The sequence below is a fragment of the Zingiber officinale genome, chromosome 2A, assembly GCF_018446385.1.
Source record: "Zingiber officinale cultivar Zhangliang chromosome 2A, Zo_v1.1, whole genome shotgun sequence".
In the NCBI taxonomy this organism is placed as follows: domain Eukaryota; kingdom Viridiplantae; phylum Streptophyta; class Magnoliopsida; order Zingiberales; family Zingiberaceae; genus Zingiber; species Zingiber officinale.
Window position 1 is genome coordinate 39984169 of NC_055988.1, and position 72089 is coordinate 40056257.

General features: G+C 37.6%; 1 protein-coding gene across 1 annotated transcript; it reads right to left on the reverse strand.

Moving 5' to 3' along the window:
- Positions 1-5087: 5087 nt before the first annotated feature.
- On the reverse strand, positions 5088-56266 carry LOC122039602 (PLASMODESMATA CALLOSE-BINDING PROTEIN 3-like). Its single transcript, XM_042599145.1, has 3 exons — positions 55822-56266; positions 43822-43855; positions 5088-5484 (listed from the first exon to the last, which is right to left on the reverse strand). Exons 1-3 carry the CDS (start codon positions 56159-56161, stop codon positions 5256-5258), a joined length of 603 nt encoding a protein of 200 aa, XP_042455079.1. The 5' UTR covers positions 56162-56266; the 3' UTR covers positions 5088-5255.
- Positions 56267-72089: the final 15823 nt, after the last annotated feature.

Here is a 72089-nt window from a genome sequence, read left to right on the forward strand (position 1 = left end):
CCCATGAGCGGGCGCGATCTCTGGGGGAGTACGGAAGAGTGCCGGAGGGAACCCTCCTATTGAAACATATTCCGGGCGGTCTGCTTGCGCCGCCGGCCTGCTGAAGCCGAGGTTTGCTATTGCGCTCGCTCAGCCTGTGCTTTCTCCTTTTGCTGCGCCACTATCTTGGCTGCCCTCGCCTCGACTATAGCGTCCAACTCTTCTTGTGAGAGTGCCACGGTATGTATTCTTCCAGCCTCGTCCATTGCCTCTGCTCGGATGCAGGTGTGTTCCCACAGACGGCGCCAAGTCTGAACCAGGAGTCAACGGACGCTGGGGATGTGGCGCTCCCTGCTGGATCCTCGAGTGCTCCGGTGAACCTGCAACAAAACCGAGCCGGGAGGGGTGTCCCGGCGACGGCCCTCCGACGCTCAAGTTAGGCGAGGAATAGCAAAGAGGTGGCTTCAGAGATTCAGACTTGTGTACCTCCGGTGAAGAAATGGAGACCTTATATAGACCTCTCGAAGGAGCCTGGGTGCGCCAATCAAAGCAATCACCTGCTTTCGACTATGCCCAGGTATGGGTCTGTCAGAAGGGCATCCATGCTCAAGTATGGGTCTGTCAGAAGGGCATCCATAAGGCCATACCGCTACTGTATCGACCTCTCCATGACGTGACGGCAAGACCCTCTGTCGCGAAATCTTGTGTATGGCATAATCATCAGACATGCCTTTGCTGACATCCCATATCCCGAGCCGAACGAATAGGCCGCTCGACTAACCTTTGTATCCTCGCCCTTATCCTGGCCGAACGGACCACCCGCTCGGCCCTTCGGTTCCAGCCGGGCAGACACCCGCTCGGCCATTCCGTCCTCCCGCCTTGGCGTCGGAAACCCAAGCCTATGGCTGGGTTATCTCTGGCTCCGCTCGGACCTGCTCAACTGCTTGACGCGGCCATTACCCGCTTAGTCAGCCCTCCATCCATCCTCAGGCTGGGACCCTTCAGGAAGTGGGTCCCCCATTCTTACCGCCGGATCAGGCCACTATAAGACATTAGGGTTAGAAATCTAATTATGTTTCCCATGTATCTTATATGTCATGTTTTATGAGATTGCTATGCTTCTATGTTTAATTATGCACACTTATGATCTATACATGATGGAAACCCTTATGCTATGCTATGTGTTATTTATGATGAGCTGTGTGCCCAATTTATGCATGATATATATGATGAGCTGTGTGCCCAAGTTTGCATGCTATTTATGATGAGCTGTGTGCCCAAACTATGCATGTATTTATGATGTGCTGTGTGCCTAAATTTTACATACCATTATGATGAGCTGTGTGCCCAAAATTCTATATGGTATGATATGATAAGAAATATGATGTGCAAGAAATGATAATAACCATGATATGTATGACATGCTACTTTACTTTATATGGCTTGTACCAAGGGTGGGCTCCATAAGCGCCCCGGGGTCGATGGACTAAGAAACGGGCCTCGTTAGGGATGGGCTCCGAAGTGCCCCTAGGTCGATGGACTAAGAAACGGGCCTAGTATGCATGCCTTGTAGGGTTCAAGACTTGCTACCTTGGACCTACATAGGATGCGCGCATTTATGTATGTGGTACAAGCCGGGGCCCTAACCATGTTATAATTATGTTTAAGTATGTAAGTAATAAGTTTTTCAAAGGGCATGTTGCATATATTATTGCATGAATCATGTTTTTGAAAGTCATCTCGCATAACACATTATGATTATGTTACGATATACCATGATGCTTATGATTATGTTATGTTATGTTAGGATGAACTTTATGATTATGTTATGATATGTTATGATCATGATTATGTTATGCTAGAATGCACTTTATGACTTTATTAGGATATGTCATGATACCTTACGATTATGTTATAATATGATGCTTCTATACATGATATGATGAGTTGTCTTTATGCTTTATACCTTGAAGTTTTATTTATGCTATACGGTTTTTGTGAGTAGGAAAGGATCTTACTGAGCCTTGAGTGCTCACAGCTTACTTTCCTTGTACCACAGATAAGGGCAAAGAATGGATGTACTAAGGGAGCAGCAGGAGAGGGCAAGAAGGACGTGTGTAGTAGTGACTTGGCTAAAGAGAAAGACCTGCTTCTAGTTAATAAGAATTATGTTCATGTTATTCTTTTATGACTCTATGATACTTCATCATGCTCTTTAGTATTATGGTTAAAATTTATGTTAAGCATGTTATGTGACTCATATGATAGGTAGTTAGTGATAATGATTTGAAAAGTAAAAGAAAAGTTTAAAGAAAAAAAATATATACTATAGATAAGACTTCCGCTGTTTTAAGAAGAAAAGATAAGTAACCCCCGTCAGCTTAAGCAGGAAGGGGCGGGGCGTTACAAAAACTTAGCGGATGGAAGGTGCCTTCAGTGTTATGGAAGGCGCTTTTAATATAAAAGAGTGTTTCGATCAGTCTTCAAGACACAACTCAAGTACAACTCTTCTACAAGCTTCTACGCATCCGTTCGGCATTCTGATTGCTCCGACTTCGTGTTACTACTCTGCTACGACACTGCTGCTCCTGACTATTGCTGAGGAGTCGTGCAACACCGAGTCTGATCCGATCATCTTCGAAAGTGTTGGGTAACGGAATTTTCATTTTGTACTTAATTTTTGCATAAAGGAAAGTATAGCGTGTTACACTTGTCCTGATTTTTCGATTGTACTCGTTTCCCTCTTTTGGTGGTTCTAGAAGAGGATTTTAGTGGATTACCCATCGATAGGTCTGTGGGACCTTGGTCTTAGAGTAGGAGTCGCCGAAGGATCCGAATTAAGTAAATCGAACGAGTTCACATACTTGTGTTTTTGCTTTCTATTTTTGTGTTTAATTCTGCTGCATACTTTTGATTTCAAAAGAAAAGAAAAGTTTTTTAAACCACGTGATTCACTCCCCTCCCCCCTCTCACATGAATCTCGATCCAACACAAGTTGCTCGACCCCTCAACAAGATACATACAAGTATATCACGGTATGCAGTGGCCTCCTAGGTGGGAGACCATAACTCAAGGTGATAAATCCTTGAGAATTGACTCATGCCCAATTCAACACATTTGTCACTCAAGTACCAACTGCACTACACCTGCGGGGGCCAAAGATCAAACATAAACATTTCATGATATTAGGAGACATGGACATCAAAAGCTAGCATTTTACATTTTGATTTTCAACATATCATCTTTGATTATTTTTTTATTTTTAAAATTGGCACCAGGTATTCAACCTATACAAAATAATTTTAGGGTGATCGATTAGCCCAATATTCTTATATCAACCGTTCATTAAGAAAAATTCTTCTGTTAATTCGTCAAAATTAGGATTCAATGCTTAGATGCCTTGGAAAGTGAGACATGAACATCGAAACCTAGCGTTTTACTTTTTAATTGCCAACATATCATTTTTGATGGTTTTTTTTATTTTTAATTTTTTTAATTAGTACCAAGTATTTAGGTTACGTTGATTAATTCTCGAATAACTAACCCGACCCACGAAAGATTTCCATCGTCCATCAAAATAAATCAAAAAGTGCTCATAATAGATAGTCATCAGTCTAATATTCTTAAGTCAACCGTTCATTAAAAAAATATATCTATTAATTCAACAAAATTGAGATTCTATCCAAAACTTAGACATGGACATCAAAAGCTAGCGTTTTACATTTTTGATTTTCAACGTATCATTTTTTTTTTTTAAATGGCTTTTCGTATGATATAGGAGAGTTTTTATTATTCAGCAATATTCATTTCATCAATTGGCACCATACATCATAGTTTATTTCAACAAGTAGAGTGCCTACGCTAAGGGCACCGTCAAACTGAACAAAAATTGAAACAAATTTTATCTATGAAGTTTCAATTTGTTTGCTATCATGCTAAAAGATTAAATATAGAGTTAGGAAGTGGTTGAAAACTTAGCCTTATTCGTGCAATTTTCCTTTTGTTATTGCTAAAAATAGTAATAGATGTTTGGTGCTGGATATGAGATGATCCAAGACATTTAATCATGCAGTGGACAAATAACTTTGAAATAAAAAAAAAATTATATTAGAAATAGATGTTTAGAAATAGATGTTCAGAAAGAATTTGACAAATAACTTTGAAATAGATGTTTAGAAAGAATTTGACTCTGATAATATATTAGAAATTAAACAAAAAAAATCTAAAATTGTGTAGAAACTAATACATAACATACTAATTCCTCTTAAAGTACCCACATTGGTGTTAATGTGTGAATATTATAACATCTAAATGGTGTTAATATATGGATGATACTAATTCCTCTTAAAGTACCCACATTGGTGTTAATGTGTGAATATTATAACATCTAAATGGTGTTAATATATGGATGTTATAACATTCAAAAGGTGTTACAATCAATGTGGATAGATGTTATGTCACCCCCCAACACATGCCAACATTCAATTATTTGAACACAATTAATGAGTAAGAATAAAATTTAAAATTTATTTATTTATTTAATATAAAATAAGAATAGAGATGAATGAATAAATAGTATAATACAAAATATTAATATTATATATATATATATATATATATATATATATATATATATATATATATATATATATATATACTTTTTGAAAATATAATATATTAACGTTCAAATCCTTTATACATTAAGGACACAATTTGTTCTTTCTAATAATTTTTTTAGCAAATTAAATAAATTTATCTAATAATTAAATTGTCTCTTCCAAAAATTAATAAAAAAAAAACTTATGCTATTATATTTTTTAGATTTTCTAAAAATATAATAAAATTTTATTAAATATTTCATCCTTCTTCATGGTGATCCAAAGCCAACATCCTATCTATCCACCGTGGATTTCGATAAGATGTTCTCAAATTTTAATCCAAGTTCAGTGGCCACCTCCCTTGAATAAGAAGGGTTTCAAGAAGAGAGCTGTGGCAACAAAGAGCTACAATGCAGTCCTGATGCTGAGGATCTCCTTAAGATAGAGGACCTTGCAAGAGAAACAAGTCGAATTAGAACAGCAGGCAGCTTGGAAAACCACATAACAATCTACAAGTAATGCTTAGATTTGTGACTGCTACAAAAATCCATAAAATCACATATTACACAACTAAGTGTCGCAACGAAAAAGAAAGATTGTCCACAATCTACACCACAGTTCACCTCAAAGCTGCAGTGAAGTGCTACCAATACTCTGAACAAAACTGCAGAAGCCTAACTAATACATTAGAGTTGAAAAAATGGAGATGCTTAAAATCGTTATCAGAATCGGGAGAAAAGGAGAAACAAAAGACATATCCACATTTGGCACCGTCGAGTCAAATCCTGGAGGACCCAGCCCATCAACTTCACCATCGGTACCACCTAGAGTTGGCGGTGCTAAGGTTGTGGCTGGCATACCAGAGGCAGTGTTGGTGCTTGGTGCATTTGTTGAGCCTCCTGCTGTTCTGCAATTACAAAAGTAATTGTATTAAGCTACAACCAATTTGAGCTTAAATTGGTTCATACAATTTAGTTATCATGGCATAAGTGATACTTGAACACGAAATAGACTAGAGATGCATCTGATGAACAAAGGTTCAAGCTCCTTTATTTGAATCTTCCTTTAGGCCAAAGTTAACTATAGAAATTTATTTGGAAAAAGGAACCTGCACAATTTGAACTTTTGTGTTTCAACCATAGGCATGTCATGATAATTTCATTTAAATTCTCTTAAAATTCTTTTTGATTTGACCACTCAATCCTGCTTATTGGCATTACCACTTGCAACATTCAATGCGTTATTTCCTAACTCCATCTTTTACACAAAAGTTCTCAATTTTTTTAACATCAATAACATTATCCTTGTATTCTTTATCTAACACTACCAACTCATCCTAATTTTTAATTTTTCAACTATTCTCAAATTTTGCATCCTATATTATGCACTTTTTCCTCTAATTGTTGCGTCGATCCATTCTAATTTTTCCTAAAAAGATGTTCCTATATAGCATGTTGCTAATTTAATTATATAATCACGAACTAGTCCCTTTACCCACGTTAACACAACAACATGGGGATCCTTGCCTATTTTACATCGCATTTAAGTGCTAATGTAATGACTTTTGCATATGAAGGTATTTAGGCGATGAAGATCCCTACCATCACTTACAACTGAAGCCTTATAAGCCTTTACCATCTAACATACAAGTTGTTCAATATATGCATATAGGATATTGGTGAGTTAATAGTTCCTCCTTTATAGTTAGGTTTACCACAGTATTTTGATGGTTTGACAAGATGATTTAAGTTAGGAGTTAGGTGTGTATTTGATGGTATGCATGAGGTTTGCAAGACATGATGTGAATTGTAATCTTTGTGTCAAGCTTGGTCAATAGATTTGATGGATTGAGTATGAAGGTGGTTAATGCATAGAACTCGAAGATGGTTGCCAAGCTTGATGAAGAAACCATAAGACTTGTGACCCATCTATTATATTTGATTGATGTTGTAATCTTAGGTTTGTTTATGAGTAGAATTGTTTCTATTGATACAATTTAGCTTATAGTTATCTAAGTCCCTAAAAGATAGGTATTTGATAGGTTGTCTTGAGATTTGAAATTGATCCTTAGTGGTTAGAGCATCAAACAAACCAACATAGACCTTAAATCACCCATGGAGCAGCTGGCCTATTGCTTAGGCCAACAAAAGGAAGTTTGGTTCACCTAGGTTGGTCCAGCTGGTAGGATCTTTGTTCCAGTCGACTTGAACAGGAGTTTTGGGGACAAAATGCTTCTATTTAAGCTCTAGTTGACTGTGGTTTGAGTAACCTACTGGAATGATGATGATATGATTGAAAACTTATTTAGTTGACTAGAAATGGTACTATTGAATCAAACTTTCATATTTTGTGTTCGTCTGAGTAAACCATGTTTAGAAGTTGACTGGAGCACCTTATCAGCATTGTGTAAGTGAACATTGGTCATAATTTATAAGGTTTGGTTAGTGGATCTTTTGACATAAGAACATGCACAAAAGCATCACTATTTACTCTCAATAATTCTCAAGTGCTAAAGGGAACACCAAGAGGCTTTGAAAGGAAAAGCAAGGAATCATTCTCAAGTGTCAAAGGGAACACAAATAGACTTTGAAAGAAAGAGCAAGAATTTATGAAGCTTTCTTGGGTACCACTTTTCTCACTTTAGGGTTAAATCTTTATATCTTTATTTTAAGGTGAGTTTAAGTTTTGTGAGCTTGTATGCTTCTAGATAGTATCTAGAAGCACTTGCTTTTTGATTGAATTATAATCATTGGATAGAATGTCTCTACAAATGGCAAGAGTTAGCCCTGGACATCTTTGGTAAGTCGTAGAAAGTGAATGCGGTATTGGTGATGTTTTTGGGTAGAGGGTATTTATCCAAATCTTTCTTTTTTATTTAGTAGCAAATCTAAATTAAGGATTTGCTCAGATAAAGGGTATCTAGTTGAGGTATCTCGAAGTTCATCATTGTGAGTTCTAGCAGTGTAGCATACTTATAGAGGCCTAACTTATTGTCTCATTTAAAAGAGTGAATTAGTGGGTAGTTAGGAGTGATTCATTGGATGCATCATAGCACGTAAAGTGGAAGCAAAGTGTTTGAACCATGTTATATCGTTGGAATATTGTACTCTTATTCATTTATTTTCCATTGCAATTTGATACTTTAATTGAATGCTTACTAGTTATCTAACAAAAGAATTTAGTGGTGATTTTACAGGAAATTGAAAAGTAATGTGTGTTATCTATTTATCCTCCTCTAGCTGACAATATTTGATCCAATGAGATATAGCACTTCAAGAGGAACAATCAACATGAGGGACAAAAATTGAATAGAGAGCTAACAAAGAAGTTTCAAGTGAATACAAAAGCCGTCATCATTCTTCATTGTGGCCTGCTGAGAGAGAAACTGAACAAGATTAAAGATCATAGGGATGCAAGAGATCTATGGAGTACGCTTATAGAACAGATCCTCACCTACAAAAGAATTGATAAATGTCAACATCTAATCATGGAGAATGTATCAAAGGATGCAAATGAAAATGATACACCAGCCTCATCTTATTCCTGGGATAATGAAGAATTAGACTTTTGATCATCATGCACTCATAGACATCACATATGAAGTGAAAGAGTTAAGCTCTAAAAATTCAAGAATCAAAGGAAGAACTGAGAAGTGGACACTACAAGGAGGGTCTCAAAGACAAGAAGGGGAAAAAAGTAGAAGAGGATTGCTTGGATCACCACATAGGATCATACTTCAGATAAAGAGCAAACCCCAAGGATTTACTTCATAACCATTAACGATAATTGTGCATCTTATGAAAAGCTCAAGTGAAGGGGGAATGGCAATAATGAGATAAATTCTCCCTCTATTGGTAAAATATCTGGAATCAAAGCTAATTTGACAAATTATTTATCTAAACAAGAATAAGATCAAGTTATATAGGAAAAGTTTAAAATCACTAAAGGCCAAAGGTCTTTTTCTATTGTTAGCAAGAATGATGACTCTAAAGCTAAGCAACTAGAGAAAGAGAGAAAAAAACATTGAAGCAAAATTTGATGAAACGAAACTTACCCTAGAAAGTTCATTAGTGTCTCAAAATATGATCATAGCGAGCAAAAGGGTAAACTGTAGAAAGGTAAGATTAGCGTATAAATTAAAATCTAAGAAAAAGGTATATACTTTTTTGACTAGTAGGGGTTAACCTAAACCTAAGGAAATATAGATCCTTCATGCTTAGGGATGCCACCAAGTGTATCAAGGCAACAATTTAATTAAGGGTTGGATTGGTGAATAAAATTAGGACACAAATTATTTTTGTTATTAAATCTACTTCTCAGTTAATTTAGCTTGGGCTAGGGTACACTAATATTGTTGGTTTCTTCCTTATGAATTGGTGTAATTGATAGGCCCTCCACATGCAGCCTAGTAGTCTTGATAATTTATGAATCATACTTGTTTTGATATACTTGTAAGCATGATTTAAAATTTTGAATTGTGTCGGGCGAAACATGCAGAATTTACGGTTCCGCCCACTGCCAAGCACTGCAAGCCGCTTCAGGATCGCGACAATTTCTGCAAGATCGCGATGCCCCTACAATCTCGTAGCAACCTCTGTGAGATCGTGGGGGCACCATTATCTTGCAAAAGCCGTCGTAGAATTGTGGCAAGCTTTCGTGACCCCACGAAGGTCGCCATAGGATCGCGACAGCCTCCGCAACCCCGCGAAGGGCTGTGATCCAACATTTTTTATAAAAATATTTTATTTATTTTTTATTTTAATTTTTAAAATATTTAGGTTAATTTTTTAAATTTTAATTGTTATATTTTATATTTTAAAAAATATTGAAACCATATCAACACAATACAGTACTAAAACCGTATTGTTTCGGTTATAAATCGAAACATCGATACGGACAAAATTGTAAATCATGCTTGTAAGTCATGAATCTTATTTGAATCATTTAGAGGCTAAGTTGCAGAAATTTTATATTAAGCATTTAGTATAAACTTAACACATTGGCACAAATATGAAACAATCTTCGCACACATCCTATATGCATGATGTATATGTTTTTTATGTTCCTTTTTATATATATAGTATCATAATAATATACCTTGATATCATAGATATATATATTAGTTTGAATTACTTTTAGATGAAAATTGCATTTTGAATGAATGCAAGATAATTAGATAATTGATATATTGAGAATTTCAACATCTTTGAACTTTGTATTAAAGTCCATCTTTTTGTAGCTTGATATTTTTCTAAGAATTACTTTTAGATGAGAATTGCATTTTGAATGGATGCAAGATAATTAGATAATTGATATATTAAGAATTTCAAAATCTTTGAATTTTATATTTTATGTTCCTTTATATATAGAATATCATAATAATATACCTTGATATCATAGAAATATCTTATGAATGCAAAACACCATTAAATTTGGCAAATAGTGATACAATCCTAAAAGTTTAAGTATATATATATATATATACTTTTATAAGACTTTATCATCTCTAACATAAAATTTGTCAAGCATTGAAAAAGTAAGTGTTTTGATGGTTTGACATTACAACTTAAATTAGGTGTATATTTTATGACGCATGCATAATATTATATAAATCAGGAAATTTGTGTCAAGATTGATCAATGGACTTGATGGGTCAAGTGTGGAGCTAATTAGTGCTTAGAACATGAAAATGGCCATCGAAGACTTGGGACTCATATATTGTATTGATTGATGTTATAATCTTAAATTTGTTTATGGTAGAATAGGAAAAAAAATGATAAACCCTAGCCCTGGGGTGATCGGCTTGGCCCCACGGAATTTTTCCACCAACCGCCAGGATAAATTGGGAAGCGCTCGTGGCGGACGACCAAGAAACCCAACATCCTTTGGTTGAGCGTCCCATTTGAAAGAAAAATTCGACATGGCTTCTAAATAGAGTTTGTTATCTAGGGAGTTGATAAATTGCCACAATGCTTACAATTGATGCTGATTTAGTGATTAGTATCCTTAGTGATTAGTGTAGGACAGCTGTGGAGCATTAACCTAAACAAATAATTCTTTGCAAAATACTAATGTTAGTACTTGAAGAGCACTTGTGTATGTATTTGATTAGTTGTACCAAGTTAAATCATAGTGAAAATATAATATAAATAATCTGAAATAATATGAAATAAAAATAATGATAATAATATGATTTTATATGATTTCTAGTTCTGCTCTTGCTCCACGGCCTATGATTCACTGAGTGAATCACTCCTTAAATCCACCAATAAAAACTCTCATATACTAGAAGCTGAAACTTCGTACATGTAATTCTTCTCTGAATCACAATTACAAATGAAAGAAAGGGAGAGAAGATTTACCAAAAATTTTTAGAATTAGCCTTCCCTTAGATTTCAAGCCCTTGGATGTTGTTTACCTTGAACACAAGGTCACAACAAAACTATAAGAGAATTCATGCACTTTTAAAGTCAAACGGCCCCCGAAGCTTATATAGAACAAACTCCAATAATTAGTTTTCAACATCTCCAATCGACCGAAGCAAGCTTCAGTTGTTTGATCATGCACAAGAATCATTACACATGTTAGTATTAGTCCTTAGAGCCAATTATAAGATGATTGAGAAGGAAGCTTTTTATATCATATTCATTAATAAAAGACAAAGTTTATGATTATTATATTTACTTTAGATCTATGTCAGATGAATAAGTATAATAATATCTTAGGGTAGAAGGTTCTAGTCTATAACATATCAATTGGTCGAATTGACAGTGGAAGACTGTATATATATATATATATATATATATATATATAACACTACTCTTAACTATTACTAGTCAAACATTAATATACAAAGGCAATTAATGCGTTGAGACTAGCATGGGTCAATTGATACCTTACTCGCACAAATCATAGATATAAAATATCAATTTAACACATGAATATATATTAGAGAATATGTACTGAATTGACCCACCATAAGAATATTTCATGGATCGTTATATGAGTTGATCCACCATAAGAATATTTCATGGATCGTTATATGAGTGTCATAAACATTCTCATAGTGATTATTACTATGAATAGTCCTTAGACCTTAAATCACTATAGTTCATACATAAGGAGTTGTGTACTTTGGTATCGGTAAACGTCACCTGTAACAAGGTGGATTATAAAGTCGATCACTGGATATGCAATAAATTATACGGAGGGATGTGAGTGATGTAGATAGAATCTATCCCTTCCATATGACAGAAGTGATATATGTAGACTCTTAATTAAGTAGGACATAAAAATATATGACCATGCTCAAATAAGGCGATATGAGATATTGATTATATTTAATTGAGTGAGTCTACTTGGAGATCAAGAAATATAAAGATTGATAATAGGATGACACTGGTTGTGCCTCGTGGATCAATCTAGATATCAAGGATAAAAGCATCGAGTTATACAAGATAATAAACATAGGAAGGTTATGTCGGATCTCGACATTCTCATCCTTTGGATAACAATGATGCATTGTTAAATGTCACTCATTGTCTATGTATCTAAAATGATTTTAGAATCTACAAGTAAATAAGTACAATGCAAGCTAATAAAAATATACCGACAGAAAATTAGAGATGCATCTTGTCGGCACTTCTTGGAGCAGTAGCTTGCTTATGAAGACGAGTAGTTGTAGTACGAACAGCAGCTTGCATAGAGATCAACTTCAAACAAATTTGTTGTTCAGCCTCGGACCTCAAGGTTCACTTTTATAAGAACAGTCAATGTTCAGTCGACCGATCCTTGGGTTCGGTCGACCGAACCCGCTCCCTGCCTTCTTTGCTAAGATCCGATCCTCGGACATTAATGATGTTTAATGGTTCGGTCACCGATCCCATTGTTTGGTCGACCGAACGGTGAGCTTTCCCCGTTCGTCGAGATTCTTCATTAATGCATCATTAATGTCTTTGTTGTTCGGTCGGCCGATCCTCTAGTTCAGTCAACCTATCAGGCAGTCTTCCTTCTTTGCTTCGACTCGATCTGATCTGTGCTGAGTCATCAGGGTGCGGTCGACCGATCAAGCTTAGATCGGAACCTGTGTTCTTGTTCAGTTCTGATCTGGTCTCTGGTCTGAGTCAAGCTGGTTCAATCGACCGATCTCTACGTTCGGTCGACCGATCAGGGCGAACCTGCAACACAGAGTTAAACAAAATATTCCTATAACACAAAGGTTAGCACAGTGATATACATAATGCATGAGTAATATTAGACAGTAAAACTGTCTTAATCTCAACTTGGAAACTTTTCTGATTTCTTCAGTTGGATCAACGACCTTAGGTTGTTCCTTTCAGGAACACGACCTCACTGTCGCTCCTCCAATTTCTTACCTCAATCTACCTGCCAAACATGGTCCTCCAGACTTGTTTGGACTTTCTCTGCTCAGTGTTTGATCACACCTAATCCACTAAGACTTTTCTTGCAATATTACATTAGCCAGCAGCAATTGTAATACAAAATATTATGGTACAACTAAACTCAGAATCACCAAGATCCGCTGGTCCGGTCGACCGCTATCCGATCAACCTTGCTTGGAGTTCACTCCTCCAAGACTTCTCGTTACCTAAGATTATCTCCCCCTAGGATTTTCACCGTCTGGCCTCACTCGCCAGAACTTAAGGTTATCATCCCTTAGGGTTTTTCTCCATCTGGCTTCACTCACCAAGACTCAGTATTCGGCTACCCAGGGATCAGATCCTCCAGACCTATCGAATCCACCTAGCTTTTACGATCTATCGAGATTTCCTTTTCCTAGCCTATAACTAGGACTTTCCATGCATAACCAAGACTCAATATCGGCTACCTAGAGATCAGGTCCTCCAAACCTATCGAATCCACCTGGCTTCCATGATCTACCGAGTCTTCCCTTGCCTAGCCTACAACTACGACTTTCCATGGTCAAGGTCTTAAACAATTTGTCAGACATTAAAACCTTGGAGGTCGATTGCACCAACAGTTACGAGAACCTATTGGGTCACATACATAAAGAACATGTTGATTTGGAGATAGGTTTATTTTAGTTTGACTAAAATACTATGGACCTTAAGATTAGTGGATTAATGGAGATTAATGAGCATTGATGGAAGAAGACCAAAAGGCTTCTCTTTGGTATTTCATGGATGAATACCAAAACCAAAGTAACCTTTTTAGTCATTGTCATCCTTTTCATTTTTGCTCTTCTTCCTCTTCTTCTCTTGGCTGAAAGAACCTTGTGTAGTGGCTAACACGACGAAGGTTGTTCTTCTCCGAAGGATGAGTTCATGAGACGAATAGAGGACATGTTTGTGTGGATACCAAAGAGGCGTGGCTACTCTGATCGTGCTGAGATCTACTGAAGCAAAGTTGCTCTCGGGATTGTACCGTTCATGCAACAAAGGTAGTCATTCTATCAAAATATATATTCTACATTCGCATGGATCTCTAGAGTGATCGGTTTTTCCGCTGCGTATATTTATTGTTTTTCGCAAAAGATCCCTACAACATAGTCAATGACTAGTTGGGAAGTGATGTGTATTGGTGCAAACGACCTCCAAGGTTTTAATGTCAGACAAATATGTTTAAGTATGGATCTTGATCTAGGGAAGTCCTAGTTGTAGGCTAGGCAAGGGAAGTCCTAGTTGTAGGCTAGGCAAGAGAAATCTCGGTATATCGTAGAAGTCAGGTGGATAGGTCTGGAGGACCTGATCCCTGGGTAGCCGAATACTGAGGCAAGGGAAATCTCGGTATATCGTGGAAGCCAGGTGGATAGGTTTGGAGGACTTGATCCCTGGGTAGCCGAATATTGAGTCTTGGTGAGTGAAGTCAGGTGGAGAAAATCCTAGGGGGTCGTAACCTTAGGTAACGAGAAGTCTTGGAGGAGTGAACTCCAAGCAAGGTTGATCGGATGGTTTCCGGTCGACCGGACCAGCGGATCTCGGTAAATCTAGAATTAGGTTTATCATTATATTCTGTATTACTATTATTGTTGTTGGCTAATATAGTATTGTAGGAAAGGTCTTAGTGGATTAGGTGATCAAACACTGAGCAAGCAAAGTCCAAACATGTCTGGAGGACCATATTTGGCAGGTAAGTTGAGGTAAACAACTGGAGGAGAGACAGTGAGGTCGAGTTCCTAAAGGGAACAAATCTAAGGTCGTTGATCCAACTGAAGAAACCGGGAAGGTTTCCATGTTGAGATCAAGACAATTCTACTGTCCTACATTACTCGTGCATTATTATATTATTGTGCTAACATCTGTTTTGCAGGATTCTTTATTGTCTAACACTGTTTTGCAGGTTTGGCTGGATCAGTCGACCGAACCAAAGAATCGGTCGACTGAACAAGAAGAAATCAAAGCAGTGTTCAGATCAGACCAGACCGAGTCTGATTAAGCCATGATCGGTCGACCGAACAGTAAGATCGGTCGACCGAACAGTAAGATCGGTCGACCGAACCAGATCAACTAAAGCAGTTATTAGTTCAGAACAACTCAGACCAGAGTCCGGTCAAAACTTGATCGGTCGACCGAATCGGACTATCGGTCGACCGAACCATGATGACTCAGCACAGAACAGATCATCGGTGTCAATCAGAAGGAAAAGGAAACTTGGGTTGATCGATCGACCGAACCCGTGGATCGGTCGACCGATCCAATCAACATTAAAGGCGCATTAAATAAAGATCTCGACAGATTTCGACAAATAGGGAAAGAGCTTGTTCGGTCGACAGAAAAGATGGATCAGTCGACCGAACCATTACAGACCAGTTAATGCAGAATATCGAGTCAGCGTCAGACTCCAGCCAGGAAGGACGGGAGCGTGTTCAGTAGACCGAACAGGATGATCGGTCGACCGAACGTCCAATATACCTATAAAAGGAGGCTCGAAGTCTGAGGCTGTGGCTTACTTCTGATCGACTCAAGTTCTCTTTTGCAAGCTGCTCGTGCTACAAATCTTCATCAACTCTGCAAGTCATTCCGTCCATTAGTGCCGACCGAGCTTCGACTTTCAAATCCTACTGTCGGTATATTTATTTTGTACTGCACTCAATTTCATATAAGATAATAGGAGTGTTACTATCTTACATTTTTGTATTTGTACGATCCACTTCTTTCCGAGGATTTCAGAAAGAAGGGTTATAGTGCTTTGCCCATTGGTGCGGTCAAGGACCGCGGGCCTTCGAGTAGGAGTCGACCTAGACTCCGAACGAAGTAAACAAATTTGTCTATTCTTTTATTTTCCGCTGTGCACGACTCTGCTTTCTAAGTTAAAAGAAAAAGTTTTTAAAGTGCGATATTCACCCCCCTCCCTCTATCGCTCTTATTCGATCTATCAATATGGTGAATATAAAAGGGAACACATGGGCAGGAGGGTATTTTGGAGATTTCCTCTTTTTTTTTCTTTCTCACGCACGTGGCCTTCCCCTTCTCTAGGGCTTGCGGCGAAAAACCCTCAATCGGGTCCCCCCCTCTTTTCTTCCTCACGAGGCCATAGCCTCCTCTTTAGCTAGCCATGCCACCTCAGGCGACGACACCCCTTTTTGCCTCCATTGCCGAGTAGTGCCTTCGCCTTCCTTCTCCCTCACCGTCGGTAGGCCTTCTCACACCACAGACGTTGTACACCGATAACGCTTCCGACGACCCCGACCTCCTCGCTCCGTGAACCTCGTTGACTACACCGCCATGGCATTTGTACCCCGTCTCCGCCTTCTGGCATTGCAAACAACACCACCACCACTGGATCCGACTGTCTGGCACCCTTGCCCTCAGATTCAACACCGATCTAGCGCAAATCCCTCACTGTTGTACACTTTTGACGTCGATCCTGCATTTGAGATATGTGTCGTCGTGCACTTCCGACACTGATCCGACCTCCGATACGCACTGTCGTACGATTTCAGTGTCGATCCGGCCTCTGAGTTGCCACTGCCATGTACCCTCCTATGTTCCGTTCTCTGAGTCGCTGTTATGTTCTGGCCTTCGAGCCGTCAAGCCTTCGAACCACTGCTGTGTTCTGGCCTTCGAGCCACTACTGTCTTCCGAAATTCGAGTTGTCCTGCCTTTAAGCCGTTGTCATGTTCCAGTCTTCGAGGCACTACCGTCTCCTCTTGGCATGTGCCTTCTCCAGCTCCTCTACCGGATATCTAGTTTACACCAAATCAACCTTGTCGTTCAGACGTTCTGGTTCACCTCCACTCTGACCCGATGCCTCCCTAGGCCCTGACATTCAGCTACTCAGTGGTACGCGGACTAATGTGATATGTGAGATCTGTTAGGATCGGTGCGGCCGACAAGAGGGGGTTAATTGCCTACACAATAATAACAAACAAACATTTCTCGATCTTTTGAAATAATAGGATACTTGTATAAAAATGAATTGATAAATGCAAAAAAAAAAAAAGCTACTGATTTTTTACTTGGTTACAACCGAGAAGTTTGTTAATCAAGACTCCGAAGCACTACTCAAATTCTCCTTTCGTCGTAGGTGGAGAAGCCTCTTACAAGCGTTGGAAGCATACACAGTCATAGAACACTTAAAGAAAATCGTATACAAGTTGTTATAGACTACTGGGATCAGGGCTATATTTATAGCCCTGTTCAGGCGCCTGGAAGGGTTCGGGGCGCCTGAAGGAGGATAAAATTTTATCTCCGTCGTAACGGCTCGCGCCACGTCGAGTTTGGATAAAAATCCTAGTCCGAGCGCTCAAAAGGGTTTCGGGCGCCGGAGTCCGACGAGTCTGGGCGCCCGGACCAGGAAAGTCAACATCCTATTGACTTTCGATCCCGGTCTTCTATTCCAGTTCCGCCCGCCTTGGTTCGGGTCTTCCGCTCCGGCTCTGCTCGCTTGGGTGATCTCGGCCATCCGGAATAGGGCTCACCCAAACCCAACTTCCGACCTTCAAACAATCTTTTGCTCTGGCTTCTCATCCCTCGGAAACGTCGCGTGTCTCTTTCTCGTCCGCCCGTGTACTCTTCCGCAACACCTCGTCCCTCAGACGCACCGAGCTCGTCGGCTCTCTTCTATGCCGTCCTTCTCGCTAGCTGCGTATTTTGCTCGACTTCATGTGCTCCTAAGTTTCTGCACACTTAGACACGGGGGTTATATACCAACAGGACCTAACCTGACTTGATTGGTCACATCAAAACTACCTTGCGGTACTAACAATCTCCCCCTTTTTGATGTGAGCAAATCCAAGTTAAGTTAGGGTAAACATCAAAAATAACAGTTATAATTTTTTAACAAAAAAATTTGCAAGTAAAAAAATCTTTAAAATATGTACTAACTACTCTCCCTCTAGACTAATCTTCACTACTCCCCCTTTTGATCACATTTAAAAAAATGGGGTACTTTTTTTAAAAGAAATGACTTTGGAAAGGTAAAAATAGAGTCTAAGGAAAAAATAAAAGGTTAAGCTTCAAAAATTCTGATTTTACTAACAAGTTTTTATAAAAAGCTTTAAATGTTTAAAAAAATTTAACAAGGGTAAAAATTTGAATTTTAGGAAAAAATTTCACACAATAAAAAGTTGTATTTTAATAACTAATTCATAGAAAATTTTCTAACAGAAATTTTGATAAGCAATTTAAAGCATTAGTTAAATGCTTCTCAGTAAGTCAATTAAACATTCAATTCAGTAATTGACTTCTACGTTGTCACGATATACTATGCTTTCTAGTTATTGGAGCATCAACCACTTCTAGACAAAACCTTTTAAAAAAAAACAAAAAGGGCAGTCCGGTGCATGAAGCTCCCGCTATGCGGGGTCCCGGGGAAGGATCCATTGTACACAACCTTACCCTACTTTTTTGCAAGAGGTTGTTTCCAAGATTCGAACTCGTGACCTTTTGGTCACATGGCAACAACTTTAACGTTGCGCTAAACCTCTTAAAGAATTTAAATATTTAATTTTCTTTCTGAAAGTCCTAAATCTAACAGGTCATGCATCAAAAGATAATTTTAATTTAAGCTTGATTTTAGAACCCAAAACAGATTCCTTCCTACCAGATTTATCAAAAACTTTCTAGGAACATACTTCTGTGATATTTTTCTAATTTGGCTCTATAATTTTTTCAGGTATTTTGATTATCATATGCAAAGTTTCTCGATTTTTCAATTTGGTCTTTCAATTTTTTATTTTCATCTTTTAATTTATCATACATTTCTAGAGGGCATGTTTTTGCTAGGATTGTTCTTAATTCCAAAACTTCCTTTTTCAAATTAATATTTTTCGTTTTTAGTTTACATAGGGATCTGATGATGGATTTAATACCTGAATATAACTGGTTAAGGGTAGTAAACATACCTCACATACCAGATCTGTTCTAAAATTTGTTTCTTCCTCCTCATTGCTATTTTCCTCTGAGAAGCCTCCCTCTTCATCTATGCTCTCCTCCTGATGGCTTACCATCAGTGTAAGTCCAGCGTATTCCTCAAGATCTAACTCTGATGACGACTCGTCCCACGTCGCTTTTAAGATTTTGTTCTTTGTTGCGGTTGGTCCCTTATTATTTTCCTTCTTCAGCTTTGGACAGTCATCCTTAATGTGCCCTTCTTCATTGCAATTATAGCATCTTACCTTCCTTGCTCTTCTTTTCTTTGCCTGCACTTGATTAAACTTATTAATTTTAAAAATTTTCTTGAATTTCCTTACCATATATGATGTTTCATTGTCGTCGAAGGAGTTGTCGGCGTCTGATTCATCCTTCTTGGCTTTTAGAGCAATGTTATTTGATTTCTCTATTTCCTGAGAATCCATATAGCGAGATTCGTGAAGTTCAAAAGTTAAAAATAAGCTTTCAAGAGTACATACCTCAAGGTCCTTAGAGATATAGTAAATATCTATTAAGGATGACCATTCTTGAGTTCTCGAAAAGGACTTAAGTGTGTACCTTAAGGAGTCACGATTTGTTACTTTTTCTCCGAGATTGTTGAGCTGGGTGATCAGGTCTTTGATTCTTACGTGGAGTTGGGCTACCTTCTCTCCCTTGTTCATCCGGAGGTTCGTCAATTGGCTTCGGAGGATGTCCCGCTTAGCCAGTTTGGATTCCGAGGTACCTTCACGAAGCTCCAGGAATTTCTCCCAAAGATCTTTGGCGGAGTTGTAGCTTCCGATCCGGCTGACCTCCTGGGGCGGAAGAACGTTGAGTAGATGGAACTCTACCTTTTCATTAGCCACAAAGTCGGCTTGCTCCTTCTTCGTCCATGTGTATTCTTCTTTCTCAGCTCCGTGTTAATCCATAAATGCTACAAAACCGTATTTTATAAAGAGAATTTTGAAGTCGGTTTTGAAGAATACCTCCATGCGTTTCTTCCAAGTTGTGAAGTCTTCTTCAAATTTCGGCGAGTAGATACTGGATCCGACCATTTCTTTTGCTTCGGATGGCGGTTAATCCTTCTGAAGTGGAAACCTGGCTCTGATACCACTTGTTAGGATCGGTGCGGCTGGCAAGAAGGGGTTAATTGTCTGCACAATAATAACAAACAAATCAGGGATAGGGCGCCCCCAAGCTTGATGCTTCTTGGATTGCGGTCAATGCTAGAAGGGGCCAAATCAAAAAAAAAATCACCTTAAATTAATTTTTCAACTTAATTAATGTTTTACTTAAATTAATTAAAATAAAAAAAAAAAATCACCACACAAACCAGGGGCCAAATTAGGGGGGGCGCCACTGGTATGAGGCTCCGGGCGCCCGAAAGAGGGGGTTAGTTGGAACACTCTCAAACACACCAAACGTGGGCTTTGCTTATGAAGTTCAAAACGTCGTCGATTACTTAGCAAGTAACGGAATAAGGGCACTTCCAGGGCGACGATACAATACAAGGGATATGCTTGGACAAAATTGGATTATCAGGCAACCCACTGTCAATATCCCTATGCAACCTACTGAGGTAAACACAAGAAACCTCCTAAATGATAGTGTTTCACTTCATTTTGAGAATTATCAAGTTGCATCAGCACAAGAGCAAACAAGGTATAATTCTCAAGATCATGGGATTCATGATGATGATGATAAAGAAAGAACTCACAGAATTGCAGTTTTATTGAGAGAAGAAGAAGACATATTATATGTCAAATGTCTCACAAGAACAGCAATCCTACCACAAAGAAAGACCGAAGGAGCGGCTGGATATGATCTCGCTGTAAGTCAAAGTTACCATATCCCACCATATGGGCAGGCCATGCTAAATACAGGCATCAGCATTAAAGTACCCAGAGGGACTTATGCTCGAATAGCACCGAGATCTAGCTATGCCATGAAAGGCATGATAATCGGAGGAGTAATCGACCCCGACTACAGAGGTGAAATTAAAATCCTTGTGTATAATTATTCTGATGATGATATAGATTTTGCAGAAGGAGAAAGTATTGCTCAAATTATTTTAGAATGCTACAAGACTCCCCCGATCATTCAAGTCCATGACCTTGACAAGACAAAATGACAAAACGACAAAACAATGGTTTTGGCTCAACCAACCAACAGTACCCATGCACCATTGAAAGAACAAACCCACTATGTGAAGGGTGTCCTAATTGTGATGATAGCGCAGCACTATATGAATATTACGTGGCACCTCATCCTGATTATATTGATGACTATGAATATATTGAGTACCAACCACCCAAGTCAAAGGCTATAATGCAGGAAAAAGGTAATAAAGAATGTCATAATATCCAAACGCACATTCAAGCTTGAAGGACACTCATAAACGAAGAAACACTAGATGGACCAAAGTGGTATGATTACAAGGATAGCTTTGAAGACATTTATCGTATACTTAGGGATTCCCGGACATATCGTGCCGAATTACAGCAGCAATTAGACTCCTTACCAAGGACATTCCCAGACTCCTCCATGAAGTATTTATGCATGGCTCTTTCAGAAACAACAACACCTGAGTCCGATACTGATGATTACATTGATTATTTACAATATTTAGCCTCACACCCCTTCCTGGTTCCAGGTTACTCTTCTGAGGAATTTATTAACCCTTTCGCTGCAGAAGGTGGTGGAAATAATGCTGCTCAAATTCCTCCTAATGATGCTGCTCCAAACATTATTGCTGTTGGAACAACAGAACCTGAACCTGAATGGCTGATGGAATACCCGCAACTAAAACAAATATATTCTCAGGAAGCGGTTTCCCAGTATAGGCCTCCGGCAGACGCTACTATGAACCCGATAGGCTACCCTCCAACAGAGAGGAGGCCCAAGCCTGAGCCTATGAGCGCAGTAGCTGAGCCTGGGATTCATATAAGAGAACGAGGAAATTTCAAGAAAGATAATACATCTGAATGGTGGAATTTACCATCCGCCCAGCAGCAAACCGGAGCAATTCTAACATTACCAACTCAACTAGGGAAGATAGAAGATGTTTTCCTACGATGGGAGGCAATTACAAAAAATGTGGTCACCCTACAAAATTTTGCGGATACTCAAGATAAGGCAGATTTCATTGAAAACCTACTGGGAGAAGCTGAAAGGTTAACCTAGATTCAATGGCGAATGGCCTTCTCAAATGAATACTAGGAGTTAGTAAAATCAGCAGAAGGTCGCAACGGTACGCAAAACGTAATCTCTCAAATTAGGAGGGTATTTATTCTTGAAGACCCCTTTCAAGGGTTTACTGATATACAGGATAGAGCTTATAGGGATTTAGAATGTCTAACATGCCCACAGATAAAAGATATTATACCCTTCATAAATGAATATATGAATCTTGCTGCAAAGACAGGATAACTATTCACAGGACCCGAGTTATCTGAAAAGTTTTGGTTAAAGCTTCCGGGAGATCTAGGCAGGAGAATAAAACTGGTCTTTGAGGAGATATATCCAGGAAACACAATGGGAGTGCATCTTTGGGTAGTGTTTACTTACAAAAACCTTGAGGAAGAATGCAAAAAGGCAGCTTTTAGTAGATCTCTCAAAGACTTATCATTCTATAGCCAAATACCAATCCCAGGTTATTATCAGAATACAAAAAGAAAGTATAGAGTTAGAAGATCTACCACTTACAAAAGAAAGCCGCACCAGACACATACAAGAATAGAAAAGAAAAAACATCTTATCAGAAATAAAAAATACAAATGTTTGTTTTCTTTGCAGAGAAGAGGGGCACTTTGCCTAAGACTGTCCCCGGGAATATAAGAATGTAAAAAGAGTGGCAATGTTTGAAGGATTAGAGCTCCCAGAAAAATATAAGATAATGTCTGTTTAAGACCAATCTGATGCTATCTATAGTATCTCAAAAGAAGAAGGCCAGCAGGTACTTACTGTTGCAACAAAGTCCTTATTTGTTTTTATAGAACAACGAAATTGTTATAAGATAGGAAAAGCTGGGGGATGGCAACCAATGGTACGAATCTCAAAAGAACAACATGATTGCAATCATGTGTGGATGATCAATGATAAGATACCACCACCTTATGAACGCTGTCATTGCTGCAAGAGGGAAACAATGAAGAAGCGCCGAATTCATTGCAACATATGCAAAATTACCTCATGCGGTATATGCACAAGTAATTATTTTGATATGACAATACCTGTACAGCGTGCAGTACCAACGTCATACAACCCTGTTGGTCTCGTGCAAGAGCAACAAACCTATATAGCTTGGGCAGAAGCAGAGATTACCAGGCTTCAGCAAGAAGTAGAAACTGCCAAAAACTTGGCAGACCTTCAAATTGAGCAGCTAAAGAAGGAATTCTCATCAAAAGAAGAAAAGCACTTGAGAAATTTTTTTGCAGATAGAATGGAAGTAGATACTGAAAATGAAGAACTGAGACTAAAGGTTGATGCTTTGGAACTGGAAAATCTTGATTTAAAAAGATTGCTAAGAAGGGAGTAGCCTGAATCCCTAGAGATCGAAGAAAAAGTAAATGTATTCGTCACTGAAGGAAATGAGAAAGTCTTCTCAGCAAAAGAAGCAGCTCATCCAAAGAAAAGGACAAATGGTCTATTCAACCTTGATGTTTATATATCCATTCCTGGTATAAAAGAATTCAGAGTAAATGTCATCCTTGATACAGGAGCCACTACATGTTGTATCTGTTGGTCCCTTTGGAGGCCGGCAAGAGGGGAGGGGTGAATTGCCCTACAAAATAAAACCAAAAACCCTTCTCGGATATTCAACTAACTTAAAAGAACTTGTAATTAAAAAGGCAGAGACTAATTAAAACAGAAAGTAGACACAGAGGAATTACTTGGTTTGCAATCAGAGGATTGCTAATCCAAGGCAAAGAAGGCGCACTAATTGATTCTCCTCTGGGCGGAGTAGCCTCTTACAGCGTTGAAAGCACAGAAAGAAATAACACAAATGAAAGCACTGGATTACAAGTCGTTGTTCTTAATTCATGATTGCTTCTGGACCAAGGCTATATTTATAGTCTTGGTCCGGGCGCCTGGGGCGGGGATAAATTTTATTCCCCAGCGGTCGGATCGAGTCAAACTCGATCCTTTTGAAAAGTCGATTCCGGGCGCCCGGAATGGTTCCGGGCGCCCGGAGCCCTAAGGTCAACATAAGTTGACTTTTCGACTCCGGTTCAGCTCGTCTCGATCCAGCTCATCTCGGTACGGGTCTGTTCGCTCCGGCTCCATTTGCTTGGGTGATCTCGGCCTTCCGGAATAGGGCTCACCCGAACCCATGTTCCGGTCTTCTCCTCGAGCAGCCTTCCTTCCCGGTTTCTCGTCCCTCGAACGCCGCGCACGTTCTTCTCGTCCGCCGGTGTACTCTTCCGCGATCACCTCGTCCCTCGGACGCACCGAGCCCGTCGGCTCTCTCCCCGTGTCGTCCTTCTCGTTAGCCGCGTCTTCATAAGCTCCTGCACACTTAGACACAAGGGTTAAACAAACGCAGGACCTAACTTAGCTTGTTTGATCACATCAAAACACCTTGGGGTTCCAACAATCTCCCCCTTTTGATGTGAGCAACCCAAGTTAAGTTAGGGTAAACATATGCATTAAAAACGATTTATATTCCAATAAGTCCAAATATTTTTCAATTGAAAAATTATAGTACCTCCCCCTAGACTTAACATACTTCTCCCCCTTTGATCACATAAAAATTGGGGTTAATGTAAAACATTTAAAGACACTCTTCAGAATTTTTCTTTCGAAAGAGAAACATTTAAGTAAAACATTTTTCAGATAAAACAGTCATAAGTGTTAAAAAAAAATTTTAAGTTTTGAAACTTATCTCAAAAAAAATTTTCTAATTAAAAAAAATTCTAAGTCAATTTTAAGAAAATTATAAGGCAATAAAAAAAATTCTAAGATAACTTAAAAAAAAAATTCTAAGTCAAATTTCTAAGATAATAAAAAATTTCTAAGTTAAAAAAAATTTTAAATTTTTTATTTTTCTAACACAAATTGAATAACTCTTTTAAAGCATTAAGTAATTTAAATTAATGCTTTTTCAGTTAGTCAATTAAACTCTTCATTTCGATACTTGGCTTCCAAGTCATGGCGAGGCACTAGGCCTTCTTGGTTATTAGAGCAACAGCCACTTCCTTAGACAAAGCCTCATAAAGAAAAAAGTTGTTTAATTTCCTTGCTGAAAATGCTAAGTCTAATTTTAATTTTAAATTAAATAGGTTTTTGAAACCCAATAGAGGTTCCTACCTACAGGATTAACCAAGTATTTCCTAGGTATATAGATTTTTGATATATTTCTAATTTGACTTTGATGAAATCTATAATACCAATTTAAACCTCTATAATTTCTAAAAGTAGAAATATTTGAACCATTAGATTTTTTCAATCTTTCTATTTCTTCTTTTAGTTTTTCATTTTCAATTTTCAATTTTTCAAAATCCTCTATAAGACATGATTTTGCCAAAATTCTCTTTGTTTCTAAAATTTCATTTTCTAATTTGGCATTTTTATTTTCTAATTTATACATGGATTTAGTCATAGCTTTGATACCAAAGTAAAGTTCATCAGGGGGTAAGAGGCATACCTCACCATATCAGACTTGAAGCCTGAATCTCCCCCTGCTTCGCTACTTCCATCTGAGGTCGCTCCCCCTTCATCGATGCTGGGTTCTGATGTACTTTGTCCTTTGTGGCTTGCCATCAGTGCAATCCCCGCATATTCTTGAGCTTCTGATTCAGATGAAGAAGTGTCGTCCCAAGTTGCTTTTAGGTTGTATTTCTTGGGTGTCTTCATTTTGACCTTCTTGAGTTCTGGGCAGTCTTCCCTTAGGTGTCCCTCCTTCTGACACTGGTAACACCGTACCTTTCTTCTACCTTTTTGATTCTTGTTATTCTGCATTTTAAATTTATTAGATCTAAAAAACTTTTTAAAGTTTCTTACCATGTACGCTTCTTGATCGTCTTCGGAGTCTGACTCGGGTTCATCCTTATTGGTTGCGTTCAGCGCTATAGTCTTGGTTGTGTCCTTTGATATCTCTGCACATCTAGTTTCGTGTAATTCAAGGGTAGAAAACAACTCTTCTAAAGTACTTACCTTCAGGTCTTTTGAGATGTAGTAAGCATCGACGATTGATGTCCATTCCGGAGTTCTTGGAAACGCATTGAGTGCGTAGCGTATAGTGTCCCGGTTTGTTACCGTTTCACTAAGATTTTCGAGACCAGTAACTAGTTCTTTTACCTTTGCATGTAGACCGGCTACTTTCTCACCTTTCTCCAGACGGATGTTCATCAGTTTGTTGCGGAGGATGTCCCTTCTCGCGAGCTTTGCTTCGGACGTGCCTTCGTGGAGTTCCAGGAACTTCTCCCAAAGTTCTTTAGCAGATAAGCAGTTTCCGATGCGGTTGACCTCTTGAGGCGGTAACACGCTCAGCAGGTGATGTTCCGCACGGTCGTTTGCTACCGACTCATTCTGCTCCTTCTTTGTCCAATCACTCTCTTCTTTTTCTTTTCCATCTTTATCTATTGGAGCTACAAAACCATATTTCATAATAAACCGAATTTCAAAATCTATTTTTAGGAATACCTCCATACGATGCTTCCAATCTGCGAAGTTCCCCTCGAATTTTGGTGGGACGATACTTGGTCCGGCCATCTTTGTTGCTTCGATCGGTGGTTAGTCCTCCTAAAGCACCTTGCTCTGATACCACTTGTTGGTCCCTTTGGAGGCCGGCAAGAGGAGAGGTGAATTGCCCTACAAAATAAAACCAAAAACCCTTCTCGGATATTCAACTAACTTAAAAGAACTTGTAATTAAAAAGGCAGAGACTAATTAAAACAGAAAGTAGACACAGAGGAATTACTTGGTTTGCAATCAGAGGATTGCTAATCCAAGGCAAAGAAGGCGCACTAATTGATTCTCCTCTGGGCGGAGTAGCCTCTTACAGCGTTGAAAGCACAGAAAGAAATAACACAAATGAAAGCACTGGATTACAAGTCGTTCTTAATTCATGATTGCTTCTGGACCAAGGCTATATTTATAGTCTTGGTCCGGGCGCCTTGCCCTGGGGGGGATAAATTTTATCCCCCAACGGTCGGATCGAGTCAAAACTCGATCCTGTTGAAAAGTCGATTCTGGGCGTCCGGAAGGGATTCTGGGCGCCCGGAAGGGTTACGGGCGCCCCGGTCGGTTCTGGGCGCCCGGAATGGTTCCGGGCGCCCGGAGCCCTAAGGTCAACATAAGTTGACTTTTCAACTCCGGTTCAGCTCGTCTCGATCCAGCTCATCTCGGTCCGGGTCTGTTCGCTCCGGCTCCGTTTGCTTGGGTGATCTCGGCCTTCCGGAATAGGGCTCACCCGAACCCATGTTCCGGCCTTCTCCTCGAGCAGCCTTCCTTCCCGGTTTCTCGTCCCTCGAATGCCGCGCACGTTCTTCTCGTCCGCCGGTATACTCTTCCGCGGTCACCTCGTCCCTCGGACGCACCGAGTCCGTCGGCTCTCTCCCCGTGTCGTCCTTCTCGTTAGCCGCGTCTTCCGCTCGACTTCCTGTGTTCCTAAGCTCCTACACACTTAGACACAAGGGTTAAACAAACGCAGGACCTAACTTAGCTTGTTTGATCACATCAAAACACCTTGGGGTTCCAACAGTATCGACCAGACATCAATCCCAGAAGAAGCAATTGAAGATAACACATTTATAGTCAATTTCAGTGGCATCAATTCAAAAACAACAGCCAAGAAGAAGTTGAAGAATGCAATATGAAAGTTGGTGAGCATTTCTTCAGGATACCCTACACATATGCTTTCCCTTTATCAATTGGAGGCAACATCACTATGATAATCGGATGCAACTTCATCCGATCTCTCTATCGTGGCATCAGGATTAAAGGGGATGAGGTAACTTTCTATAAAAATATCACTACCATTAAGACTCATCAAGATATTTCTGCAACTGCTGCCATTGAAGAGCTTGATTTAGAAGAAAAAGAATATTATCAAATAAAGGAGCAAGTCTACACATGGCAGATAGGAACCAAGATAGAAGGCATCATAAAGGAATTATCAGATACAGGATACATCGGAAATAATCCTATGCAGTATTGGGAAAAGAACCAAGTCAAATGCAAAATTGTTATCAAAAATCCAGACTTAACAATAGAAGACAAGCCACTAAAGCACATAACCCCTCAAATGCAGGATGCCTTCAAAAGACATGTTCAAACCCTCCTTGATCTTAAGGTAATAAGGCCAAGCCAGAGTCGACACCGAACAACGACAATTATTGTTCATTTTGGCACAACTATTGATCCCAGAACCAAGCTTGAAATTAAGGGCAAAGAGCGCATGATATTCAATTACAAAAGGCTGAATGATAATACATACAAGGATCAATACAGCCTTCCGGGAATTAATCGAATGGACAGATTACTCGTACCTTCCAGGCTCATCTGAATGGCTAGTAATGTCATTCGGACTAAAGAATGCCCCGCCATTTTTCAAATGAAAGATGGATAATTCTTCCTCAATTATCGTCGGGTTACATACCTAACCTCGGCAGATTACTTGGCCCATTATATTCAAAGACCATTCCAAATGGTGAAAAGAAAATGAACTCCCATGATTGGGCCTTAATTCATAAGATCAAGAAGATGATATAACGATTTACCGCACTTTCTCCGGAGAAATGCTATATTATACTAGAAACTGATGGATGCATGGAAGGATAGGGAGACATATGCAAGTGGAAATCTCAGAAGTATGACCCCAAGTCAGAAGAAAAGATATGTGCTTACGCAAGTGGCAAATACAGTCCAATCAAGTCCACAATTGATGCAGAGATTCATGCAAGTGGACTGGATTGGACTGTATTTGTCACTTGCGTAAGCACATATCTTTTCTTCTGACTTAGGGTCATACTTCTGAGATTTCCACTTGCATATGCCTCCCCATCCTTCCATGCATCCATCAGTTTCTAGTATAATATAGCATTTCTCCGGAGGAATTGCAAGGTCCGGTAAATCAGTTATCATCTTCTTGATCTTATGAATTAAGGCCCAATCATGAGAGTTCATTTTCTTTTCACCATTTGGGCTGGTCTTTGAATATAATGGGCCAAGTAATCTGCCAAGGTTAGGTATGTAACTTCGACAATAATTGAGAAGACCTAACCAGGAACGAAGACCCTTTGTAGTTATTAGCTCTTGATCTTTGAAATTGGCGACCTTTGTAATAATGTGGGCTTGTAGCTTTATTGTTGACGGCCCAATGACTGCGCCCAAGAATTCAATTATAGGGCTGCTGATTTTCATTTTTGTTGGGCTAAGAATGAGCCCATTCTTTTTGCAAATAGACAACATCTTCTTCAAATGCTCCTTGTGTTCTTCTTCTGTTTTTGAAAATACAAGTATATCATCAATGTATACTGCGATGAATTTTTCCGTACCTTTAAAGCATTCATCCATCTTGTGTTGGAATATAGCGGGGGCATTCTTTAAGCCGAATGGCATTACTAGCCATTCGTATAGGCCATCAGGTACCCAGAATGATGTCCATTCGATTGACTCTTGTTCCATTGCAACCTGGTGAAAGCCTGATTTTAGGTCAAATTTTGAGTAAATATTGCTGCCTCCTACCCGCTTGATGATTGTATTAATTCCCGGAAGGCTGTATTGATCCTTGTATGTATTATCATTCAGCCTTTTGTAATTGAATATCATGCGCTCTTTGCCCTTAATTTCAAGCTTGGTTCTGGGATCAATAGTTGTGCCAAAATGAACAATAATTGTCATTGTTCGGTGTCGACTCTGGCTTGGCCTTATTACCTTAAGATCAAGGAGGGTTTGAACATGTCTTTTGAAGGCATCCTGCATTTGAGGGGTTATGTGCTTTAGCAGCTTGTCTTCTATTGTTAAGTCTGGATTTTTGATAAAAACTTTGCATTTGACTTGGTTCTTTTCCCAATACTGCATAGGATTATTTCCGATGTATCCTGTATCTGATAATTCCTTTATGATGCCTTCTATCTTGGTTCCTATCTGCCATGTGCAGACTTGCTCCTTTATTTGATAATATTCTTTTTCTTCTAAATCAAGCTCTTCAATGGCAGCAGCTGCAGAAATATCTTGATGAGTCTTAATGGTAGTGATATTTTTATAGAAAGTTACCTCATCCCCTTTAATCCTGATGCCACCATAGAGAGATCGGATGAAGTTGCATCCGATTATCATAGTGATGTTGCCTCCAATTGATAAAGGGTAAGCATATGTGTAGGGTATCCTGAAGAAATGTTCACCAACTTTCATATTGTCATTCTTCAACTTCTTCTTGGCTGTTGTTTTTGAATTGATGCCACTGAAATTGACTATAAATGTGTTATCTTCAATTGCTTCTTCTGGGATTGATGTCTGGTCGATACAACATGTAGTGGCTCCTGTATCAAGGATGACATTTACTATGAATTCTTTTATACTAGGAATGGATATATAAACATCAAGGTTGAATAGACCATTTGTCCTTTTCTTTGGATGAGCTGCTTCTTCTGCTGAGAAGACTTTCTCATTTCCTTCGGTGATGAATGCATTTACTTCTTCTTCGATCTATAGGGATTCAGGCTGCTCCCTTCTTAGCAATCTTTTTAAATCAAGATTTTCCAGTTCCAAAGCATCAACCTTTAGTCTCAGTTCTTCATTTTCAGTATCTACTTCCATTTTATCTGTAGAAAAATTTCTCTAAGAGCTCTTCTTCTTTTGATGAGAATTCCTTCTTTAGCTGCTCAATTTGAAGGTCTGCCAAGTTTTTGGCAGTTTCTACTTCCTGCTGAAGCCTGGTAATCTCTGCTTCTGCCCAAGTTATATAGGTTTGTTGCTCTTGCACGAGACCAACAGGGTTGTATGGCGTTGGTACTGCACGTTGTACAGGTATTGTCATATCAAAATAATTACTTGTGCACATACCGCTTGAGGTAATTTTGCATATGCTGCAATGAATTCAGTGCTTCTTCATTGTTTCCCTCTTGCAGCAATGACAGCGTTCATAAGGTGGTGGTATCTCATCATTGATCATCCACACATGATTGCAATTATGTTGTTCTTTTGAGATTCGTACCATTGATTGCCATCCCCCAGTTTTTCCTATCCTATAACAATTTCGTTGTTTTATAAAAACAAATAAGGACTCTGTTGCAATAGTAAGTACCTGCTGGTCTTCTCCTTCTGAGATACTATAGATAGCATCAGATTGGTCTTGAACAGGCATTATCTCATATTCTTTTGGGAGCTCTAATCCTTCAAACATTGCCACTCTTTTTACATTCTTATATTCCCGGGGACAGTCTCGGGCAAAGTGTCCCTCTTCTCCGCAAAGAAAATATTTGCATTTTTTATTTCTGATATGATGTTTTTCTTTTTTATTCTTGCATGTGACTGGGGCGGCTTTCCTTTGTATGTGGTTGATCTTCTGACTCTATACTTTCTTTTTGTATTTTGATAATAACCTGGGATTGGTATTTGGCTATAGAATGACAAGTCTTTGAGAGATCTACTAAAAGTTGCCTTTTTGCATTCTTCCTCTAGGTATTTGTAAGTAAACACTACCCGAGGATGTACTCCCATTGTGTTTCCTGGATATATCTCCTCAAAGGTCAGTTTTATTCTCTTGCCTAGATCTCCAGGAAGCTTTAGCCAAAACTTTTCAGATAACTCGGGTCCTGTGAATAGTTGTCCTGTCTTTGCATCAAGATTCATATATTCATTTATGAAGGGTATAATATCTTTTATCTGTGGGCATGTTAGACGTTCTAAATCTCTATAAGCTCTACCCTGCATATCAGTAGACCCTTGAAAGGGGTCTTCAAGAATAAATACCCTCCTAATTTGAGAGATTATGTTTTGCGTATCGTTGCGGCCTTCTGCTGATTTTACTAACTCCTGGTATTCATTTGAGAAGGTCATTCGCCATTGAATCCAGGTTAACCTTTCAGCTTCTCCTAGCAGGTTTTCAATGAAATCTGCCTTGTCTTGAGTATCCGCAAAATTTTGTAGGGCGGCCACATTTTTTGTAATTGCCTCCCATCGTAGGAATGCATCTTCTATCTTCCCCAGTTGAGTTGGTAATGTTAGAATTGCTCCGGTTTGCTGCTAGGCGGATGGTAAATTCCACCATTCAGATGTATTATCTTTCTTAAAATTTCCTCGTCCTCTTATATGAATCCCAGGCTCAGCTACTGCGCTCATAGGCTCAGGCTTGGGCCTCCTCTCTGTTGGAGGGTAGCCTATCATGTTCATAATAGCGTCTGCCGGAGGCCTATACTGGGAAACCGTTTCCTGAGAATATATCTGTTCAGATATTTGTTTTAGTTGCGGGTATTCCATCAGTCATTCAGGTTCAGGTTCTGTTGTTCCGACAACAATAATGTTTGGAGCAACATCATTAGGAGGAATTTGAGCAGCATTATTTCCACCACCTTCTGCAGCGAAAGGATTAATAAATTCATCAGAAGAATAACCTGCAACCAGGAAGGGGTGTGAGGCTAAATATTGTAAATAATCAATGTAATCATCAGTGTCGGACTCAGGTGTTGTTGTTTCTGAAAGAGCCATGCATAAATATTTCATAGAGGAGTCTGGGAATGTCCTTGGTAAGGAGTTCAATTGCTGCTATAATTCGGCACGATATGTGCGAGAATCCCTAAGTATACGATAAGTGTCTTCAAAACTATCCCTGTAATCATACCACTTTGGTTCATCTAGTGTTTCTTCGTTTATGAGTGCATATTATGCTTAATACGATTTATTCATATTTTTTTAGAGGTCAGCATGTACCGACTGTGACCTTATTTAGATTAATCACTCTTAGGATCCAGACTATGCCTCTATAGGGTCTTAGTTATATGATTTTGCCTCTGACTACTCATGACGTAGCTATGATGCGTCCATTCCACTCATTTCTACTTTATGCATTATGTCATCCTGTCTTGGAGAAGAGAGGCCTAGCACCAGCCTGGCCCAACAGCCCAACCGCCACCTGACCCGGCAGACCAACCTCAGCCTGACCCTGCGGCCCGAGCTCACCCTGACCTAGCTCCAGGAGAGGAAGCAGAGATACGTGAGTTCATGGCTGATCTTTTTGGGCCGCCCAAGCCTCCAATCCCTCATACTTTAGACAACAGAGTTATTAGGCTCGAGGCATCCATGACGAGTCTTCGACAGGAGATCTCCAGCCTTGACAGGACATCTCCAGTCTACGAGACGAGGAGCAGATTCGTCATACTGAGTTGATAGACATGTTACGATCGTGGATCCCGATCCCTCTTCTTCGTCGTCTCAGTAGTTTATTTTTCTATTACATTTTCTTAACTTGATGTTATTTGATCTATACTTTGGTTACTAGATGTTTTCTGTTACTTCAGCTAGTTTATAGGACTTGATTATATTTTTATTGTTATCATTTACTTCAGTTTGTTTGTATTCAATACCATTTACATTTTTAATATTATCTCTCAACATTTGAAAATTATTTTTAAAAGTATCATCATTTCAAACAATTTTTTTTAACTGATGCAAAACATTTTAAAACTTAGTTTTTTTAAATTTTTTGCAAAATATTTTTTAAAAAATTTAAACAGTTGAAAAATATTTGTAAAATTTTGAAACTCTTTTCAAATTTTCCCTGATAATTTCTTTCACAATATTTTAACAAAGTCATTATATAAAATCGCTTGAATACTATTGTATAAATTAATTTACCAAATTATTTGAAAAGCCTTGTAAAACTTTCTTGAAAATATTTATTCCTCCCCAACATGACCCTGAGTTTTTACCTTTGTAGTGCTTTTATTTGAAAACCTCACTTACAAAAGATAGCACTGTCTATTTGCAGTAGTTGGTTTTCAAAACCTTGTTTTCAAAATTCTTTGAAGTACTTGCCATAATTGTTTGAAAACTTGCTTGAAAAACTAAGTTTGCAAAGTCGTTTTTGCTAAACCTTTATTTAATTATGCTTCATGCATTATTTTTTATGTATGCCAAAAGGAGAGAATAGTGGGTTAGGTTAGAAAAATCATCAAATCATGTTAACTCACCTTATTTAATTTTTAATGCTTGCTTAATTGCTTTTTTTTCTAACTTTAACCCAAGTTATCATTACATCAAAAATAGAGAGATTGTTGGTGCAGGTTGCACTAATAATCTGATTTTGATGTATGACAAATAGGTTAAAGTTAAATGTGTTGTTTGTCTAACCTTTTTACCAAGTGCGCAGGAGTTGACTAGTCTAAAGGATCTAACACCAAGCTGAAATCTAGCTAGGTCCGCAGGGCCAATAGTTGGTGGGAACTCCAGATAGGTCTGCGGGGCCCGATATCTAGCAGAAAGTCTGATTGGCTCCGCGAGACCTGACAATCGGCCGAAGTCTAGTTGGGTTTACGGACCTGACAATTGGCGAAAAGACCTAGTGGGTCAAAGGCAAGTCAAACGACTGCAATTGGTAAGTGGAGCTAAGCAACTAGAGGAAAGATCTAGTGAGGACGCGTTCCCGTTAAGGGAACTGTAGGCGTCAATCGAGCTTAGGTCCATTTGGGAAACCTAAGCTGAGACCTTGACTAGACCCTGGTCTCGGGAAGACAGGATCTAATTACTACTATTTTATTGTGTTGTGCTAACTCTGTTTTGCAAGGTAAATATATTTTCTGTTGCCTGGACTAACCTTTTTTTTTGCAGGGAAGAAGCTGTTGAAGAAAAGAGGAGTCTAGATGCCCGAAAGGGATCCGGGAGCCCGAACCAGCTTGCCCGGGTGGGTGCCTCAGGCACCCGAGCAGTCCGGGCACTCGGAATTAGTCCAAGCGCCTGGACCAGAAAACTTATCCCGAAATTGAGTTGGAGCGCGTCTACTGGTCGAGCCACGTCAGCATGGTCCAGGCGTCCAAAGGGGTTCAGAATGGGCTTATATAAGGGTCTTCGACCAGCAACTTCAGAACATCATCTGCTACGAGTTTCATTCCTACACGGTGCTCTGGAAAAGCTCCTACGACACTGTAAAGCTCTTCCGACATCCAACGATGAAAATTTGTTTATTTTCTATGTTGTCGATAACATTTTCTCGTAGTTCTTATACTTAATTTTGTAATCATTCAAACTATTAGTGGATTGCCCAACGAAAGCACTCGACGAGTGAGAGCTTGGAGTAGGAGTCGTCAAAGGCTCCAAACCAAGTAAAATTACTTGTGTTAGTGTGTGATTGTTTTTTCTTCCGCTTCGTACTTCGCTTTAATTCGCAAGTTTTCGAAAAACTCTAATCACCCTCCTGTAGTGTATTTACGGTCCTACAGGTTTAAGTCGAAGGTGTAATGTGCATAGATTATATATGCTTTTAGATATTATTTAACGCACATCTACTTGTATTTCAGGAATATAATCTATATTTATTACACCCTATTTCATTATTGTGTCATACTTCCATCCTATTTTATTCAGAGATCGACTCTTTGCATGTTTTGATTGACAAGACGCTATTTGGAGCGAAAATGGAATAAAGACGCACATAGGAGCAACTCTGGAAAAAATCAGCAACATAGTCATGCCCTAGAGGTATGGCCGTGTGCCAACCCAAGGACAGGTGGTGCCCCACAAGCATGGTCGTGTCCCAGCACCAAAGACAAAGCAGCCTCCGGCCGTGCCTTCCACCAGCAGCCAACAAGGGGCGACCGTGTGAAAACACAGTCGTGTCCCCCTTCTATAGCCGAACCATGTTTTAGCAGTGCCACGGGTGTGCCATATTTCCAGAGTTGCTTAAGAGGTTGGCCGTGCCAAATAGCACAATCGTGCCTCTCCACCCGAGGGCATTCACGCCACGACCATACCTCCTGGCATTCGGATTTTCTCCCCTTTTCACTAATCTTTGGCTTGGGGCTCCGCCCCTTTCCTTGGAGAAGGGTTCTCCCCCCTTTGAGGAACCCTAGAGCTTCCATCTTCGCCAATCTACATCATCCGTCCACTTTCGGAGCAAGGGAACGCCTCTAGGGCTGTAAACAAGCCGAGCCGAGCCGAGCCGAGCTTTGGGGTGTTCAAGCTTGTTTGAAAAGATAACTGAGCCGAGCTTAAAATGAACCAAGCTTTTGAAATGAGTGTTCAAGTTTGGCTTAGTTTATTTTTTATGAGCTTGAGCTTGTTTAAAGCTTGGCTTGAGCTTGGTTCATTTAGATGTTATCAAGCTCTCAATTCAAGCTTGGCTTGAGCTTAGTTCGAGCTTGGCTTGAGCTTGGTTCGTTTAGATGTTATAAAGCTCTCAATTCAAGCTTATTTGATCGTTTGAAACTTTTAATTATTTGATTAGTTATTAAGATTGATAATTTAAATTTATTTATTTATTTTATTTTATTTTATTATTTATTTAACATATTGAAAGGAATTTTATTAATAAATATGGTGTGTGAACATTGTTCACGAACATTGTTCACGAACGTTAACGAGTTGAACACATATGTGTTCAAGCTTGTTTGTTTAGCTTAACGAGCTGTTCAAGCTTGTTTGTTTAATTAATCTAATGTATATTGAACGAACATAAACAAGCCCTTACCAAGTCGAACACCAAGCTTGTTCACGAACGCTTGGTTCATTTACAGCCCTAAACGCCTCTAATGACGTCGGGCTTCAAGGATAAGCATTCTCTTCTCTGTATTTTCATATATTGAGTTGTAGTTTGCTATTTTCTTAATCCTTTGGTTGTATTCCCTTGTAATAGAGTAGATCATCTGATTCTTAGGATGTAGGGAGTATTTGTAATGAGATGTTAATGTATGAACTATGTATATGTCATTTCCTTATTTAATAAAATGTTTGTGCTATGTTTTATGTGTGTTCTGCCTTGTATGTATTTGATGAAATGTGTGTAAGCTCAATACATATAGATGTAGAGTTCTATTCAAGGAGATACTTTAGTTTGTTTAACCAGGAATCCTTAACAGAGGGTATCCCTTACTTTCTAAAGTATCACCCTTGAAACGGGAGGCAATTTCCTATAAGGAAAGTTAATTAGAGTTTAGAAGGTTTCTCCTAAATTAATGTTAATAGGTATATTATATAATATAGGATCGCAAACCTGAGGAGCCCTAGGTGACAAAGGATAATTCTTTAACCGTACATCTTAGGTTATCTCTTCTACTTAATATTATTAATCTACTGTTAGTAAGTAAATCGGATAACTCTAGTAATTGTATAACCAGGGGTCTTAGGATAACCCTTTAATCGGACTTTCTAGAGTTGCTTCTTTACTTAATGACATTAGAACTTGAGTAAACTCTCCGATGCAATCTTTGCAGGGTAGAGCCGAACTTTAGTTAGAAATCTTACAAAGTATAGCCATGGAGATAAGGAAATGAACAATACATAGGAACATTAACTAGCATCATAATGAAACCGAACTCCTAGAATCAATCATCCACCACCCAAACTCTCAATCTCTCTCTTCCTAGCATTTGTGAACCAACTCTCGATTGTCTAGATAATTCGTTGTGCGAAGTTAACTAGTGTTTAATCAACAGTCCTTGTGGGATCGATATTTTATTACTTGATTACAACTATGCACTTGTGGGTTGTACAATACTATTCCACCTTAATAGGATAAGGTTAAAGATCAATATTTTTCTAACCATCGAGCTGACAATTCCAAATCACAAAATTGGAAGTTCCAAACCGATGGTTCCAAGCCGACAGTTCCAAACCATGATCGAGTCTAGTGTTAGGCAAAATACTTTTATTTAAGCTCTAATCAACTAGTGACTAGTTGACTAAAATATATCACTTCAATCAAAAGCTTCTTTTGTCAATTGAAAATATTTTGTGTCCAATTGACTACTCCTAATCATTCTTAAGTGTCAAAGGGGCATAAAGAGTCTTTAGAAGTATAATAAAGTTTTCACCCTTGATCTGGAAGCTCTCTTTGATAATACTCTACTTAGTGGTACATCTTTATCTTTAGGGTGAGTTTATGATTTACAAGCTATTTTGTTTCTACAAGATATCTATTGCTTCTATTCTTGAATACACTTGTTTTAGATTGTATTTTAATTATTAGACATAAGGTAATGAGGAAGCTCGCTTGGGAGAACCTTAGCAGATCATGAGCATTACCTACGTGATGTTTTTGGATAAAAAGTATCTATCTAGGGGTAAATGTAGATGAAGAGTTTGCTCAACTAGAAGGTATCTGATGCTCTGAAAGCTCATTGTTTTGATGAGTTAAAGCAATGAATCATACTTGCAAGCTTACTCATTGTCTCTGAACGATATTATATTGTTGTTTTAGCTTGTACACATTCATTTATTGTCATATACAATGTGATAAATTCAACTGAACACATGCACCCATTATCTAACAATTTAATTGAGTCAATTTTACAAGAAAGTGAAAAGGTGCATCGCCTACTCATGCTCCCCCTCTAACAGAATATATTCGATTCTTCAAATATGCATAAATCCTTAGTCTATGACAACAACACAAATCCTTATTCAGCTTATGTCCGAGCAAATCAAAAGAAATGGTTTAGTCCAATATTAATATTTGTATAGGAAAATTATATGGGATGGAATTAGAAAGGTCATAACAAATACAATTAGCAGCGAGAATAAAAACATAAACAATTTGCATATACCAATCACCACAAGGATGTAACATGGTTCATAACCCTTATTCCTACTCGACGACATGACTGTGAATTACTCGTAAAAGCCCACTATCATTCTCCTTTGTGAATAACTCCTGGACTTAGAGAAACCTCTTATAATAAGTTTTACCATACGAGCTTAGAGGAAGGATAAAAATACAAGAAAAAGTTGTAAATATCATACAATCAATCTTTTCATCAACCTTCAAATGCTTCTTTCGGTCCTCATTTTATAGCCTTCAATATTCTTTGACTTTAGTTATTGTTGTCTTGTCGAAGTTTAGTCGACTAGATCCCACCATTTTCTAATAGCTTTAGTATGCAGTCTATCAATGGCTACCCATTCGACTAGATTCTACCATCAATCTTCTGATCCTTTGTAAACCCTAGGCCATCTAATTGCTGTAGCTCAAATTTGTTAGATCAACAAATACTTCTAGATTTCTTACTGCAGCATCAGCCACCGGAATCCACCATTAGTTGACTATCTCATTCAGACAACTTCCCAATCAACTAGGCTCCAAACTTAAATATTATATTTTGTTTGCGAACCGCCAAGACTGAGTCAACTCTTTAGTCAAGTCAGGTTTCTAATCAATTGGAACCCACCATCTATAAACTAAATTCAATTAGTCGGCTGCCTAGTCAACTAGGTTCTAAATAGAAATATTTTATTCATTAGCCATCAAGCCTGAGTCAACTCCTTAGTTGATTCAACTCACTAGCCAACTGAAGCCCCAAGTATGATGAATCTTTACCTAAGTTGAGATTTACTCTCTCCCAAGAAAAAAAGTCTCTCAACTCGTACTTGTATATAATCTTAAACGCCGACACATCTTGACTTCGCCACCAAAGTCATCTCCTACTAGTCCTCAAGTCCCTCAAATATACTAAACTCATGACTCGCTCCATGTGTCATCCTTCACTTTTTCCTTATGTAATTCATCTTCTTCGAGCTACTTTCAATGTTGTACGTTGTGTAGGATCGAAAAGCGTGCTAGAGAGGAGAATAGCGCGAGTCGTTTTTTCACTTTTTAATAAAACAATCGAGAAAACACAGCGGAAGATAAAGTAAAAGAAGGAAAAGCAAACAATGCTAACAATTTTTCATTTTATTTGGTTTGTAGTCCAGCAACTACTACTCCAAGGCCCGCATTCGTTGAGTGCTTTCGTTAAGCAATCCACTAGAACTTCAAATGCTTATACAAGTGATTTGAAATGAAGTACAAGTAAACAAGAACAATTATACCGATGACTTTGGAATAGAAGCTCGAACGTAGTCATCGTTGGGACAATGGTTCGATGTCGTAGAGCAGTAATTAGAGCAGCATGCAAATATAGAAGTCGTAGAGAATTATGTCCTGAAGCTGCTAATCGAAGTTCTTTTTATAGGTTCATCCAGACGCCTGGATTGATCCCCGGGCGCCCCCATGAAGCTGACATGGCATCCCTTCGAGGAAACTCTATCTGCCAAAGTTTATCTTGATCCAAACGCCTAGACCACTCTCGACCACCCGGACTTTGGCATGTGCCAGCCAACAGGGGTGTGCCAACTCATCACTCGTATAGCTAGATGCTAACTCATCCATGCCCTTGGACCATCTTCAAGGTGCCTGGACTCTGAGCGCTTGGACCCTTTCCGGATGCCTGGACTCCGAGCGCCTAGACCCTTCCCGGGCGCCTGGAAGTCACTTTTCTGACCAACTTCCAGCTTTGATTTCCTGTATCACAGAGTTAAAAAACAAGCATAATATAATGATTTAGATTGTCCGATTCTGACTTTGGATGTCCCTGATATCTAGGTCGAACCGACGTCTACTATTCCCTCAACAGGGAACGTGTCCTCACCTACTCCTCTTAGGAGAGTTACCTTTTTGCCAAACATCTAGTCTTCCAGACCTATTTAGACTTTTGCTCAACATCCGATCTTTGACCTCCGAGACTTCCTATTAGACGTCCAATCGTCGACCTATCTAGACATCTGCCTGATGTCCACGAACCCAAGGGCTTCTTCCCAATGTTCTCGATCTGCCAAGACTTCTACCTAGTCCACTCGACCACGACTTCGGGCCCAATTCACTTGATCAAGACTTCCTAACCTCAATTAGGGCTTTCCTACACACTCAGGTAACCTTGTTAGATCACAAAAACCCTTAACTTTGAACCTTTGTCAATATAAAAATATAGGTTCGATTAGCTAATGCTTCCGCCACCAACATATTGATGCTCCTCATTTTGCATACCTTGGTGTCTCAAATCATCAATCTCCAACTGACCTCGAACCACCAAGTCAACTAAGTTAGTGGGTCTAAGTGAAGCCCCATGAGCTACTCTAACACGTCCTAAATGCTTCTCATCCTATAATCCCTCATATGTCTCGTGCAACATGCCTCGAACTCTATTGAACCTTTAATCCATTAAGTGTGTTACTAATGTTGTGCCAAATCATTATCCATCCTCAACCTCGTTGAGTCATGAGCTCAGTGAGCTCCATTTATGTCCTGCCAAATTCTTTCATAACTTAAGACACATCAAATACACATGCAGGGTTTGCTCAAACACTTACAAGGTACCGCTAAAATAGGAGCAACCCAAACTCCTTGATATCTGCAAAGCTAATAAAAAACATTAAAAGAGCTCTTAGCAAACTTGGGAGATCCTACTATAATGATTGGAATTATTGTAAGCCTTGATAGCTTTATCAAGATCTTGCACATGAAATTTCAAGTTGATTGAACTTTTAATGATGGGCTTCTATTAAGACTTCTACTATCTTGCCATATGATGCAAAGTGGAACTTATGTGGCCTCAAAATTGGAAGTGTTTTTCTCTTGGGTCTCAAGAGTTGCTGCTAGTCTCATTAAGAAGGAAAAAACTAGGCATGTGACAGAGTAAGCTAACAACCATACTTTTCAACCAATTGTTCTTCTCTCCTTTCGGACTGGGCAAGCTGAACTAATAACTCTTTGACTTGTTTCTTGAGTTTCTACACTTCGGCCATATCAGATTGTCTCTTACAAAATTGAGTTTTTTCTGCCTGAGCTTTCAACCTTCTCAAGCAACAAGTTGATTGCAATCTGTTATCTTTGGCCCAGTTCCATAAGGTGAGGTTCTTAGGAAAGCTGAGGACAGAGTCTTTGGAAAAGCAAGAGATCACTCATGAAACTTAATAAAAGATTGCCGCGCCATGCCATGGAATTAATTTCTAGCCTGCTTAGAGCTTAAGTCTAAGGATCACCAGTCTTTAGTCTCCCATCAAGTTCACAGCATAGTATTCTTGAGTTCCCAAACACCATTTTGGAGATTTCCTATCATTGAAGTATAACTCTGCACAACTCGATGATGGATCAGCTTGGTTAGTCAGATTCAACTTCGAAGGACTCCTCAATATAATCCTCAAAAACTCCAAAGCAGACCTTGACATTCTTAGATGGTTCTGTAGCAGCATGCATCTTGCTACCTCCAAAGGATGCAAATCTCTTCAAGGTAATTAGAATTTCAACTACAACTGACTCTGCACTAGAAGGAGCGGTTATGATCTCAACAACAACTGCAAAAGTAGAACGCTCAATCTCAAGCATCGAAGCAAGTGGTTTTGACCCTGAAAATTTTGGAAGTGGAGTTGAAGTGTGTAAGGAACCTACCTCATAAGTTCTACTAAAAGAGTCTCTTTAGGGGAGTCTTAGAGAGAGCTTTCCCTGAAGTAGTCAACAGAGTTGATGTCACAAGTAATACAAGAAAAAGGAGGTTAGAGAGTCAAAGTGGCAGTGCGTTACAAGTTCCAACCTTACAGAACCTAATTATTTCTCTTTACATGGATTCTTGAGAAAGAAAGAAGTGTTGTTCTTGAATAAATTGCTAGAACTGAGTTGTTTTTCCATACTAAGCCTGAAAATATTGAGTCATAGTCATCCCATTCGATGGAAAACAACCACGACCAGTGTGAAACAGAGAAGAATTTTCTCTTCCATCTTTATTGGAAGGTCAAAATTCCATAGTTTTCAACCTAATGTAAAATGAGATGGTATAGCCCCTTGGGAAAAGCAACCTTAAAATCTGGGCAAAATATCCTTTCAATCACTTTGAACCGTTGAATAGAGACTTTAGCTACTATGATGTAGTGCCAGAAATTCAAAGAAAATTGGCTGGTAATTAATAGGAAATCAAAGCCCAATTCTTAGAAGATGATTATGCAGTTTGGAGGCAATTCATATGCTTTTGTTGTTCCAAGGGCTCTATTGATGTCACTAGATAAGGTAGTACCAGTGGTCAAAAACTACGTTTTCAAAAGCCCATAATTGAGTCGCATATGTGGATGTCGAAGGGACCACATGCACTATACGGATGTATGTTAAAACATCTTAAATGGTACTATTAAACCAATTTAAATTAAATCAAATTGAATAAAACTCTAAGCTATTTGGTAGCTTGTAATTTGTAAATTATTAAACATTTATTTTGTAAATAATAACTTAGATATAAATATTTTTTAATATATTAATAGCAACCACATAACATACCCCATATGCTCTATGCAATTAATCAACTGTCATCAACAACAACCAAGCCTTATTCTATTAAGTGGGGAATCAACTGGGTCATATGTTTTGAAAATCTTGGTCAAAACAAACTCAAAAGATAAAGGACCTGCAACAAGATAGAGGATCTTTTACTAATGCTGGACCTATTACACTATTAAATTTTGTCTTACAACAACATTAAACAGGGAGGAATCAAACAATCCTAAAATGAAGGTTGGTATAGTGCACAAACACAATGGACAGGGTATCTAAAGCAAGATATTAGACTTGAGTAATCCTAGAAATGATATAGTATACAACCTATAGGTTAATATGGTCAAATATGAACAGTAGTGAAAAAAAACAGCCATATCCATAGGATTAGTCAGTAATTATGTCATAGATCACAAGCTAGAGAACCTCTAAAGTGCAATTTTCATAACAGATAAATCTAAGTTTAAAATCCCAGGTTTAGAAGCAAAACAAATTCTTTTTTCTTCCCATGAAAAAATGAATTTGATTCAGCTTCTGAATTCTTCATTATCTCCAATAATAGTCACATTGTTTTAGCTTTTAAAAAATATGGCACCAACCAAATTGTACACAAGGATTAAGCTTTAAAGACAATGAACACTCTATGAAATGAGTAGCTTAAAAATAAATATCAAGCATGGCATACCTTGCAGATGAAGGGTATGTACAAGATCCATAACCTGAAACAAAGAAACAGACACAAGTTAATGAGCAATCCACAATTTTGTATCCTCTTTGTAAAAATTATTCATCAAATGCATAGTAAAAAAAACAAAGCAATATGAGGAGAAAAACAAGTAATTCACATGAATAAGTTTTTTCATCAACCGGAAATAATGTCTTTAATAAATACCAATAAAAAATAAAACCTTTCTTGTTATTGAAACACTAAGGTCATGTTTATTGTTAGTAAAGTATGAATGATTTTAGATAATATTCTATCATGGACAAGCCAATCAATTAAATTTACCATATAATAGCCTACCATATGTATCATATTTGCTACTATATTTGTAGGTACGATAATAAGAAAATTATATACCATATATTCATGCAATGATCCTGTATATAAGGCTAATTTGGGCATTAGAAACAATCAAGAATATCAGTTTTCAAACTCTCTTCTTGTTCCTACTTTATTTTCTGATATGCTATTAGAACAATTGATCATGATACAACTCTCCTTGGCCTCCTCCCAAACCTCTTTCTCTTGACTGGCCACAACTTCAACCTTCATTGAACTTCAACCACAAGCAACCCCTCCATGGTCTTCTACTATCACCCTCTTCCAACCACACTTCCAGCACTACCAACCTATTTCCAGCATTCTTCTAGTTGCTCCCTCAATGCTAAAGCAATCAACACCATATCATTTTGAGTCGTTGCTGCTCTCAAGGAATCTATGTTTTGATGTATGGTTATGTTTAAAGTTAGATTTGTTTGTGATCTAACAAGATTGTCAAGTTTGTAGGTACAAGTAACTTAGACAGGATGCAAAGACCGGGTTGGGAACCAGGCAATGGCAAAATCCTAGTGGGACTAGACAATTGAAATTCTAGTGGGACTAGGCAATGACAAGTCTGGGCAGCGGTAAGACCTAGTTGGGAATCAAGCGGAAGGTCAACTGAGAGCTTAGGTTTTGGCTGTAAAAGTCCATGTGGCTTAGCTGAGAGCTGAACATTTGGCAAAGTCCTGAAGTTACCCAAGCAAAGGAAAATTAAGCTTCAAGAACGGGTGTTGTTCAGAACTTAGTATTTGCATTACTACTATGTTGTGCTAACTCTTTATTGCAGGAAGCTACTTGATAGTTCCAAGCGACTAGATGGGATCTGGTCGACTGGCTGGGGATAAATATGATTGACAAAGTTAGGAATTTTCAGGCGACCAGAACGAGGTGACCTTGATGGTATGGGTGACCAGAGCAGCTTCACCGACGTAGGCATGCACCAGTGATCCGGAGGAGACGGTCAAGATAAGAGTTTGATCATGCTTCAGGCACGCACCTGGAAGGAGTCCATGAGACCATAGTCCACTGAATCATTATCGACACGGATCAAATTTGCAGCCAAGTCAGTATGCTCTAGGCGACCGAAAGGGTTCCAAAAGAGTGTCAAGTCAACGAATTCTGTCGTTCTCTCTTCTAAGCACTTCTATTCTTCTTGTGCTAACGCTCTGCGTTTGTGCTCAAAGTTCAATTACAACCTAGGGCTTGTAACTTTTCTTACTCTTTAGTTGTAATGTCTTTTATTATATATTTGTGCTTAATCATCGAGATTCTTGTTAAAAGGTTTCCTCCAGAGGTTTTTTGGAAAGGAGATATTTACTAAGAATCATATTTTTATTTAACTTAGATCTTGCATGCTAAACTTGTTAAGTCTTCTATTAGATCTTGTGTACTAATCTTGTTAAATGTTCTATTAGATCTTGCATGCTAATCTTGGTTTGGTTAATTAGTTATGATTAATCAAGTTAGTCTTTAATTCAAAGTATTTATTTTATTTCCGTTGCATACTTTGTTTATTGGTTTACAATTTGAACTATCAACTCATAAAATTATTATACGCTATTCACCCCACCCCCTCCTCTAGCATAGAAATGGTCCTACAACTAGATCTTCAATTTTGTTTGTTTGACACTAAAAATTCTTTTCTCTTGCTGCAATCTCAACAAGATCACAAAATAGAATTAGTAGTGGAAAAATAAATAAAAAACAAGCATGTACCACACTACAGAGATAAGGACAAACGATTTACATGGTTTGGTAGCCTCAGACTCCTAGTCCACGATCAATAATCTTTTAGACATATCACTCCTAGAGTCCCCGATATTTTCTCTTCTTCGGTGAAGTGCCAAAGTTGGAGAAATCTCTAACAACATCGCTATAATAGACACAAGAGGCTAACAACAGAGATTTTGACAAGGAAAACAATAAACAAAGCTTTTTCTCATTTTGTTGTTTGTCTATTGTTGTGTTCATGGCCTTTAGACCCCATTTTAAAATGTCTTTCATGAATTTCTTCATTGACATGTTTGCTAACGTGATACCCATCAGACTAGATTAATAGCATCAGTTAACTAGTCTCACCAATTCCTACGGCTCGCAACCGTATATTGTGTTTCCCTTGGTGATTACTTCATCTAGGGTTCACCAATCGACTGGCCATAGTCACACTGCCCATAACCACCATTGACTTGACTAGATTCAACAGCTTGTGATTGTTTCCTTTATGCTAATTCATCCAACTTGCATCAATCAATTAATCATAGTTAATCAATCGATTGGTCAACTAGAAACAAGAATCCACTAAGTTTCCGAGTTGACTACCCAAAACTCTTTCAGCTAACCAATATGTCGACTACGATCCATTTAATGGTCGTGTCCACTTCATCTAGGGTTCACTAGTTGTCTATAGTGACTAGTTGACTAACGACCTTGACCGTGTTAAGTTGTCTTCATGTGCATATACCTAAGTTTCTGCGCACAGACACATAAATCAAACACAAACTCAAGGCCTAATTTAAATCCTTTGACCAATCATTAAAACCTATGGCTGCATTAGACCACTTGAGAGACGAAAGTTTCGACAATCTCCGTTTTTGATGTTTGGTAATTTGTTCAAGTTAGGAAAAATTAGCATATATAAAAAATGCTAACATGTAGTAAATGCAAATAGAACCTAATCCTAGGCTCTCGCTTCAAATAAGCTCCTTATTGAGTTAAATACAAGTTTATAACCTGCATCCATCTCCCTCTTTAGAAAATTAGGTACCTAACTTAGTTCCCTCTTTAACAACATCAAAAATGGGCGTTCCAAAATAAACTAGGTTTAACATAGTGATTTGATGCTTCTATCAATCAATAGTCGACTGTTGCCCAATGCCGGTATATATGAAAGGAAATTAATAATTTGTCTTAATGCTTAAAAAATTTTCTTAAATTTTATAAAATTTAAAAAAGTCTAAAATTCTAAGAATAGATTTATTACATGGGAGATTAACTCAAAAAATCATATTAATTTTTTAAAATTTGGCACGTGGCCATGCAACAATGGTCAACCAATATAGAAATTTGAATCCAATTTATAATGGCTAATCATCCTAGGGATTTCTGAAGGTTAAGAATAAATTTTGGCAGCCAAAATAAATTAAATTGAATTGATTAGGTATTTCTTAGGTATCAAGTTCTTCCAAACCTTCTTAATTGTGCTTTATCCCTTAGAAGCTTGAAAACTAAAATTATGATTAGTCTGCTATACTCTAAATCTTCCTTGCTACAACTTGCCTTTTGATTACCTACTAACATGTTTAGGTTGTTTGAAGCAACCAAAAACTTTTCTGAGACAACCTTACGTGTTTCTACCCGATCCCTTAGTCTTACATTCTTAGCCTCTATTTTTTTTAACATCATCCTTAGGACATGAATAACTTAGCTTCTAATGAGGCTCCCAATTCTTTCATATCTAGATATTTATTTCTAACTTTAATGATCTAAATAATATGGATAAAAGTAATTGCATCATATAATTTTTTAGAGGATTGATTCATGACCTCACTTAACATGTCATCTGACTCATTGGGAATAGCTCCCCCTTCACTAAGGCTCCCATGACTTTCTTTATCTAATGAGGAACTGACATTGTCAATTTATTTGCCGTCTATTGCCATAAAGGCAATACTAGCCTGTGATGCATCTCTTCATCTGATGCTTTTGATGTGGACGTAGTGTCATTCCAGGTAGCTTTCAGATTGTGCACCTTGAGTTTTTGCTCAACTTTGACCTTTTCTTTACCTTTTTTTTAATCAATTTTGGGCATTTGTCCTTCATAAGATCTTTATCACAATTAAAGCATCTTACCTTTTTCTTCCTTAACTTCTTGACCTTTTGCTATCAAAGTTAAAAAATTTAAACACCTTTTTCATTTTCTTTACTAGAAAGATCTCTTCATTGTTATCCATGGAAGAAGATTTTGATAAAGACTATGGATATTTTATCAGGGTTAAATTATGCGTAAATATCATCTCTGTTGCTAAACCTAGAAGTTTAGACTAGCGTAATTCCATAGTAGCAAAAAAAAGAGAGATCTAAAGTAGTTACCTCAAAGTCCTTTACCATATAATAGGAATCTACGATTTGACATTCAACTGTTCAACTAATTCTCCTTTTTCCAACTTCAAGTTATTGGTTTGGCTACTCAAAAGATCTCTTTTTAGCTAGTTTTGCCTCCAAGGTACTTTTATGTAGCTCCACCAACTTATCCCACAAAACTTTGGCGGATTGGTAGGCTCTAATCCGATCAATCACGTCTACAGGTAGGGCACTCAAGATGTGGAACTTGGTTTTAATGTTGGCCATGTACTCTTCTCATTATTTCTCAGTCCATCTATGATCTTCTAGATAATCTTCGTCTACATCGATGGACATCTCAAAGTCATATTTCCTTATTAGCATAAGATCAAAATTGATACGAAAAAATACCTCCATCCAACATTTCCATACAAAAATTCTCTTTCAAATCTTAGTGGATGAATGCTTGCTCCAACCATCCTTTTGATGTTCTAGACTCCTTCACCTCCTTGCTCAATCAATGGTTAATCCTTTCAAGTGATGTGCTCTAATACCACTTGTTGATGCGATTGGATCATAGAAAGGGAGGTAGTGAATAGAAATTGTGCCTGCAAATAATAAACATTCTCTTCTCTACGATCCCAGCAAGCTAAAAAAAAACCAACAAGATGGAAAAATAATAAAACACACACATGCAACACTATAGAGGCCTAGGAAATTTACATGGTTCCACAATCCCCACAACCTATGATCCATTAGGTGGATCAAACCTAAAATCCTCTATATTTTCTCCCTTCGATAAAGTGCCAAAGGTGGAAAAAACTTCATTTAAGATTGTCGTAATAGGTACATGAGGTTAGCAATAAAGGTTAGGGTTCTGACAATGAGGCTCAACAAGTCAAATTGTTGTTTGTTTATTGTTATTGTGTTCATATCCTTTGAACCCTATTTTAAGGCCTCTTTCACGAATTATTTGTTGACACGATTTTATTGACATGACACCTATCAATCGACTGATCCGACTGATTACTTTAGCTCATGGCCAGCAAGGAGTTGAACACTTGCCAAAGGTAAAGTCTTGAGGAGTAAACTCCAAGTAAGAAAGAAGTCTTGGAGGAGTGAACTCTGAGCAACAAGAAAACTCCAAGGGAGTGAACCTTAGGTGATGAGAAGTCTTGGAGAAATGAACTGCAAGCAGATGAGCCTAGTAAGTCAAGTAGATTAAGTACCAGGAATGTTTTGCATGGTGTTTGCATGAATTGTCTTGTAGGAAGCCAGACTAGACAAAGACTAGGATGACCAGAGCTTGTTTGAAGATCGGACCGCATTTGGGCAACCCAGATCGGTTCGGGAGATTAGACCCTGTCCAATCGATCGGACCAAGTTCCAGGCGATCGGAAATCATAAAAGTCATCCTGATCCACAGTTGAAGAGGATCGAGTTTGCAGCCGATTTAGTGGAGGTCTAGACGCCCAAAAGAACTTCCAGATGACGGAACAAGTGTCGATCGAGCTCTATAAAAGAGGAGTTGAGGCACTTGCTTTAGACATCAACTATCATCAAAGCAATCAATCCACTCTTGTTCTCTCCTCTAAAAAGTCCATAAAGCTCTGCTCATACGATCTGGGAAGCACCAGGAAGAGTGCTGCAACATTCAAGGATTCCAACCCGGATCGTCATTTTGTTTGTATTCTTTATTATGTGCTTTTACTTTTAATTATCTTTGTGATTGTTCTTGATTGAATCTTTGTAAGAGGTTTCTCCGTCGTCGAAAGATTTCTGGAAAGGAGAAAAGCCTAATGCTCACATTTGAGATATAGGTGGAGTAGGGACCCGAGGTTGCTGAACCACGTTAAATCCGATGTGTGTTCTTACTTTTTTTTTTTTAATTATTCCATTGCGTAACTAACTCTATAGAAAAAGAACGATGAAAAAATCAGACGTTGCGCAACTCTCAAGCATCAAATTGATCCTACAAATCGGTATCAAAGTAGGAGGCTCTTCACTCGATAATAGCCAAAGGAGCAGGTTAGAGATGGTGTTGCACAAAGAAGGGGGGCAACACCTCTCAACCTCTAATGTAGAAGAAGTGGAAGAGAGAAAGAGATCGCACGGAACAACAAGACAAAGACACACAAAAGGAGAGCAAACACGAGGAAGAAGAAAAAGAAGAAGAGGAAGAAGAGTTACCGTGGTTCGGCGATGTGCCTACTCCACAAAAATGACCGAAGCTTTATTAGAACTATCTCTACACAAGAGAATCATATTCAATGATTCTTGTGATTGTTGTTGTATAATAGGTTTACAATGATCTCTATAAATAGTGCATAAATCTCAGACCCAGTAAAATCGTAACATAATTTTGTTATGAAAATTCGCAACAGAATTCTATTATGAAAAATCGTAACAGAATTCTGTTATATAAAATCGTAACAAAATTTTATAATGAAAAATCTTAACAGATTTTTCTTCCATAGCATCCATCGCATTGGCCTTTATCCAAATATGAGTCGCCCGTCAACAATCTCCACCTTAGCAAATATTCACTCCTTCGAAGAACACGACTATTTGAATAAAGCTCCATCTGGATTTCTGGGTCTGAGCTTTCTTCCTCTAACATCTAGAGATATGGATTAAGTTCAAGTATTCAAGTTGAATTTTCTGCAATGTGAATCTTCTCAAGTTGAATTTCTCCGGAAGCAATCAACTCTCTGATCTTGCGAAACCTCAAATCAATGTGCTTAGTTCTAGCATAATTCACCTGATTCTTCACCAAATATATAGCACTCTGACTATCGCATAACAAATGGAATTCTCGAATAAGAAGTTTATATTCAGTAACCATTAGGTTATGAATTTAAAGGTCAAGAAGACAAAGTTATAAAATTGAAAAAGGCTCTCTACGGGCTAAAGCAAGCACCAAGGGCATGGAATAGCCGAATAGACAGGTACTTGCAAATGAAATGCTTCATCAAATGTTCTTATGAACATGCATTATACATTCAGAATAAGAATAGAGATATTTTGATCGTCTGCCTATAGGTTGATGACTTGATCTTCACTAAAAGCAATCCAAGTATGTTTGGAGAATTCAAAGAAACGATGAGGAATGAGGTTGCGATGACTAATATGGGCTCATGGCATACTTACTATCTGGGCATCAAAGTGAACCAAAGGGGAGATGGAATCTTCATCCCACAAGAGGGTTATGCGAAAGCGATATTAAAGAAATTCAAGATGGATAACAGCAAGCCCATAAATACCCCAATAGAATGTGGAATCAAGCTATCAAAGCATGATGAAGGAGAAAGTGTTGACCCAACATTTTTCAAGAGCTTCGTTGGAAGCTTACTATACTTGACATGCACAAGGCCTGATATTCTTTATGGTGTTGAACTTGTTAGGCACTACATGGAAGCTCCAACTACCAACCATTTTAAAGTTGCTAAGAGAATTTTGCACTATATTAAAAGCATAATAGATTTTGGGTTGTTTTATTCATCATCTAACAATTTCAAACTTGAAGGATATAACGATAGTGATTGGAGTGGAGATACGGATAATAGAAAATGTACGGATTTGTGTTCTTTATGGGAGATATAACTTTTAGTTGGATGTCGAAGAAACAACCTGTTGTCATATTTTCTACTTGTGAAGAGGAGTATATGGTTGCGACTTCGTGTGTTTAACATGCTATTTGGCTTAGAAATTTGTTGAAATAGCACAAGAAAAAGGCAACCAAGATTCGATTTGATAACAAGTTTGCGATAGCACTAGCAAAAAAATCCAGTCTTCCATAATAGAAGCAAACACATCGATACGCGCTATCACTATATTAGAGAGTACATCATAAGAAAAGAGGTATGAGTGGAATACACAAAGTCTCAAGATCAAGTCGTTGATATCTTCACCAAGCCACTCAAATTAAAAAAAAATTTATTAAGATGCAAAGTTTGCTTTAAGTTGCAAAATCAAGTTTAAGAGGGAGTGTTGAAAATTAAAATTGATTTTGTGATATTGGAATAGCGTAGCGTATTGAGTTAGTGGACTCATGATGTCACGAGTAGTGGTACTAGTGGTGGTATATATTCAATGTATTTGCATTAATAGAGTTAGTGGGAATAAAATAGTAGAGTTAGTGGTTTATGTTATTAGCAAATAAATATGCTAGTTGTTTAGGAATGAGAAATATTGAATTTTTGAGGTTCACGTTTCCTAGTTTTTTTCTCTTCCACATAGTGCAATTCTTCTTCCTAAACTTTTTTATTTGGCACAGTTGGTACTTGCAAGTGATGTTATTGTAATAAATCATGGAGTTGATTCCCAGCGTATGTGAAATGCATCACAAGACCCCATGTAAAGGGCCACTGTGTTGGGTAAAGTCCCCGTGATTTATCTTCTTTCAAAATCGTATGGGATAGTCCTGAAGGAGCTCCGGAATGAGAGTTATTACCTTTTGCTGCAATCAACCACCAAAGAATTATTATATTGTAAGATCCAAATACCTAATATAAAAAAAATTAATCACCAAAGAATTTACCTTTCTCTCTTAAGTGTCAAATATCACCCCACCATGGTGGTAAGAAAAACCTTATTCAACTTTGTATACCTGGATTAAAAAAAAAAACTTCGCTACTAGATATCAATTTCTTAATATTCTCATTATAATATACAACACATCATTGAGCTCAGAGGTCATCTTTAGGATCACTTTACACTAGCTCTTGATGTCTGAAATGGTCGAGTTTCATAAGAACAACTTTTTTCCATTTTTATATTCTTAATAGTTATGCAGTAACTTCATATTGGAGCATACATGTCTAGGATACTAGTATCGATCCACCACCGTCTTGAGTTTGAAACCATCAGATTCACTTCTAATACGACAACACATAAGTGTATATCAGACAACTTGTTCAAGATTTCATCCACCAGATTATCGTTCAATTTCTCCCATGTGTGTTCTTAGTTTTTTTCTTGTTTTTATTATTCCGTTGCGGAGCTAACTCTCTAGAAAAAGAACAACAAAATAGTCACCTCCTTCTAGCATTAGATTGATCCTACACAACGTTCACCATATACATTAATCAATTATATTTTGCCATTTGTCCCCACAAGTGTGGTGCAGTGGTAAAGCTAGGAAATGATCTGGTCAGTAGCATAAATTCATCCAACATCAAAGGATGATGTCAAAATCTTTTCCTCGCTTTCTTCTCATGGCATGTCGTAATCGATCTGCGAAGAATAACACATGTCAAAGGGCTCACTAGGAGTTACCTAGGTTCCTTCGATGCCTAAGTCATATCCCCAAAATAGTATAATAGAAAGGAGATAGGAAGCAGAGTAAAGTAGAAGAGCTAGTTGACAAAATAATGAAGCATATGAGATTGTAGACCCCCTAGAGCATCCCCTCCCCTTACCTTATATAAGGAGAAACTGCTTACCTTATATAGGGAGAAAAGTCCAAGAGACGCACCTTATGGAGAGAAGCCCAAGGGACACACCTCTTTAAAGGGTGCCCTTTAACTACTATGTCCCTTCATATTGGTAACTGCTATGTCCCTTCACATGCTAGGAGGTCAGGAGGTTGGATCAGGTCGGTAGGTCAGATCAAATAGGCAGGTCAGATCGGATCAGCAGGTCAGATCGGCTCAGCAGTCGGATCGGATCAACAGGTCAGATCGGATCGGTACGGTAGGTCGGATCCACCCGACATATTGGTAACCGTTGTAACCCTTCACATGCCAGGAGGTTAGGAGGTTAGGAGGTTAAGAGGTCAGGAGGTCAAGAGATCAGATCAGATCAGATCGACAGGTCGGATCGGATCGGCTCAGCTAGTTGGAGACTGAGAATATTTGCGTTGACCAAGTCCTGAAGCATGCCACATGGCATGTTGACCGACTCTTGCCACATGACCCATGTCATCTCCACCGCATCAGGAACAATAAGTGGACCTAGATTCGAATCTCAAATGGGATGAATATCTTAGAAGTCAACTTTTGAGTGTGCATAAGTTATCAGAATTTATCAAGTAGGTGAATTAGAGACTCTTAGATTAGACAGACAACTATCATATGGCACGCAGGGGCAGATCTAGGTGAGGGCTGGAGTGAGCTGAAGTCCTCGGCAAGATCCGTCAGAAAAGGAGGAGACATGGAGGTTACGATGGGGCTAATTTCTCTCAGCCCTCGCCGAGCAATAGAGTCCCAGCCGTGAATGATGAGCCATGACCAGTGTCTAAGGAAATAGGGAAGAAGAAGCTTCTACCTTCACTTTCTTTGTTCTTATATATATATATATATATATATATAGAGAGAGAGAGAGAGAGAGAGAGAGAGAGAATTGTTATGCTACGGACCCTATTTTACGGATTGCTGCGGACTAAAGTCCACGTCATTTTTTTTAATGAAAACTTTTTCTGTTCTTTGATTTTCTTTCGTTCTCGCCGAACCGAAGCTCACCGCGCCTCCTCGCGCCAGCCACCCTCGCGCCCCGCCGATGACCGGCCTGCCCATCGCCGGCGGCCTCCGGCCTGCCCACCGCCGGCGGCCTCCGGCTGCCTAGACCCACCCACACTATAGCCCGGGGGTGAACTCGTCGGGGATCGCGGCATGGATTCCGGCTGCTGCCGCCTGCCCACCGCCGAGCTGAGAGGAAGTCTCGGCGGTGAGGGGATATAGTCGCGCCGGATTCCGACCACGATCGCACCGGAATCCGGCTGCGATCTCGTCGGAATCTGGCGCGATCGCGTCCAGTCGCGATAGCGTCCGGAATCCGACCGCGATCGCTCCAGATTCCGCGATCGCACCAGATTCCGACGAGATTGCGATCAGATTCCGGCGCTATCGCGTCTGCGGGGCGGCTGGTCGACGGCGGGGCGTGAGGAGGCGCGAGGGTGGCTGGCACGGTGAGCTTCGGTTCGGCGAGAACGAAGGAAAATCAAAGAAAGAGAAAAGTTTTCATTAAAAAAAATACGTGGAATTTAGTCCGCATCAATCCGTAAAATAGGGTTCGTAGCATAACAATTATATATATATATATATAGATAGATAGATAGATAGATAGATAGATAGAACACACAAAGGAGTAAGTCGATCGATCCACTAACTCCTTATAAAATTTTAAAAAAAAAGTCATCTTATTAACTTTGCAACCGGTAGGCTGGAGCCAACTATGTACCAAGTATTAATCAATATTTCAATAAGCAATAGTCTAATAGTAATTTTATAATTTATTAATTTAGTATTTTTATCATTTTTATGATGTCCAGAATTTTTTTGTTATTAAATATATTTATTATGTTACAAAAAAAAATTATGCAGAAATTATCTCTAGATCGACCCCGCATGCACAGCCATTGTGCGTCGCAGCAGCCGACTACGGGACGCAACAAAGTCGGCGTGACTTTCCAGCTGCGACGCAATCTCAAGGCAATTCCACTCGTCAATATTTTTGGACCGACCGTTTAATCCAACGGCACAAACCCAAAAAATCAAAAGCACAAAAAGCAATAACTGGAAACCGACGAGAAGCATCACCGACAAGACACAACAAGAAGAGAAGAGGAGAGAAGTATCTTACTGGGGTCGGTGACTGTCACTGTGGCGGTGTCGGCAAAGTCGCAGGCACCGGGAGCGGCATTGGAGCGCTGGTAATAGCTGTTGAAGGCGTAGGAGGCATGGGCCGCCAGGGAGTTAGGGAGGTAACACAACCCGCTGGGCTGCACCGGCGCGCAGTCCGCCACCCCGGACCCGCACGCGTAATCCAGTGCCGTTTGCAGTGCCTTCGCCCCCGCCCCGCTCCGAGCTATGCACCATGTAGCTGCTGCGCTTGCAACCCCACTCCTACTCGAGCTGCTGCTGATCATCAGTATCCCGGTCACGGCCACCGCGGCCGCCATCACCACCGCCCACCTCCGCATCTCAGGATTGCTTCCTGGAAACAGCCTGCGATGCGAGCGGTGTGTTCACTTTTCCTTGGGCACGGCAAATCTTCCAATGCTCTGCTCTTTTGCTTTGTGCCTTTGCCTTTCTTTTATTATGCCCATACTCGGCGTTTTGAACGGCGCCAGACGACCTCGAGAGACGTGAAAATGAATCAGACGGTGGACATTGTCGTTGCTGCTGTCTTTTGCGAATTCCTAAATGCATAAAATTGTAGAAATTTTCTAATTTTCTAATTTAAAGATTACTCTATACTTCTCCATCTGTCCCTCAAACTCCACAATCATACAGCCTTCATCAATCATCCAAGAATTGTCCTATAAATTACAATGATGTTACGGTAATAATTTAAGTCTCAAGGTTCCTTGAGACCCTAGGACAAAAATTTTAAATCCTTAAAAATCTTTTTTAAAATATAAAATTTTCCTCATCCTTTTTCATTCGGACTTGAGACCTATAATAATGGGTTTAATTTTTTTAAAAAAAGTTAATATTAATTTAAAAATAAATTTTTATATAAAATTTAGTTTTCTAGCTCTTGAGATGTAAAATTATTAATTAAATTTTTATATTCAAGTTTTGATAATAAATTTTTTTTCAATTGATAAAATTATTAGATTATTTAATTTTTCTTGAGACATTGCTGAGTTGAAGCTACACTAACTAACAGGTATAGTTAATAATATTCTATAAATTATCCATGCATTAGGAAAAGAATTTAAATTTTTTATAAGGTTCAATACCTCAAGTGCAATTTTTAATTCTGAATTTATTATTTCTTTTAAAACTTTTAATTCTAAAAATAAATCTAAACCTTCAATATCAGATAACATGTCATGTGTTAAAATTTTTTCAAGATTTAAACATTTTATTTTTAAAAAATTATCATCAAGTAATTTTAACTTTTCTATGTCATATAAAAAATTAAAATTATCTTTATATATTCTAAATTGTTCAAATCTATTTTGAAGTTAAGAAATAACATAGTCAATAATATAATTAAAGTAATTAATTTTAAAAGATTCTTTAGGTGAAAGCTTCACCCCATTAATTTTATTCTCATCAAATCGTTTATTTCTTCTAATTACACGTTTTTCACGAAATTTTGGTTCTATATTCATTTCATTTGCAATCTCTTTAGCAGAAACCACAGTAGATATGAATATATTTTCTTTGTAATTATTTTTAAAAAAAAAAGACCTTTTAACTAATCTAATGCAATAGCAATGTTCATATCTTTATATTGTAAAGATTTATTAATAGTATTAACTGCAAATAATATATCATATCAAATAACCATACCTAATAAAAATTTAAAATTTTCAAACTCATATGTTGTTAAAGAATTTACTTCACTTTTTGTTTTAGGATCATCACTAGTTTCTGCAAATTTATATAAAGCTTCTTTTATCTGTGGAGCTTGATATTTTATTACTTTAACACTTTCAAGATGACTATCCCAACGTATTTGTGATAATGGTTTAAGAGTTAAATTAGAAACATGATCTTGAAAATTTTTCCATCTTTTTGTAGAAGAAGAAAATAATGAGTAAATACGTTGTATCATACCAAAAAATGTTATAGCACTAGGACAAGAATTAGCCATATCACATAGTACTAAATTAAGACTATGACAATCACATGGTGTATAAAAAGCTCTAGAATTTATATCTAACAATCTCTTTTGTACGTCTTATTGTTTACCTTTCATATTAGCTCCATTATCTTATCCTTATCCTCTTATGTCATTTACATCTAGTTCAATTTTCTTTATTATATTAATAAGCGTATCAAAAAGACCTTTTCCTGATATATCATCTACTTTTAAAAATTTTATAAAATATTCTTCTATTTTGATTGGATTTGTTAAAATATCTACACATCTTAATATAAGAGACATTTGTTCTTGATGACTTACATCAACAGTACAATCAAGTATAACTGAAAAGTATTTTGCTTCTTTTATTTTTTTTAATTATAATATTGTTTACTTCTTTTCCTAATATATTTATTAACTCATTTTGTATATTATGACCAAGATAATGATTATGAATTTTACCATTTTTAATACGTTGAAGGTGTTCTTGCATTATAGGATCAAATTTTGTAATTATTTCAATTAAACCTAAAATATTTCCATTGTTATCTTGATAAATTTTCTCATTTGTACCTCGAAATGTCAAATTATTTTTTGCAATATTTTTAACTATAGCAATAATTCTTATTAATACATTATTCCAATGTTTTTTTTCCTTATTTATTTTTTCTTGTAAATTTTGATCAATGGTTGTATTTGTAACCAATCTCATTTCAATATCAAACCAAATATTCATATTTATAATATGTTTACTATTTGTTTCGTGACTTTTAAGTTTGGCCCTAAGATTTTTCCAATCTATCAAAAATAATTTACAACAAAAGTAAAATAATTTATCTAATTATTTTGAATATATTAACCATTTTCTATCGTGTTTTCTCCATTTGGAAATTTTCGAATGTAATGAATTATAAAAAATGTATAGAATTTTCATCATTTGGAAAAGAAATATTGATTTCTCTAATTGGATCTTTTTCAACTAATAAATCTATTAAATTGGTATTTATATTTTTCCATTGTGTTGGATCATATATATATTTTGAATAATAGTTTCATCAATATTATTTAAAAAATTATCTTCATAATCTATTAAGTCATCTTTTTTTTTCTTCTGAATTATAATTATTTTCTTCGTTAATATTAATATTTGATGAATTTGATTTGTGATCATTAGAAAGCTCTTGATAGATTTTTTTTGCCACCTTGATAGATTTCTTTTTATCCTAAAGTATTATCTTCCGGTGAAAATTTAATGAAATTTTCATTTAAATTTTAAATTGTATTATTTTCTGAGTTTTGATTTTGATTATTAATAATAAATCTATCAAGTGCACATTTTTTAGACTAGATAAATTCTTCTATTTTTCTTTTTTTTTTCATACGTTTCATATATCCATAATCATAATTTTTTACAGGCATATTTATATTAAAATAAAAATAACAAAGAAAATATAAATCCCTACTATTTTATAAAAATAAAATTACTTAGATTTAAGTTAACAATAAAACCTAATTTACGCAGTGTAGTTTTAATTTGATGATATTTCAAACTTCGACTATTACCTACACAAATATAATAAGAAAATAAAAAATATTAAATTTAATTTGCATTGATTAATTTAAATAGTATATACTAAACTGCATTTAACAAGTATATAATAAATCCAACTATTACAGTTAAAAAGTATTAAAAATTTATGAATCATATTTTATGATTTTTTAATTGCATAAATCAAGTTTGTAATGTTAATAATTTCCTTGCATCAAATAATAAAATATGGAGAGAAAAATTTCATACAATTGCTTTGGCTAATGATTTATTTTCCAATGATATTTGGATTCATTCCATCTATAATTTATTATTTATACAAGACAATAAAGAATATTTCGATAAAAAAAGAAAAGATTAGAAAAAATATTACCAGATGATCAAGGAAGGCAAAGAACACCTTCTGAGATTAAGAGAATCACCGATAGGTGACAAGGGATAAAAAATACAAAGAATGAAATTTGAGAGAATCAGTGAAAATATGAGAAGAAGAATGGGAAGAAAAGAAAATGAAATTCGGATGCGGAAGGCTAATAGCTTTAGATAGATATGTATATGAATATAATTATAATTAATATATCATTAATTAAGTTTCATTGGAATTGATAACTGAGTTTGACGTGTGGAAATCAAAGAGGCACATTTGAAATGTAACCGTTTTGTCATTTGTGCATAATAAAATTTTAATTATTAAGTATATTTAATTTTTTTAATACTAATGGGCCCCAATTTTATTGGGGCCCTAGGCATAGGCCTTAAAGGCCTATGCCTTAAGCTGAGTCTGCGTAGGACCCATGCAAATGGCTAGGTGAAGTTCCTCGTGATTTACTTTCCTTCTAAATCTTATGAAAGCTCCCAGAGTGAGAGTTATCACATTTTATTACAATTAATTACCAAAAAATTATCAGATTGTAAGATCCAAATACTTAATATAAAATATAATCACAGGAGAATTAACCTTTCTTTCTCAAATGTCAAATACCACCCTACCATGGTCCTAAGAAAAACCTTCTTCAACTTAATAAACCTAGATTTTTTTTTAAAAAAAAATCACTACTAGACATTAATTTCTTAATATTATCATGATAATATACAACACATTATCGAACGAGGTCATCTTTAGGATCAATTTACTCTAGCTCTTGATGTCTGAAGTTTCGCAAGAACAACTTTTTTTCATTTTTATATTCTTAAAAGTTATGCGTGACTTCACATTGGAGCACACATGTCAAGGATACTAATATCAATCCACCATCTTGAGTTTGAATCCATCATATTCACTTCTAAAACCAAAACACATAGTGTATATCAGACAACTTGTTCAATATTTCATCTACTAGATTATCCTTTCAATTTCTCCTTAGCTTTTTGCATTATGAGGATTTGTAACTCATTTGATCATAATTATAGCATTTTGTAGAGATTTTTTTTTAAGGGCACCTCCTTTGGGTCCCAATTTTTCTTCTTTGTTGGAGTACTTGATGCTCTTCCTTTTGAAGCTTTGATTGTGTTCGACAACATTAGTTTTAGAAACAGATAGAGAGAATGAATAATCTCTTATCTAAACTCTTGTTGTATTTCTCAATGTAAATTCTAAAAATTACTCCATCAACATTCATCTTCTTTCTTGTGCTTCAATCAATTTTTGAGCAACTTCCAAGCCGATGGCAAAATTTTCCAATAATAGTGTCAACTTAAAAATACTCATTCAACACCATTTCCTTGGAATGCATCTTATACAAGAATACATAGATCTCTTGAACTTGACAAATCATAGATACATAGATCTCTTGAACTTATAAAAACTTCCATCTATTTTCATTAATATTTCCAACAATCGCCAATAATATATTATAACAAATAAGATCACAAACAAGATTTATAATAATAAAGTTACCAACATTTAGAAAATATGATTATCATAAGTGTTATAATTGATAAACATAGTTAGCCTTATTGACTATTCCTGAAGGTGATTGATCAGCCCCACGAAATTATCCCATAGGTCATTAGGGTAAATCGGAAAGCGCACACGACAGACAGTCCAAGAGCCCAGCATCCTTTGGTTGCACACCCCATTTGTAGAAAAAATTCTTATAAATACGCCATAGTTGGGGATCGAACTGCAGGTGCTTGGGTGACAATCTGAATATCCCACCATGACACCATAGCTCCGAGGACTCATAAGTGTTACCAGAAAATAGAAGAGATGGGTGCTTATGAGATAAAACCTTTAGGTTTTCTCTTGGCTTCAAGGACATTATATCTCCTAACCCCCAGCTCGTTTATAAAATATGATAGAAAGTTGTCGCGATAAGATCAACATATGTGTCCTAGTTAATTAAATAATTTAACTGATAGAAATTATTCTCTTCATGATTACTTTGGGGAAAATTGATAGCCCACCTCAATGAACTTGATTTTCACATAACAATTGGAACATAAATAGCTGCTAATTGTAAAAACATAGAGTAGTTATAGGTTCAACTTAGAAAGTTGATCCAATTGAAATCAAGGAATGGGCTGACTCCTTGATATATCCACAACTGAGTTTGTTTAGCAGGTCGGATGTGTGTCAAGTTGACTTTTGTCGAGTTGGTAGTTATCGGGTCGACAACACAAGGACTCCGGGGCACCGAATGGGAATTTGTTTGGCTCTGGTGAAGATTTCCAACAATGGTGAATTGGTAAAGAATACCTAAGGGACTGAAAAAAGATTAGAAGAGAGGCAAAGCGGACCTTGGCAAGTCCTCTCTGACGCTCAAGTCAAATTCCGAAGAAGAATTTAGAGAAAGTAGTATAGAAGTAAAATAGCACTTCATAGTGCACCACTCGATGATGACACCATTACCTTATATAGGGAGTGAAGGTGGTCGAGATTTTCAAATGATTTACTTTTTTTCTCTTCGCCAAAGGGAACACCCTTCACGCCATCATAACCATAGTGTTGCATCCAAACTCGGGAGTGTACGTGGTTGGACTTGAGCTTGGTTGTATAACATGTTGACTTGAGTTGAACTCTAAAGAGTTGATTGGTTTGACTTGAGCTCATCATGAGTTAGGCTGACTTGACTTGAGCATTACCTTAAGTCGAACTGACCAGGCTACATGTTGACCGAGTCTTGGATCTGCCATGTGTCTCCTGGCATTTCGGTCACATCACAAGTCTCACCTCCATGTCTAGTCAAAAGTGGAAGTATTTTGACTTACTAGGTGATTGTTACATTTGCAACTTTGGGGCTCCTAACGTTAGAGTCAGCATGATGCACTTTTCTAGGAGATTGAGGCAACCACATCAAGCCATGATGTGCAAATATCACAAGTGCACGATTGTCATCAAATAATAAAATATCATATTTTGGGACCATGGAGTTGAGACCATTCTACGAGCAAAGGAGGTTTTCTAGAAAAATCAAAATGAGAGAGTTGCTGTGAAATCTAAGCGATTGAAAGATGGGGAGAAAACTAGTTCGTTGAAATAATTATAGGACTTCGGTTTCATAGCAATAGTCATTGACAATGTAGTTGAAATTCCTTCTTTTATCTCAATGTGCTCAATGTTGATCATGCATAAAGGTGGTCTATCCTAAGCTATCTGATGCTCCCTTTTGAGAATACACCAATGTACCTACCCAAATATGACCCTTACTTTCGTAGAAGTCATACTTAGAACAATCACTTTCTCAGAGAAGCTCTTGTCACGATGCCCCATGATCTCCTATACCATTATAGTTACTTCGTGAGGTAAAATCAGGGTAGACCTTTTACACTCTATGATAGTCAATGATGCCCCTCGAGAGAGTTTAGACTACTTTTATAAATAAAGCCTCAAGTCTAGTTATTATATGTTTGAGATCGAAATTCACCGTTAGGTCCTTCCTCCTCACCTTATGATTCAACATATGCTTAGATACAAAATACAAAATCAAGGTTCACCCCCGGTCATTTCTAGAGAAAACACTCTAAAACTTTAGTCATGCAAACATACGAGAATATATGCTAATGTCTATTAAGCCATATTAGCACGTTATGTACACTAACAACTACATCATGTATTAACACATAATGCAATAGAATAGAATAATAACATGCTATAATTGTCAAATCAATGTTGATTACTCACTAATCATAGAATTAGAAAAATCAAACCATCACCTCAGAGAAACAAGTCGTTGGTGTTGTACCTCCTTTGACATTATGGATGTGTTCCCTTCTTAGGGTAGCCCCTGTCTTGACCCCTCTACTTGGATATCTTTCAAGAACCCTTGATGCCTTATACCCCTTGCCTCTTTTTTATAGTTTTCATGCCTTGATAGAGTTTTATAAGTAGAATAACCCTAACATACTTTCTTTAAAAAGTAGGGTGGTTTAAAATATTTTCCTAATAAATAGGGGCTAACAAAATTTCCTAAAAATAGGATATTTCAGCTGCACGGTCCATAGCTATTTGGGGAAGCACGACCTAGCCGTGTAGCTTGTTGTGATCACTTTTCATCAAGGGGCAGCAAGGAACACGACCATGTTGCCAACCACGGCTTGGCCGTTTTCCATTCTGGAAGCTCCAATTTGATGTTTTTCCGCTACCTCTTCTTCTCGAATAATCCATGGTAATGTCCAATAGCACGATTTAGTTGTGGATCCTACACACCTTTGGTTTTTCATCTCCAAATTTGCTCCAATTGTCAAATTTTCCACTTCCTATCAATGTAAAGAACAAACTACAATCATCCATAATAAAATGATAAAATGAATGAAATGGATAAAAATACTAGAAATTACCACAATAATGCTCATGTAATGTAGTAAATGTATGCTAAATAAGACCAAACATATATGTCTGAATTATAGACATCAAATACCTCCAGATTAAAATATTTGCTTGTCCACAAGCAAAATTCATGTGTATGAATGATACATTATAATCCCTAGTAAATTCATCTAATCATATCTAGTAGTTGTAGGATCGGATTGCGCGATAGAAGGGGGGGGGTGAATATCGCTCCTTTGAATATCTTTCTTTTCTTTTGAAAACCAAACAAAGATATGCAGTGGAAGACTAAAATGACAAAGACTTGGGTGATTATTTGGTTCACAGTCCAATGATTGCTATTCTAAAATCCACGATTCCTTGAACCATTTTTGAATGGACAATTCATTGATATTCTCCTCTCCGAAAAGCTTCTGGAGAAGGAGAAAATCGTACAAAAGATGAAAAAGATAGTAACAAGCTATTATCCCTTTTAATGTGAATGCAAGTAAGTAAAGTATACCAACAACTTAAAGATAGAGCTTCGTCGTAGGTTGTCGAAGAGCCTCTCGACATAGTAGTATCAATACATGCACAAGAAAAATAACAGAGAAGGAGAGATCATTAAGAGAATTGGATACTGAGCCACAAATCCTGAGGCTTCTTTTATAGGCTACATCCAATCGACTAAAAATCTACCAATTGATTTAACCTCCTAGTCAACTGAACCTCTTATCAGGTGACTAGTCCCTCCTCTTTCCTTACTTGCTCTGATCCATTCCAATTAATCCCATTAAATCCACTTTTTCAATTAATTGAATGACTATGTAGCTAACTAGACCCCAAAATTATCTTTACTATTTGATCCAATTATATCCAATCTACGCTTTCCATATTTGTTCAATAGACTGATTCTCTTGATCAATCAATTGAACCTTTGTTTCCATTTAGACTTAATTGCAATCTCGTCGTGTGATGTGCATAGATTATATACACTTTTATGCATGTCTTGACGCACATCTACTTGTATTTCATTAGCATAATCTATGTATATTGCACCCTATTTCATTGTAATGTCATACTTCCATTATATTTTGTTCGAAGATCTGCTCTTTGCTTGTTTTGATTGATAGGACGCTATTTGGAGTGAAAATGGAGCAAAAATGCACACGGGAGCAACTCCGGAAGAAATCCAGCCTGGGTCGTGTATGCCACACGACTGTGTGGCCATTGGTATGTTTTGGTCGTGCCAAATGGCACGGTCGTGCTAGCATCAGATGTGAAGAAGGCCACGACCGTGTGACTCACACAGCCGTGCCAAGCTCCCTGTGGCCAGGCAGCACACACTCGTGCCAAATGGCACGGCCGCGCCAAGTTTCCAGAGCAGAGAAAGGCCACGACCGTGTGAAATCACACGGCCGTGTGACCTTGGCAGAGATGAAGAAGGTCATAGCCGTGTGATCCACATGGCCATGTGACTCAACCCGGGAGGAAGCCATGTGAGGTCGTGTGGATTCCACACGGCCGTGTGATGAAGAACACGGGTCGTGCCACGCCAAAAACACAGTTGTGCTGAATTCTGGCAGATTGCAGACCGTTCGTAAAACGACCATAACTTTGTGGTCCATTGGAGTTTCGAGTTGTTCTTTATACTGAAACGTAGCAGACTACAAGATCTACAACTTTTATTCAGGTCCAACAGAGATAGAAACTTATCTACCTGTGGTAAATGGCACGACCGTGCCTCCCAACCGCGGGTTCAACTGGACCTCTGCCCAGACTACAGACCAAACTTTGAACCGTCATAACTTTTGGCTTGGTTGGAGCCAGGGCTCGATCCAAGTATCAGATTTAAGATAATTTCAAGATATACAACTTTGGTTCAAGGTGAATCACTAGAAAATATAGTTTAGTGGGTGAAAAATCTAATTTACCGGACCCCTATTTTCTTGGTTTTCCTGGGCAGTTTGGAGGAGGTATAAAAGGGTCAAGATCCTCATTTTTTTACTCATCTTGGATTTGGGACTTCGTCCCTCTCCTTGGGGAAGGGTTCTCCCCTTAGGGGGAAACTCTAGAGCTTCATTCTCCTCTATCCCTTGGGGATCTATCCATCTCTGGAGTAAGGAGACATCCCCAAGATATCAGAATCATCGGCAAACATCTCTTCTTCCCCTTCTTCTCAAATCTAGGGTTGTAAGTATGCTTTTCTTTATGTTTTGAGCATGTTTTTCCTTATCAATGGAGTAGATCTCTAGATCTAGGATATATAAAATATTTGTGATGTGATGGTGATGTAAAACTATGTAGATTTGCCATGTTTTCTATTCAATGACTTGTTGATGCCTTGTTCATGTTTGATGTAATGTGTGTGTGAATTTTGTTTATATTTTTTTGCATGTTTTATCAAATGGTTGTGTAGAATTGTTAATCCCATAGGGGGGATATCCTAGATCGATTATCCGAGGGATGTACGTGACAGACATGCCTGTGTAAGGACGATTTAGGGTATCACCTTGAAAGGAGAAGTAAATCTCTGCAAGGAAGTAGGGGATCGAGCATAATCACTATTTCTATTTCTATATTATTGTGTGTTAGTGTGTTTCTATATTGATTATCCGAGGGGCGCACGTGACAGACAAGCCCGTGTAAGGACAACATAGGAATCATTCCCATTTAGTAGCATAGGACATAGAGTAGGAGATCATGCCGGCTTATCCACTGCAGGGGAGAGTCGGTAATGAATCTAACTTCCTATAAGAGCATGAATATAGAGGATAGGAACTAAGCAATCTATGTAACATCACCTAGCATTACAAAGAAACCGAAATCCTAGAATCCATCATCCACCATCCTCTAAGCTCAATCCCTCTTAAGATCCATTCTCTCTCTTTTCTCTTCTCTTTCTCTTACTCTCATTTCTCACCAATCTTAGGTTTGTCTAGATAATTCGTTGTGCGAAGTTGACTAGTGCTTAATCAACAGTCCCTGTGGATATGATATCTTTTATTATTATTGATGACGTAACCGTACACTTGCGGTTCGTAACCCAAACTTTATTTTTTTAACAAAATAAAGTTACCACAATAAGAATAACAATAATAGTCTTGTAAAATAAAGTTAGAGATATATGAATATGCATGAATCGGTATAGACAGTAAAGACTGTTAGATCTCCACTTAGAAATCTCCATTAATTTCTTCAGTTAGATCAATGCTTAAGGTTGTTCCAACTAGAACACGTCTTCATTGCCTTCAAGAACATGAATGACCTCTTGAGTGTTGGTCCCGTGTAGGTTACAAGAAGGGGTGCATTGTTTGTAAAATTTAAATAACCCCTTTCTCATTCTTTCAACTTAGTTAAATAACATAATTAAAATAAAGCATAAATAAACTGAATAACTAAAGAAAGTAAGATGACTGCTTACTTGGTTATAACCTAGGTGGTTGTTAATCCAATGCGTTGAAAAATATTCCACTAGAAGTTACTCTTTTACTGAAGGCGGAGAAGCCTCTCACACACTTACTAAGCTCAGAAATCACTAGGAAATTAAATACAATGTTGTAGTTCAGTTGTTATTAAATTTCTAGGTCTAGGGGACATTTTATAGCTCTTGGAAAATGTTATTCATATCTTGAAAGCGCCTTCGAGGTGGTCCAAGGCACCTTCAACGAGACAAGTTTTATCGCCGAAGATAAAACTTTATCTTCGGCTAATGGTCATTTGAAGGCTCCTTCAACTGTTAGAGTGTATACTAAAAGCCTAGGTTTTATAAATATTTTATTTAGAAATAAAGAATCACATTGGTCAAATGTCTACATTTATATGCTAAGTGTAGTTATTCAATTAATTTATATTGTAGATAACATGGTGTGTGGTGTCACACACAGAAGATCATGTTATCAGTTCCTTATAAATTATAAACAGTAGCTCACGACTAAGATGTAAAGGAACAAACCATTGGAATAGTCATAGTGTAATTTGATATTAGTTTATCTTAACTATAAAATTACACTAGTACACTCTGAGTGTATTGAGCAGGACCATTTAAGGTAAGTTCTTTTTATACTGACTGAATAAAAGAACAAGACCTTTGTTATTATGGAAGTGTGTGCTCTTAATCCTGATATAGTAACAAACACATATATCTAGTATTTATTTCTTTGACTTATCAATGGGTGAGATTTAGTTTGATAAATCAAGAGGCCCGATAAGTTGGGAAATGATATTATTTATAGTGTGTGTTGTTGATTATAGAAGGAAACTGTGTCCTAGTAATCTAGGTTGATAATGTCCCCAAGAGGAGCTCATAAGGATTGTCATGTAAACCCTGCAGGTAGACTTAGTCCGACATGATGATGAAATTGGGTGGTACTACTCTTGGAGCTAGATATTAATTAAGTGAGATGTCAGTAACTCATTTAATTAGTGGTCATTCTATATCTTAAACACAGGGAGACTAACACACTCATAATAAGAAGGAGCCCAAAATATAATTTGGGATTGGTGCGGTAGTTTAATAATAATTTTTTAGTGGTATGAATTATTATTGATGAAATTGAGTTGGGTGTTCGGGGCAAACACAGGAAGCTTAATTTCATCGGGAGACCAAAACTAATTCCTCCTCTTGGTCCTTATCGTAGCCTCTTATATATAGAGACTTATATCCACCAAATACCCACTTCCTACCCACCCTTAGGTGGTCGACCAAGCAAGCTTGGAACCCAAGCTTGAGTCGCCCAAGCCAAAGGCTTAAGTCAAGTAGAGTGGCCGGCCATAGCTTGGAGCCCAAGCTTGGTGTGGTCGGCCATATTAAAATAAAAGGATTTTATTTTTAAAATCTTTTCTTATGTGGATACCATGGTTTTAAAAGAGAGTTTAAAATTTAAATCTTTTCTTTTATACCTTGCTACAAAAGATTAAGTGAAAGGTTTGATAACTTTCCTTATTTGTAGTTAAAAGGAAGATTTTAATTTTTGATAAAACTTTCCTTTTTTGTAACCATCTTAATGATTTAAAAGAAAGTTTTAAAATTAAATCTTTCCTATTATAGTTTCTACAAAAGATTAAGAAAAGATTTGATATCTTTCCTAGATTAAGAGGAAGATTTTAATTTTAAAGATAACTTTCCTTTTTGGAAATCATCCATATGTTTTAATAGAGAGATTTTAATTTATAAAATTTCCTTTTATAACCAACCATGAAGGGAAAAATTAATAGAGAAATTTTATTTTTAAAATTTCTGAAAATAAATAAGGAAGTTTTAATTTTGTGTTTAAAACTTGCCTTATTTGGAGCAATTGAAGGGGCCGACCATTAGAGGTTTAATAAGGAGATTTTAATTAATTTTTCCTTCTTAAACAATGGCAAAGAATATAAGGAAGTTTTTATTTATAAAACTTTCCTTTTTTGCCAAGACTAAGGAATATAAAAGAGAGGGTAGAGGTGCCTCACCTTACAACATCTCTTTTATTATTCCTCTCTCTTTTCTTCCTTGGTGGTGGCCGACCCTATCATCTCTTCCTCTCTTCTTCTAGTGGCCGAACCTATCATCCTCTTGGAGCTTGTTTTGGTGGCCGGATTTGCTTGGTGAAGAAGGAGAGAAAGAAGGCTTTGTTTCCTAGTTTTTCTTGGAGCTTGGTTGGTGGTCGAGACTTGCTATTGCTATCTCTTGGACAAGGTTGCTTGGTCGAAACTTGGAAGAAGGAAGAAGGAGGCTTAGTGAATTCTCATCTCGGTAGATCATTGCCCACACAACGTCCAAGATAAGAAGAGGAATACGGTAGAAGATCAAGAGGTTGTTGCTTACAAAAAAAAAGGTATAACTAGTAATTCTATTCCGCATCATACTAGTTTTCTTTGTATGGATTTTGAACTACCAAACACAAGAGGCATATGATTCTAGGTTTCAAATTTGTAATTCGAGTTTGTATTTATTTATTTTTTTATTTTTGAATTTGTGATTCGATTGTTCCTTTTGGTTAAACCTAGGGTTACTATAAGGAAATTAAATATTATATTTTATTGAAAGGCTTTGTCTAGGAAGTGGTGGATATTCCCATACCCAAGAAGGCCTAGTGCCTCGCCATGTTTAACCTGGAAGCCAATTTCTGAAATTAATATTTAATTAAATTTATAACATGGGTAGATTTGGATCAATAATGTTAAGTATCGTTTGCGATCCAAGTCTAAACCTCTAAGAACAGATAAGTTAAATTTGGAATCAATAATGTTAAGTTCCGTTTGCAATTCCTAATTTAATTTCTAAATAACACAATAGGTTGTTAGTAAAGGTTCAGGACTTGTACAGAATTTTTGTATAGGAGAACCGGTATGATATTCCGCATAGCAACCAACAATTGGTATCAGTGCTAGGGTTTGCCTCTGTGTGTTTAGTTTTCAGTTTAATTATGCACATGTCATACATAATTTTGATAGGATAATAGTATGATGTGCTAACTCTGTGGTTGCAGGCTCTAACTATTATGACTTATAGATATTGTGTGTGATTGGACCCTTGGACATGTCAAGGGTATTTTTGTGTGTGCATGATTGTATGTATTAAATACAGCAGGAGCTGTATTAGTTTTAGGATTTTACATTTCTGTTTCGATCTAGAATATATGTACATTCCTTTGTGGAATATAGGATCGATATATGTAAAATTTTATTTTTGTCGCGGATCGTATCCTTGCGTGGCGTGGTACTATTTGTGGATCAGAGGCGTAGCAGAAAAAGAAGCAAGATAGATACGACGACTGGACCCGATTGCGGTGCCTAAAGATGGTAGTAGCTAGGGTTGCAGCGCACGGAGGACAGTGATGGAAAAAACCATAATAGTTAAAAAATTAATTTCCATATTTATTGCTTTTATTTACTGTGATGTGTGCTTGCATAGTTAAAATTCCTCACTTTAAATAACTAAGTGGGAGAGGGATTAGCAAATAAATTCCATGGTTTCCATTACTGGTTTGTAAGTGATGCAACAAACTTGTGTGTTGGCTCTGAGTGCCTCCCTCCCCATCGGATGAGTTTATTTGCAGATCACTAGATCAAACTTCCTTTATGGATGATTATAGGAAATTATTTAGGAGCATGTGATTTTCTCCATATGAAGGGGCATAATCCTATTTAATGGACTAAGTATCAAGTAATGGTATACACTTAGGCACATTTAATAGTATCCTCCCCATCGGAGTCACTGCTATTATTTGTGCTACCGAAGGAAAATCAACTATTAATTTTATTTGTCATAAAGTTAGGTTGACAAGAATAAAATTAATGGGTAAAACCTCCTCTTACAAATGTTTAATTTTGTATACGTCCACACTATCGTGGCATGCAAAATTCACGGTGTTTGAGGTGTTGGTAAATTTAAATAATATTGTTTGAGGAATCAATATTATTTTAAATTTAGAGTCTTGACCAAAGTTTATTTTGTGATTCTTAGGATGACTTTCAACCCACTGGGCATTATATTGAAAGAGAACAAACTTACTAGTCCAAACTATATAGATTGGAAAAGAAACTTGGACATTGTCATAACTGCTGAACGCTATAAGTTTGTACTGTTAGAGGTCTGCCCTAGTGTGCCTAATAGTGATTCTAATGAAGAGGAGATTGAGTATCATAAGAAATGGGTCAAGGCAGATGAGATGACGCGGAGTTACATTTGACTTTTATATCAAATGTGCTGCAACATCAGCATCAGACCATGCCTACTGACCATGACATGATGTACAATCTCAAAGAACTCTTCGGACACTAGAATCGAGATGACAAGCAAGACTGTATGATCTCTAGGTACTGAACTAAAAGTAGGAATGAAGAAGCCGAAAGGTAAGTGCTTCATTTGCAAGCAGTCTGGACATTTGTAGGCGGACTGTCCTCGTAGGAAGAGAACAATATAGGTATATATTTTTCTCTTGTAGTTGGAGCATGTTTAGTGGTGTTATCTACCGGTACCTAGCATGTAGATATGAGAATCACTGATCATGTCTGCAAATCTTTGCAAGG

Bases quoted from the DNA above. Each gene is read 5' to 3' on its own strand.
- LOC122039602 (XM_042599145.1), bottom strand. From the start codon at position 56,161: ATGCGGAGGTGGGCGGTGGTGATGGCGGCCGCGGTGGCCGTGACCGGG. The intron at 43,856-55,821 runs GTAAGATACTTC...TCTTTGTTTCAG, and splicing joins AGTGACAGTCACCGACCCCA to GTTATGGATCTTGTACATAC. The intron at 5,485-43,821 runs GTATGCCATGCT...TTGTAATTGCAG, and splicing joins ACATACCCTTCATCTGCAAG to AACAGCAGGAGGCTCAACAA.